We start from the raw sequence: 72089 nt of genomic DNA, 5'->3' as shown, positions 1-72089 counted from the left end.
TGTGTTGTCCACAAAAGGTGTTCAATTTATAGAATATATTTTTTTCAAAAATCACAATAATCATCTTAGAACAAAAAAAAAAAGGATAATGTCTAAATAGTTCTTGTAATGTAGAATAAAGTTATTTGTCCTCCGAAGAGGGGGGGTGGTGGCGGGCCAAAAATAAAAAATAACAACAACCACAAAAACAACAACAAAGGAAGACAGCTGCAGTGTGTGCTGTGAGACACACACAATCAAATAACATGTCAATAAATTGAAAAACAATGTAAAAAATGATCAAATAATCAAAGATCATAGGACACATGATCATAGGTAGGGAAAGATGAATTCAGCTCATATTGAACTTGATAACCCAGTTTGATCTGACCTTCATTTATGAGTTACACTACAAAATGCGGATTGTCCTTTTTATTACTATTATTATTGTTACATTCCACGCTGGTGCAGCTGTGATGACTTTCTTTCTTCTACAGTTTTAATTCAACCGCTTTTCTCTTTGATATTAGTCTTAAAAATAGTTCTAAATAAATAATGTCTGTCATGATCAGACCTGATAAATTTCCATCTTAATAAATATGAGTCTGGAAACAAATACATTCAAAACAGGACTTAATGATTCAATGAGGAAAAGAGACGGTCTGAAAGCGTAGCATGGAATAAAGTTATTTGTCCTCCGATGAGGGGGGGTGGTGGCGGGCTAAAATTAGGCAAAACAAGAAAAAACAAGAAGCATCAAACAGAAGAAGTGTGTGATTTAACACCCCAATATGACACAGTGTAGCGATAGATTCACAGCCAATTTGAAAATGACAAAGATACAAAGTCAAACAACCTGAAGACGTCAAACTTGTGAGAGCAGATGATCCCCGACACAGAGACGGAAGAACAACCCGAGCACAGGCGCTCTGCAAAGCACAATGTAGGAAACACTGTTCAGCGCCTATTTGAGGTAAGTTCTCATCTGAAGAAAATCAAATGTTGTGAGGAAAGGCATCAAAGTACGGCATCTTGTCTCCCACTGGCTGTCCCCTGCCTCCAAGGCTCCTGAGTGGATGAAAAACACAGGGATGGACCTGCAGTACAACAGGATACCGCCCGCTTCAGGAAAAGCCCAAACTATCAGCACCAACAGCCGTCAGCCAGCGTGGAAAACACTGCTGGAGCATCGGCGCACAAAAACACTGAGCAGCGACGGTTGAGCTCTTTCAAGCTCATCAAGTGGGTGAAATGTACGGTCCTGAGCTGGGACCAGAGCAGACTTCGGTGCAGCGTTACCACAAACCACTTGAGCTTACGGCCACGACTGTTCCAGTGAACGCAAACGCTGCAGTAAACGCAGGTATGACATACAGCGTGTAGTCCGGATCAGTGTACATGTGCTGCTGATGCTCCCTGAAAGTTTTCTTTCTTCTGTCACAAGGTTTCCATCGACAGAGAAACAAAGGAGGGAAGTGAAGACATTAAAACCAAGTGAGGTGACATATGACAAACACCTGACAGACAAACCTGTGAGCATGCTTTCACTCCCAATAGGTGAGTGTTCTTTTGCACGGTGTGCTGTCAACAAGATATTGTGTGTCATGTGACTCCAGAGTCGTGGTCTCCTCAGGTGATCCAGATCTAGAGCAGCGAACAGAACCAGGGTTCAGCTCCAGAGGTCTGGGCTCTGTAGATCCCGCTGCAGCAGAAGATGGGGATGCTACGCCCAGTTTGAGCAGCTGGTACTCTGGGAAACAGTTCACCCTGACCTGTGTAAAGTGGATACACACTCTCTGTGCACTCCAGCCTCTTCAGTGCCGTGTGGACGAGTTTTCCCAAGGCCGAGGAAAAAGTTTTGAACAGAAGAAACTGACTGAGTCTAAAAACTGTGGATAAAAGCTCAGAACCAGTTCCTCAAGCACACACACTCTGCCCAGTTCCTCAAGCACACACACACTGCCCAGTTCCTCAAGCACACACACACTGCCCAGTTCCTCAAGCACACACACTCTGCCCAGTTCCTCAAGCACACACACTCTGCCCAGTTCCTCAAGCACACACACTCTGCCCAGTTCCTCAAGCACACACACTCTGCCCAGTTCCTCAAGCACACACACACTGCCCAGTTCCTCAAGCACACACCCCATTTTCCCACACACCCATGAAGCTCTTTACCAATGAACCTGTGGTGCCACATTATGTAATAACGCCCCGTGCTGTAATGATGTCATACATTTTCAATTCATTATGTAAAAAACAGCATTTTGTAACAATCTGACACATTCTGTTTTATAGTGTTTTTAATGTATGTGTTAAAATTTGCTGCATTATGTAACACATTCAGACATATTACATCAGTCATTACAAAATGCAGGTGTTGTATTTTTTTTAAATGAAGAAAATGTAAGAATTAGGTGCATTATGCAACAAACCAGCCAAATAGATATCTTAAATTTCAATAATACTAATAATAATGATACTAATAATAATGATAATAATAATAATAATAATAATAATAATAATAATAATAATAATTATTATTATTATTATTATTATTATTATTATTATTATTATTATAAAAACCTTTTACTATCAGAAATATATTGTAAGTGTGGGTGCCTGGAGGGCTGAGAGGTGGGCAAGGCACCTACCAACGGGTAAAACTAAAATGATAGGAATTTCTCCTACCAAGGGCGCGAGGTCTTTTGGGGGCCGTGGCCGTTTGGTGTAGTCAGCAGAGGGGGGGGCGCTTAAGTGTGGGTGCACAGGGCCGAGAGGTGCAGGAGTCACGCAGGGCCTCAGGTGGTCCCGGTGGTCCCGGTGGTCCAGGCGGTCCGGGGCTAAGTGTGGGTGCCGGGGGGGCTGGCTGAGAGGTACCCAAATGGCCTGCCAACACCTGATGCCCCCCTGACGCTCCTGGGGCTTGGTGCCAGTCAGTGGAGTTTGATTTAGATTTGACCAGTGAGGCGTTGTCACCAGTTTTCCAGATGAAATTATATCCACCCTTCATGCTGCTTACTTTAAGTCAATATCTTTTTGATGATCTGTTTTTTTTTTTCCTCTAATGAAGACATCCATTTTGGTGGTTTGTTACATAATGCACATAATTCTTTCATTTTCTTCATCAAAAAGTGCAACGCCTGCATTTTGTATTTACTGATGGATGCACGGTGTCACAATGTATTACACAATGCAGAGGAGTTTATTATGCACTGCGCTCAAAAATTGTAGACCAAAATGCAGCGTTATCACATGGTGAATTGAAAATTGATCACATTATTACATCATGGGGGGGGGGTTATTACATAAAGTGGCACTACAAACCCCCAAAACATACTTTGCCAAAAACCCATCAAATGATCAGTATTTGCACCAGTATGGAGCAATTGTTGTAACAAAATGATTAGCCTGTGTAAATGCATCCCCAATCTTTGTTTACACAAAGGTGTAAACAGATTTGCAAATGTGTCAAATATCCACAAATGTGTCTGCAAATCCAGAAATGTTTAAACTGCTTTGCAAATAAATGGATAGTCTTAAATGGCTGAAAAGTCTGGGTGTTTTTCAAATCCTATCACTGTTGTCATCATTACGACTGAGGCGGGCCTCCCGATGGACTGTCTGTGTGCACGTGATGTTTGCTACAGTCCTGCTGGGCCAGTGATCTGCAAATGAGAAAAGAAAGAAAGAATCCGTCTGTAAGAGGCGGATCACTTTGCCCTGAGCTCAGGCTCCCAGGCGCAGGCTGCCAGGTATGGCGCTATTGCTGTAGCACCACGCCTCAGCCACTTTGCAGTCCGCACTGCCTCAGTTGTATCTGATGATTTGTGTGGATTTTTAGCTCTTGTAAAACAAACAAAAAAATTAGACTTTTCAGCCATTTCAGGCTACATTTTAATTTGTGAATCAGTTTAAACATGTGTGGATTTGTGCACACACTTGTAAATATTTGACAGATTTGTGAATCAGTCCACACATTTGTGGATCACAGTTCACATATGTGTGGACGCACTGACCCACACACAAATCATTTTGCCACAATAATAGCTCAATACACCAGCTCAATGTGACAATGACATGAATGAGTCTTTGTTTGTGGAGCACGTCTTATGAACGTGGCAGGAGTAGTCCAGGATGAGGAGGTCAATTTGAGCTATTTCAAGGCTTCAAATCAAGGGCTGCATTAGGTCCACTTTAAAAAGTGGCCTAAAAATGAAGAGGTCAATTTAGGCGGCTAAAAAAAGTCGACTAGAATGGAGTTTATCAGACAGAGACAGACTCGGGACAACATCAGGAAAACTTGACATGTTCTGCACCGTTCAGTGCAACAAAGATTAGAAACCCTTGTGCTGAGTTTGGATGCAGAGAAGGCATTTGACTGGGTCACATGGACCTTTTGATATAAAGTGATGCCTAAATTTGGATTCCACCAGACCCTAATGCGGTGTTTCCCAATCCTGGTCCTGTGGACCCCCTGCCCTGCATGTTTTTTTATGTTCCCCACTCCGACACACCTGATTCAAACGATCAGCTCGTCATCGAGCTCTGCTGGAGCCTGATAACGAGCCATTCATTTGAATCAGGTGTGCTGGAGTGGGGTAACATCTAAAAGGTGCAGGGCAGGGGGGTCCCCCAGGACCAGGATTGGGAAACACTGCCCTAATTGATGTAATTGCTGCTTTGTACAATAAACCAAGAGCTAAGATAAAGATTAACGGAGCCCTATCTGATTGAACTGTGTTCCTCACAGTTTTATCTTCCTGGAAAAGGATCACCAAAACATGTGGGTTAGGGAATGGGACTCAAATACTTGAGCCTTAGAGTCAAATAGGATGGATGGCAGATTTAGGGCTCGGGTCTCAAAAGGCTTGACCACCTGTTACACTTTTATTCAGACAGGGATGTTTCAGAGTTTTGAGGAACTTGAAACATCTCATGGTTTAGAAAAAGATGACTTCCAGGGATATTTACGGGTCAGGACTTATTTTCATCAAAACTTGAAAGACAAGTGGGAAAAATCTGATTGAGAATTCCTCAGTGTGTTTCTAACTGTGCTGAAACAGGCTCACACTGTACAAAGCTCATTTCTAAACTATATGATGGTATTTTGCTATCTAAACAGGGTGATACAAACTATATAGGAAGTGAGTGGGAGAAGGAGGGAAACGTATCCATTTCAAGTGAGAGCTGGGAAAAGATTTGAAGTTACAATGGATGAGCTCAACCTCCAACACATGGAGGGAATTCTGTTGGAAAAACATTGGTAGATTTTTTTTGGTAACCCCAGCCCAGGAAAAACTTCAGAACAGTGGAGACACCTGCTGGAGACTCTGTGGGACAAAAGATGCAAATCACTGTCCTATTTTTTTGGAGTTGTCAATGGATCAAAGCGTTTTGGGAGCCGCTGTGGAAGCGTTTGAACCATATCTTTACTGAGGACATTCCTCTTAAATTGGAAGCCCTGTATATGGGAGATTTTTCTTTTGGAAACTGATCTCTGAGAGACAAAACGCTGCTGGCTGTGCTTTTGGCAGCAAGCAAAAAGACAATCACCAGAAAGTGGTTAAAACCCCAGGCACCTACAATTGAAGAGTGACTTGCTATCGTACAGGACATTTACAGTCTTGAGAGGTGGTCATTTTCTCTGAAGGGTCAAAGGGAATCCTTTTTCAGGACTTGGTCATTTTGGACAAAGTACGTGAAACCCGTAATCTCTGTAATCTGACCACGTTTTGTTTATTGTGAATCCACCTACCTGGTTTAGGTTTGGGTGTAGGTTGATGCAAAGGTAAAAATGTTGATGTGTCTCATTCCAGATAAGTTAAGAAACGGAGCCAGCCCCCTCCTCCCCTCACCTCTTCTCCTTGTTGTTAAGTCTATTAAAACTAAGGATTCGCCATGATCATTTTCATAACCACAGTGAACGTGTGGAAGGTTTACTGCATACTGTACCCTTTCCCCAAAGGAACGTTATGTCACATGTGCCTTTCCAAACAAACAAAACTTGCCAAAAAAGAAAAGTGCTATGTTGACCCAACTATTATTATTATTATCATTATTATTATTATTATTATTATTATTATTATTAGTAGTAGTAGTAGTAGTAGTAGTAGTAGTAGTAGTAGTAGCAGTAGTAGCAGTAGTATCATTGAAACGTCATCAAAGCTTGGACACATGGAGTTTTTCTCAGACACCTCAGAATAAGGTGCTTCTTGTTTGTGGAGGTTCACCACTGTTCCTGTACATTTAAGAAAGTTTGAGCTGAATGCCGACATTTGTCCTTACTCTTGTTGGATGACTTTTCATGTTGTATAATTGGGATTTAAGGTAACAGAAATAGCACAGCCCTAATTGTTCCTTATTTTAGAAATCAGATGTATATGGGAGCCAGACACTGCTTTTTGGGGCTGTGTTTTGTGCTTCTCCACAGAGGGGAAGGAAGAATGAGGTTGGAACTGGAGAAGGGGGAATTAAAAGGCAAAATTGAACAACTCTAACGCTCCTTACTGCGGGTTTTTGGAGGATTGTAAAACATGTCGGGAGGGAGAGCCCAGAAGAAATAAGACTCTAAAGTCAAAAGAGAAAATATGGATCTATTTTTACCCGTCTCCACTCTGATTCCTACCGAGTCCCTCATCGTCTCTACTGCTCAGACTCTGGCTGCACAGCAGCTAGCAATGGAGGCGCCTGTGACCGAGCTATTTTTCCTTCAAAACCAACAACCATGGTAAATGGCAGAGCCACGCTGTCCGCTTTATACACGGGATGCTCCACGCTCTCTTCCAGCGCTCGTTCCTCAACATGAGCAGACATTGGGTGGTGGGTTCGGTGGCAAAGTGAAAAGCCTGCAAAGAGTACGAGCAGAGACCCTGTTACCATGGCGGCGTCAAAGCTTGTGTTTGCAGTTGGAAGAGCCAGTGAGCACGTGTGAATGTTCCCGTTAATGCACTCACCGCTCTGCTGGGGAAGCTGCTCAACTCACCCTGATCAAAACCCAAACGTGCGCTGACACAAGCTTTTCCCGGCTTTTTCTTGGACCCTTGATAAGAAATGTTTGAACAGTCATTTTGGATGTTGTGTATGTGCCCAGTGTTCATTCTGCTGCTTCAGAAAAACCCTGCGGAGAGAGTCAGAGAACAGTCGTACAAGGTTGACTTTTTATTCATCACTCAATAACAATTTCACTGATGATTTTTAAGCACAGTCATAACACGACAGTCATATGAGGAAACGTGTGTGTGCTCACTTGTGTAAATGTGTGTGTAAAACAGAAAATGATCAATGATTTGAATAAATACAGAAAAATGTGCAAATAAAGCCTTGATTGTTTTCTTCCTGAAAGTAAAAAAGGTACAAAACTCTGGTTTGTCCTCAAACACTTTGGCTTAAACATAAACAGAGAACTGAAGCTGCAAATGATGCAAATTAGGAGTCTCTATCGCATCCATGTTCCATCTCTACATGAAACCTCAAGGCTGACTGTTGCAGTCCTTTAAAGTTGCCAGTAGAGTGCGGAACACACACACACAAACACACACACACACACACACGCGCACGCGCACGCACACACACACACACACACACACACACACACACACACACACACACACACACACACACACACACACACACACACACACAGTTTCCCCACCCTCCATACATCTACATAGTCTATGTGACAGGTCAGTAACTCTGCATCCTTCTCTGGGAAAAGCTGGTGGCCCATTTCCTGTAAAGAAAAGCAGAAATGAGGCTCACAGTTGAGAGGACAGTTTGATTTGAGTTCAGTGGTGTTTTATAGGCTCAAAAATGAATTCTACATTCAAAACTATTTACAAATGAAGATTCTATTCATTGTTGTAAAAACAGAATTGAACAGGAGTTTATTGATGTGCGTGCAGACAGAATGGTTTTTGGATTGGTCTGCTGGTGTCCTCCCCCAGCAGGGGGGTCACTGGTCTCTGGTACCACTGTTATGATGTTCGCTGAGAGAAAAGTTCAGGGTCCCCTGGTCTGACTAACCAGCCAGAGTCTGCGTGTGCTGTTTTATTGTGAAATAGAGCAGATCACCTGAGCCAGTAGCGCCCCTGAGTCCCTGTCCCGGTCCATCTTCTCTGTTTAATTTAATGCGAGCCGCTTGAATCGATTTCTGTTCCCGACCTCACTCGGTGCATGTCTTACTCCAGCCCTGGAGTCCTGATCTGTAATAAAGGGGAAAAGGCTGAAAGATGAGCTGAGAAAAAAGTAAAGACCAACAGAAAAGCTTTGAACTTGCAGGTAAACACATCAGGAGACTTAGGGCGCATCAGCCTAAAGAGTTTTCATACTCCTGTCATGTTATTAGTTTGCTTTGGAAGGTTTAGGCAGCTAGACGGGATCTTTTTGTCAGAACGGAAAGCTCTAGAGCAGGGATGTCAAACTGGTGCCAACTATTTTTCCTTCCAAGCAAGAACTCCAGCAGCTGATTCCACTGATTAGTCCCTGCTCTCTGCTTGAAGGTGAGGTCACGAGTGGAATCAGCTGGTGGAGTTGTTGGTAGGAAAGAAAAGCTGCAGCCTCTTGGCCCTCCATGGCAGGAGTTTGGCATCCCTGCAGTCTCCAGAATGGCACTCCTCATGGGTCGATGCAGATAATAAGGTGAGATTAAAGTGAAAGTTTAGCTCTGTTCCACTTGTGTGTATGTGTCAGTGTAGCTTTAAAGCGAGAGGGAAATGTATGAGGTAAAGATCCAGGTGGTCCAGCTGGAGGTGATTTAGAGAGTGACTGAGACACACGGGGATGTCCTCTGGGGATGTCCTCTGGGGCATGTCCTCTGGGGATGTCCTCCGGGGATGTCCTCTGGGGATGTCCTCTGGGGATGTCCTGTGGGGCATGTCCTGTGGGGCATGTCCTGTGGGGCATGTCCTCTGGGGATGTCCTCCGGGGATGTCCTCTGGGGATGTCCTCTGGGGCATGTCCTCTGGGGATGTCCTCCAGGGATGTCCTCTGGGGATGTCCTCTGGGGATGTCCTCTGGGGATGTCCTGTGGGGCATGTCCTGTGGGGCATGTCCTGTGGGGCATGTCCTCTGGGGATGTCCTCCGGGGATGTCCTCTGGGGATGTCCTCTGGGGCATGTCCTCTGGGGATGTCCTCCAGGGATGTCCTCTGGGGATGTCCTCTGGGGATGTCCTGTGGGGCATGTCCTGTGGGGCATGTCCTGTGGGGCATGTCCTCTGGGGCATGTCCTCTGGGGCATGATGGGTAGTCCACAGCTAAGAAAAGATGGCAAGTGTGAGATGGCTGAGAGAAATAGACAGACTGACATAGGCAAGGATGCGACAGCTTAAAGGAAGCAGCAAAGCTGATTTGAAGGCGTTGTTAATCCATGAGTGATTTGACTTTGCGGCTTGTTTTTGTGGAGAAGAAAGAAAATGTGTGAAGTTGTTGGTTGATTTGTAAAGTGCGCTAACTGAGAATGAATGTAACCCGAGCACCCCAGCCCGCGGGCCCCTGCCCAACCCTAGGCGGGTCGGGGGCCAAGTCGCCCGCCCCTGGCAGCCAGCCCTTTAGCCCCCGCTGTCCCTCGGGGCCTTGCTCTCCGGCGGGTCCCGGGGAACCCAACCCCCTGCCCTGCTCTCCACTGGGTCCCGGGGAACCCAGACTTAAACCCCCCTCCGCCGACTACACCACTTGGCCCGTCCCAAAAGAACATTGCGCCCCTGGTAGGAGGAAGCCCTTTTTTGAGAAGGCAAAAGAAAAAAAAAAAAAAAAAAAAAAGTGTCCACAGCCTGCACAGCCTGCACAGCCTATGCACTTTGGCCTGGCTCTCACAGAAGCTGGAAAAAACAAAGCTTGGTTCCCAGAGATAACTGGATCACTTTCTGCTGATCTAAAAAACAAATCAGTGCTGTGCTCTATGTGCTTTGCAAACCACCGAGAAACAGCAGAGAGACTGTGTCTCAAATCACTTCTTTACTTCCACCGTCTATCTGGAGAGCGTACGCGTGTTCACATTGACACTTTGGAATTACGTGGAGCACTTTGCTTTCTCAGCTGGTGAACTCAAAACAGTCAGGCAGTTGAGTGCTGAACGCTGAACGCTGGCTACTTCTCCCCCTCAGCGGTCTCCACGTTGCCTACACAGAGGAAGAACGACCAAAGGACGGATGACGGTTACAATTCATGAATGACAGAAGAACACCTGTGAACAGATGTGAAATGGGATCATCACAGCCGCAGTGTGAAAATGTAACAAATTCTGAGCAAAGTGAAGACATTTTTTTTAAGTCAAAACTTAATTATAGATAATAATTAATAGTAAAAATAATCAAAGATATTCTAATGTGAAAAATGACAGCTCTGTCTTTAGAAAATGTTTCAGTCAGTGCATTTTGGTCTGAATAGAAAAATGTGTCGGTATGTCAGGAGTTTGTGCGCTCTGTCTTACTGTAGAAACATGAAGGGGGTCTGCTGTTTGTGGGGACATAAAAATCACCCAAAGTTTGCACATAAACCATATTATTAGGAGATTACGCTCTTTTAAAATGACTTGTTTATATTTTCTGAAGTTGCTGCCTTCAGTCTGTTCTGATAAATACACACTGAATCTTTGCAGCAAACCTCTGTTAATGTTTATTCCCGACCCTACCATCACTTTACTGGCTCCTTCATTTTATGTGAGCAGTAAAAAAAAAAATGATCTGGCTAAAAATCTGTGGATTTCCTTTCACTTGAGTCTAACCCTACCTCCACACGTTCTGCCTCTCCAGCTGTCTGAGCTTGATAAGTGATTGCTAGGGGCGGGAAACATGGTTTAAACTAGATTAAAACAATACAAAGTAGTGTACAGTAACAGCTCAGGACGTAAACCTCGCTTTATCGCTCGGGAATACCCGTGTTTACGGTAGACTGTCAAGTATTGGTTCAGTACATTGTCGATTAAACAATGTTAAAGATGTCAGTCGTCTCACCTCTCCTCCTGTGTCGGCCCTCTCCCCCAAGTGTTGATAGTTTCATGCAGTCTTCTTCATCCCAGCGTTATTTCACAGCTAATAAGAAAAGTCGGCTCCATACCGCCCTCCTACGGTCGGGATGGGCTTCGTTCATCCCGAGGTCAATAAAAGAGAGCCGCTTATCCCACTTTCAGCATCTGAATTACCGGATCAAAACTCTCAATTCCTACTCAATGAAAATTGTGTTTGTATTTTATTTCATAATTATTAATAGTTTGATTCATTTTTACATCAAGTCGTGTTTATGCTGACAGCGACGACGTATGTAAACCACTGGAGTCGACGTGTGAAACTTTTGGGAAAATAATCAATTCTTTCCAAGAAAAAAAAAAAAAAGCATTATTTTCTGAAATTTCCAGCAGGCATCGGAGGGTTAATAATTTGGACTTTTATTACCCGTTTTAATATTTTGTGTTATTTTGTTTATTGTCAAAACGTCAGGGACGCACGGGTTGCGTCTGAATGTGATTGGTGCAGATGAATTCTAGAATCTGTGAATTCATCGGGGTATAAAATCAAGCTGGACGTTCCTTCCGCCTTTTTCACCAAGGCACTTGGAGAGGTATGTTGCAGTTTTTCCTGCTAAAGCTTTGCTAGCTTAAGCACAACTCAATAAAATGCATTTTTAATCGTATCGGGTTTCATATTGTGTGTTTCATGCATGTATTTTTGTATTTCTTGTTGAGATCTGTGACTTTTTGAAAGGTTTGACAGAGTTCAAATCACCCCTTGGGGTGAAACGGACCTTTGATCACAACAAGACTAAAAGGGCTGCTTTAATTCATTTCCGATTGTAAATTTCAGTGTGAATTTCAAGTTAAAATACAGTTTTTAGCTTTGATAGTTTCAGCTGCGACATTGCCCGCATCGTTGTGTTACAAGTATACTTGGAAGTTGAACAAAAACCAAGGTAATGCTTCAGATATGTGTTAAAAGCAAGACGATTTTTGTCTTTAAGCTACCAAAGTTAACTCGGTATTGGTTTATCTTTTATGTCCATGCATTTATATGAATTCATTTGGTATTAGTGACTGTAAATGGGACGATTTCTGCCGCACGAACTCTGTGGTCGCAAGGCCGCTGCTATGGCAACTCAAGCTAGTTTTTCATCTGTTTTCACAGTTTTCGGCTAATGTTTCAGCCATAAAATACTGCAGCACATGCTAGCTCTGTTTATCTTTTAACAGATAATTTAAATAACCATTAAACAGTACACTGTTAGCTCTAATCATAACATGATGGATGAAGGGTTATTTCTCTTTTATTTACATAAATATTCTGCGTCTCTACTGTCACTGAACAGATGTCTGTCAGCAGTTATCTGAACTAATTTAACGAATAACACCAAAGGTTATGGCGATTGTTGGCTTTTATTGAGATTTGTGACGCTCTCAAAAGGTTTGACGGAGTTTAAATCTTCCGTTGGGGTGAAACGGATCTTCGATCATAAATAGTCTAAAAGGGCTGCTTAGTTACTTTTCCGATTGTAAATCTCAGTGTGAATTTCAAGTTAAAATACAGTTTTTAGCTTTGTTAGTTTCAGCTGCGACATTGCCCGCATCGGTGTATTACAAGTATACTTGGAAGTTGAACAAAACCAAGGTAATGCTTCAGATATGTGTTCAAAGAAAGAAGAAATTTGTCTGTAAACTACCAAAGTTAACTCGGTATTGGTTTATTTTTCTTTTCATGCATTCATATGAATTCATTTGGTATTAGTGACCGTAAACAGGACAATTTCTGCGGGCGAGCTCGGTGGTCGCAAGGCCGCTGCTATGGCAACACAAGCTAGTTTTTCATCTGTTTTCACAGTTTTCGGCTAATGTTTCAGCCATAACATGCTGCAGCACAGCGCTAAACAGTTAAACGTTGATCGAGGAGATCATATGAGTGTAGCGTACAGCTATGGGCCACAAAGATAACTTGACTACAGTTTAACATGTCTGTCCAGGTCATATTTTCAAATGTGCTGACGTGTCTTTGGGACTGTTTCTGTGATACAAATATGACAAGACTTGATCCTGTTGTTTGCAAAGAGATGTGAATATCATGCTTTGTACTGGTGTCAAAGTCAATAGAATAGAAGAGGATACGTTTGGATTATCCCGAGGGGAAATTCAGGAGTCACAGCAGCAGCAGCAAAATGTCAGATGTTGCTGTTATTATAGCCCTCACTACTATTTGAACAGAGTTTATCAGTCAGAACTAAAATCACATGGTCCTTCATGTTGTCACTTCCCTATAAATATTCAATCCAGTACAAACAATCAGTTGTAAACAGTAAATGACCATGAAGAGATAAATGACTTTAAGATGTGAAATAAAACAAAGGGTATTTTGGTTTTATTTTGTAACTAAACAAATATTCTGATAAATTGATGTTTCAGAATACTGACACGAGAAGCAAAACAAACTGATTCAAAGCATGACCGGGAGGAGAGAGGAGCAGAGGAGAGGAGGAGAAGAGAGAGGCGGGAGAGGCTTGTGGAGAGAGATCAAAAGTATGGAGAGCCTGAGACAGGAGCAGGAGGAGGTGGAGAGAAAGGTAAGTATGAGCGGCCTGAGGAGCAGGGAGAGGAGACACAGCCAGGAGCGAGAGGAGAGGGAGAGATGGGATTGGGAGGAGACGCTGAGACAGGAGGTGATGGAGGTAGAGAGAAAGGTAAGTATAGCCCAGATGAGGAGGAGGGAGATGAGACAGCGCCAGGAGCGAGAGGAGAGGGAGAGATGGGAGTTGGAGGAGACACTGAGACAGGAGGAGGAAGAGAGAAGGGTAAGACTGGCCAGGATGAGGAGGGAGGAGAGGAGACGGAGTCAGGAGCGAGAGGAGAGGGAGAAATGGGAGTTGGAGGAGACACTGAGACAAGAGGAGCAAGACGGAAGGGTAAGACTGGCCAGGATGAGGAGGAGGGAGAGGAGAAGGAGACAGGTGGAGAGAAGGGAGAGATGGGAGTCGGAGGAGGAGAAAGACAGAAGGGTAGGTATGGCCAGGATGAGGAGGAGGGAGAGATGGGAGTCGGAGGAGGAAGACAGAAGGGTAGGTACGGCCAGGATGAGGAGGAGGGAGAGGAGACAGAGCCAGGAGCCAGAGGAGAGAGAGAAGCTGAGACTGAGACTGGAGGAGGAGAAGAAGAGGTTGAAACTGAAGAAGAGAGAAGAAAGAGAGAGACGGGTAGGTTTGGAAAGACGGAGAACACCGAGAGCTGAAATACTGGGACTGCAGGAGGAGGAGGAGAGACTGAGACTGAAGAAGGAGGAGGAGGAGAGGCTGAGACTGGAGGAGGAGGAGGAGAGACTGAGACTGAAAGAGGAGGAAAGAGAGACACAGGTAAGTTTGGAAAGAGGGAGAGAAGAAAGAGAGAAATTACTGAGACAGGTGGAGGAGGTGATTCTGAGTGAGGAGGAGCTAAGAAAGGCCATACATGACCTGAAGAAGGAAAAGGAGCTGTATGAAAGAAACAGACTGAGACTGAGGGAGGAGGAGGAGGAGAGGCTGAGACTGGAGGAGGAGGAGGAGAGAGTGAGACAGGAAAAGGAAGAGGAGAGCCGGAGACTGAAAGAGTACGAGGAGAGACTGAGGCTGGAGAAGGAGGAGAAGAGACTGAGACTGAAAGAGGAGGAGGAGAGACTGAGACTGAAAGAAGAGGAGGTGAGACTGAGACAGAAAGAGGAGGAGAAGAGACTGAGACTGAGAGAGGAGAAGAGGAGACTTAGACTGGAGGAGAAAAAGGAGAGACTGAGACTGAAAGAGGAGGAGGAGAGACTGAGACAGAAAGAGGAGGAGAGGGAGCGACAGGGGCTGAAGAAGGAGGAGAGAGAGAGACAGGTAAGTTTGGAAAGAGGAGAACAAAGAGAGAAATTACTGAGACAGGTCAATCGGACTAAGGAGGAGTTCAGGAAGCTAAGACAGGAGCTAAGAAAGGAGAAGGAGGTGTATGAAAGAAACAGACCCAGACTGAAGGAGGAGGAGGAGGAGGAGGAGGAGGAGAGAAGACAAAGACGGAAGAGACTGAGACAGGAGAAGGAGGAGGAGAGACTGAGACTGAAGAAAGAGGAGGAAGAAGAGAGACTTGATGAGGAGGAGGAGAAGAAGAGCCTGAAACTGGAGGAGGCAAAGGAGAGACTGAGACTGGATGAAGAGGAGGAGGAGGAGAAGCATGTAGTTGAGGAGGAGGAGAAATGTGGAGGACAGGCACACTCTGGGGAACAGGAGGAAGAGGAAAGTCAGCAACCTCTTCAAAACAGAGGCCTGTTTTCAAGACTGAAACTGCGCCTCCTGGAGCACCAGAGGAACCAGGTCCTCAAGGCCATCACCAGGAGCCAGAAGAAGGAGGCCAAGATCCAGGCCAGGGGTAAGAAAGCAACTTTCAAACCTTGTTGTTTTTTTTTTACATTTCTCTGATGAAGAAAAGATTTGATTTGATCAAAAGTCTGCCAAATTCAGACGAGCTCTCAGCTTCACTCAAAAGTGACCTCGAACGTTGTGTTTCTTTCAGAGGACGATCCTGTCATCAAGGAGCTTCACACAGGCAGGCAGCAGAGGAAGAGGAGGGAGCTGCAGGAGAAGCAGAAAATCTTGGAGGAGAAGATCAGCGGCAAGACCAGGTAAGGGTTCCAGGATACACCCAGCCAAGGAGAAGAGGTAAGGATTTGGTAAGTATTTGGATTATTTAGTGCACACACGTTTCATAAAACAATTCAAAACACACTCAACATTTAGACAGTTCAATCATTTACAAATCAATTCAAAAAAAATCTTAAATAGATTAAATAACCTAGAATAGTTATTTCAAGTTAATATAATGTAGAACAAAGTCATTTGTCCTCCGGTGAGGGGGGGTGGTGGCAGGGTAAAAGTAAACATTTAAGCAGTTAAATTGTTTCAAATAATCATTTAAATTTTCACCCCCCCAAAAAAACAATTAAAGAAAAAATTAATTTAATAATAATAAAAATAATAATTATAATGATAATAAAAACTTTAAAAACCTATAATTATTGTTTCAAAGTTTAGAACAAAGTTATTTGTCCTCCGGTAAGGGGGGGTGGTGGTAGGGTAAAAGTTAACATTTAAGCAGTTAAATTGTTTCAAATAATCATTTAAATTTTCTCAAAAAAAAAAAACAATTAAAGAAAGTATTAATTCAATAAAAATAATAATAATTATAATTATAATAAAAACTTTAAAAACCTAGAATTATTGTTTCAAAGTTTAGAACAAAGTTATTTGTCCTCCGGTGAGGGGGGGTGGTGGCGGGGTAAAAGTTAACATTTAAGCAGTTAAATTGTTTCATAAAAATCATTAAAATAGTAATATTAAAATAATAATAATAATTATAATGATGATGAAAAAAAAGAAGAAAATAGAAAACGGCATAAAAAGCTAGAATAGTTGTCTTAAAGTAAAACTAATGTAGAACAAAGTTATTTGTCCTCCGGTGAGGGGGGGTGGTGGCGGGGTAAAAGTTAACATTTAAGCAGCTAAATTGTTTCACAAATTAATTAAGATAATAGTTATGATATTAACACTAATAATAATAATTATAATGATATTTGATAATGATAATAATAATACTTAATATTAATGAAACAAAAACAAACATAAAAACCTAGAATAGTTGTTTTAAAGTAAAACTAATGTAGAACAAAGTTATTTGTCCTCCGGTGAGGGGGGGTGGTGGCGGGGTAAAAGTACACATTTAAGCAGTTAAATTTTTTCAAATAATCATTTAAATTTTCACACACACACAAAAAAAACCATTAAAGAAAAAGATAATTTGATAATGATAATAATAATTTAAAAAAACATTAAAAACCTAGAATAGTTATTACAAATTTTAGAACAAAGTTATTTGTCCTCCGATGAGGGGGGGTGGTGGCAGGGTAAAAGTTAAATGTTGGACAAAACACATAAAAATTTTTTATGTGTATCTTTTAAATCAAAGCATTTTTTGAAACCGTTATTTGATTAGATAAGTTAGAGCCTATGTGTTGTCCACAAAAGGTGTTCAATTTATAGAATATATTTTTTTCAAAAATCACAATAATCATCTTAGAACAAAAAAAAAAAGGATAATGTCTAAATAGTTCTTGTAATGTAGAATAAAGTTATTTGTCCTCCGAAGAGGGGGGGTGGTGGCGGGCCAAAAATAAAAAATAACAACAACCACAAAAACAACAACAAAGGAAGACAGCTGCAGTGTGTGCTGTGAGACACACACAATCAAATAACATGTCAATAAATTGAAAAACAATGTAAAAAATGATCAAATAATCAAAGATCATAGGACACATGATCATAGGTAGGGAAAGATGAATTCAGCTCATATTGAACTTGATAACCCAGTTTGATCTGACCTTCATTTATGAGTTACACTACAAAATGCGGATTGTCCTTTTTATTACTATTATTATTGTTACATTCCACGCTGGTGCAGCTGTGATGACTTTCTTTCTTCTACAGTTTTAATTCAACCGCTTTTCTCTTTGATATTAGTCTTAAAAATAGTTCTAAATAAATAATGTCTGTCATGATCAGACCTGATAAATTTCCATCTTAATAAATATGAGTCTGGAAACAAATACATTCAAAACAGGACTTAATGATTCAATGAGGAAAAGAGACGGTCTGAAAGCGTAGCATGGAATAAAGTTATTTGTCCTCCGATGAGGGGGGGTGGTGGCGGGCTAAAATTAGGCAAAACAAGAAAAAACAAGAAGCATCAAACAGAAGAAGTGTGTGATTTAACACCCCAATATGACACAGTGTAGCGATAGATTCACAGCCAATTTGAAAATGACAAAGATACAAAGTCAAACAACCTGAAGACGTCAAACTTGTGAGAGCAGATGATCCCCGACACAGAGACGGAAGAACAACCCGAGCACAGGCGCTCTGCAAAGCACAATGTAGGAAACACTGTTCAGCGCCTATTTGAGGTAAGTTCTCATCTGAAGAAAATCAAATGTTGTGAGGAAAGGCATCAAAGTACGGCATCTTGTCTCCCACTGGCTGTCCCCTGCCTCCAAGGCTCCTGAGTGGATGAAAAACACAGGGATGGACCTGCAGTACAACAGGATACCGCCCGCTTCAGGAAAAGCCCAAACTATCAGCACCAACAGCCGTCAGCCAGCGTGGAAAACACTGCTGGAGCATCGGCGCACAAAAACACTGAGCAGCGACGGTTGAGCTCTTTCAAGCTCATCAAGTGGGTGAAATGTACGGTCCTGAGCTGGGACCAGAGCAGACTTCGGTGCAGCGTTACCACAAACCACTTGAGCTTACGGCCACGACTGTTCCAGTGAACGCAAACGCTGCAGTAAACGCAGGTATGACATACAGCGTGTAGTCCGGATCAGTGTACATGTGCTGCTGATGCTCCCTGAAAGTTTTCTTTCTTCTGTCACAAGGTTTCCATCGACAGAGAAACAAAGGAGGGAAGTGAAGACATTAAAACCAAGTGAGGTGACATATGACAAACACCTGACAGACAAACCTGTGAGCATGCTTTCACTCCCAATAGGTGAGTGTTCTTTTGCACGGTGTGCTGTCAACAAGATATTGTGTGTCATGTGACTCCAGAGTCGTGGTCTCCTCAGGTGATCCAGATCTAGAGCAGCGAACAGAACCAGGGTTCAGCTCCAGAGGTCTGGGCTCTGTAGATCCCGCTGCAGCAGAAGATGGGGATGCTACGCCCAGTTTGAGCAGCTGGTACTCTGGGAAACAGTTCACCCTGACCTGTGTAAAGTGGATACACACTCTCTGTGCACTCCAGCCTCTTCAGTGCCGTGTGGACGAGTTTTCCCAAGGCCGAGGAAAAAGTTTTGAACAGAAGAAACTGACTGAGTCTAAAAACTGTGGATAAAAGCTCAGAACCAGTTCCTCAAGCACACACACTCTGCCCAGTTCCTCAAGCACACACACACTGCCCAGTTCCTCAAGCACACACACACTGCCCAGTTCCTCAAGCACACACACTCTGCCCAGTTCCTCAAGCACACACACTCTGCCCAGTTCCTCAAGCACACACACTCTGCCCAGTTCCTCAAGCACACACACTCTGCCCAGTTCCTCAAGCACACACACACTGCCCAGTTCCTCAAGCACACACCCCATTTTCCCACACACCCATGAAGCTCTTTACCAATGAACCTGTGGTGCCACATTATGTAATAACGCCCCGTGCTGTAATGATGTCATACATTTTCAATTCATTATGTAAAAAACAGCATTTTGTAACAATCTGACACATTCTGTTTTATAGTGTTTTTAATGTATGTGTTAAAATTTGCTGCATTATGTAACACATTCAGACATATTACATCAGTCATTACAAAATGCAGGTGTTGTATTTTTTTTAAATGAAGAAAATGTAAGAATTAGGTGCATTATGCAACAAACCAGCCAAATAGATATCTTAAATTTCAATAATACTAATAATAATGATACTAATAATAATGATAATAATAATAATAATAATAATAATAATAATAATAATAATAATTATTATTATTATTATTATTATTATTATTATTATTATTATTATAAAAACCTTTTACTATCAGAAATATATTGTAAGTGTGGGTGCCTGGAGGGCTGAGAGGTGGGCAAGGCACCTACCAACGGGTAAAACTAAAATGATAGGAATTTCTCCTACCAAGGGCGCGAGGTCTTTTGGGGGCCGTGGCCGTTTGGTGTAGTCAGCAGAGGGGGGGGCGCTTAAGTGTGGGTGCACAGGGCCGAGAGGTGCAGGAGTCACGCAGGGCCTCAGGTGGTCCCGGTGGTCCCGGTGGTCCAGGCGGTCCGGGGCTAAGTGTGGGTGCCGGGGGGGCTGGCTGAGAGGTACCCAAATGGCCTGCCAACACCTGATGCCCCCCTGACGCTCCTGGGGCTTGGTGCCAGTCAGTGGAGTTTGATTTAGATTTGACCAGTGAGGCGTTGTCACCAGTTTTCCAGATGAAATTATATCCACCCTTCATGCTGCTTACTTTAAGTCAATATCTTTTTGATGATCTGTTTTTTTTTTTCCTCTAATGAAGACATCCATTTTGGTGGTTTGTTACATAATGCACATAATTCTTTCATTTTCTTCATCAAAAAGTGCAACGCCTGCATTTTGTATTTACTGATGGATGCACGGTGTCACAATGTATTACACAATGCAGAGGAGTTTATTATGCACTGCGCTCAAAAATTGTAGACCAAAATGCAGCGTTATCACATGGTGAATTGAAAATTGATCACATTATTACATCATGGGGGGGGGGTTATTACATAAAGTGGCACTACAAACCCCCAAAACATACTTTGCCAAAAACCCATCAAATGATCAGTATTTGCACCAGTATGGAGCAATTGTTGTAACAAAATGATTAGCCTGTGTAAATGCATCCCCAATCTTTGTTTACACAAAGGTGTAAACAGATTTGCAAATGTGTCAAATATCCACAAATGTGTCTGCAAATCCAGAAATGTTTAAACTGCTTTGCAAATAAATGGATAGTCTTAAATGGCTGAAAAGTCTGGGTGTTTTTCAAATCCTATCACTGTTGTCATCATTACGACTGAGGCGGGCCTCCCGATGGACTGTCTGTGTGCACGTGATGTTTGCTACAGTCCTGCTGGGCCAGTGATCTGCAAATGAGAAAAGAAAGAAAGAATCCGTCTGTAAGAGGCGGATCACTTTGCCCTGAGCTCAGGCTCCCAGGCGCAGGCTGCCAGGTATGGCGCTATTGCTGTAGCACCACGCCTCAGCCACTTTGCAGTCCGCACTGCCTCAGTTGTATCTGATGATTTGTGTGGATTTTTAGCTCTTGTAAAACAAACAAAAAAATTAGACTTTTCAGCCATTTCAGGCTACATTTTAATTTGTGAATCAGTTTAAACATGTGTGGATTTGTGCACACACTTGTAAATATTTGACAGATTTGTGAATCAGTCCACACATTTGTGGATCACAGTTCACATATGTGTGGACGCACTGACCCACACACAAATCATTTTGCCACAATAATAGCTCAATACACCAGCTCAATGTGACAATGACATGAATGAGTCTTTGTTTGTGGAGCACGTCTTATGAACGTGGCAGGAGTAGTCCAGGATGAGGAGGTCAATTTGAGCTATTTCAAGGCTTCAAATCAAGGGCTGCATTAGGTCCACTTTAAAAAGTGGCCTAAAAATGAAGAGGTCAATTTAGGCGGCTAAAAAAAGTCGACTAGAATGGAGTTTATCAGACAGAGACAGACTCGGGACAACATCAGGAAAACTTGACATGTTCTGCACCGTTCAGTGCAACAAAGATTAGAAACCCTTGTGCTGAGTTTGGATGCAGAGAAGGCATTTGACTGGGTCACATGGACCTTTTGATATAAAGTGATGCCTAAATTTGGATTCCACCAGACCCTAATGCGGTGTTTCCCAATCCTGGTCCTGTGGACCCCCTGCCCTGCATGTTTTTTTATGTTCCCCACTCCGACACACCTGATTCAAACGATCAGCTCGTCATCGAGCTCTGCTGGAGCCTGATAACGAGCCATTCATTTGAATCAGGTGTGCTGGAGTGGGGTAACATCTAAAAGGTGCAGGGCAGGGGGGTCCCCCAGGACCAGGATTGGGAAACACTGCCCTAATTGATGTAATTGCTGCTTTGTACAATAAACCAAGAGCTAAGATAAAGATTAACGGAGCCCTATCTGATTGAACTGTGTTCCTCACAGTTTTATCTTCCTGGAAAAGGATCACCAAAACATGTGGGTTAGGGAATGGGACTCAAATACTTGAGCCTTAGAGTCAAATAGGATGGATGGCAGATTTAGGGCTCGGGTCTCAAAAGGCTTGACCACCTGTTACACTTTTATTCAGACAGGGATGTTTCAGAGTTTTGAGGAACTTGAAACATCTCATGGTTTAGAAAAAGATGACTTCCAGGGATATTTACGGGTCAGGACTTATTTTCATCAAAACTTGAAAGACAAGTGGGAAAAATCTGATTGAGAATTCCTCAGTGTGTTTCTAACTGTGCTGAAACAGGCTCACACTGTACAAAGCTCATTTCTAAACTATATGATGGTATTTTGCTATCTAAACAGGGTGATACAAACTATATAGGAAGTGAGTGGGAGAAGGAGGGAAACGTATCCATTTCAAGTGAGAGCTGGGAAAAGATTTGAAGTTACAATGGATGAGCTCAACCTCCAACACATGGAGGGAATTCTGTTGGAAAAACATTGGTAGATTTTTTTTGGTAACCCCAGCCCAGGAAAAACTTCAGAACAGTGGAGACACCTGCTGGAGACTCTGTGGGACAAAAGATGCAAATCACTGTCCTATTTTTTTGGAGTTGTCAATGGATCAAAGCGTTTTGGGAGCCGCTGTGGAAGCGTTTGAACCATATCTTTACTGAGGACATTCCTCTTAAATTGGAAGCCCTGTATATGGGAGATTTTTCTTTTGGAAACTGATCTCTGAGAGACAAAACGCTGCTGGCTGTGCTTTTGGCAGCAAGCAAAAAGACAATCACCAGAAAGTGGTTAAAACCCCAGGCACCTACAATTGAAGAGTGACTTGCTATCGTACAGGACATTTACAGTCTTGAGAGGTGGTCATTTTCTCTGAAGGGTCAAAGGGAATCCTTTTTCAGGACTTGGTCATTTTGGACAAAGTACGTGAAACCCGTAATCTCTGTAATCTGACCACGTTTTGTTTATTGTGAATCCACCTACCTGGTTTAGGTTTGGGTGTAGGTTGATGCAAAGGTAAAAATGTTGATGTGTCTCATTCCAGATAAGTTAAGAAACGGAGCCAGCCCCCTCCTCCCCTCACCTCTTCTCCTTGTTGTTAAGTCTATTAAAACTAAGGATTCGCCATGATCATTTTCATAACCACAGTGAACGTGTGGAAGGTTTACTGCATACTGTACCCTTTCCCCAAAGGAACGTTATGTCACATGTGCCTTTCCAAACAAACAAAACTTGCCAAAAAAGAAAAGTGCTATGTTGACCCAACTATTATTATTATTATCATTATTATTATTATTATTATTATTATTATTATTAGTAGTAGTAGTAGTAGTAGTAGTAGTAGTAGTAGTAGTAGCAGTAGTAGCAGTAGTATCATTGAAACGTCATCAAAGCTTGGACACATGGAGTTTTTCTCAGACACCTCAGAATAAGGTGCTTCTTGTTTGTGGAGGTTCACCACTGTTCCTGTACATTTAAGAAAGTTTGAGCTGAATGCCGACATTTGTCCTTACTCTTGTTGGATGACTTTTCATGTTGTATAATTGGGATTTAAGGTAACAGAAATAGCACAGCCCTAATTGTTCCTTATTTTAGAAATCAGATGTATATGGGAGCCAGACACTGCTTTTTGGGGCTGTGTTTTGTGCTTCTCCACAGAGGGGAAGGAAGAATGAGGTTGGAACTGGAGAAGGGGGAATTAAAAGGCAAAATTGAACAACTCTAACGCTCCTTACTGCGGGTTTTTGGAGGATTGTAAAACATGTCGGGAGGGAGAGCCCAGAAGAAATAAGACTCTAAAGTCAAAAGAGAAAATATGGATCTATTTTTACCCGTCTCCACTCTGATTCCTACCGAGTCCCTCATCGTCTCTACTGCTCAGACTCTGGCTGCACAGCAGCTAGCAATGGAGGCGCCTGTGACCGAGCTATTTTTCCTTCAAAACCAACAACCATGGTAAATGGCAGAGCCACGCTGTCCGCTTTATACACGGGATGCTCCACGCTCTCTTCCAGCGCTCGTTCCTCAACATGAGCAGACATTGGGTGGTGGGTTCGGTGGCAAAGTGAAAAGCCTGCAAAGAGTACGAGCAGAGACCCTGTTACCATGGCGGCGTCAAAGCTTGTGTTTGCAGTTGGAAGAGCCAGTGAGCACGTGTGAATGTTCCCGTTAATGCACTCACCGCTCTGCTGGGGAAGCTGCTCAACTCACCCTGATCAAAACCCAAACGTGCGCTGACACAAGCTTTTCCCGGCTTTTTCTTGGACCCTTGATAAGAAATGTTTGAACAGTCATTTTGGATGTTGTGTATGTGCCCAGTGTTCATTCTGCTGCTTCAGAAAAACCCTGCGGAGAGAGTCAGAGAACAGTCGTACAAGGTTGACTTTTTATTCATCACTCAATAACAATTTCACTGATGATTTTTAAGCACAGTCATAACACGACAGTCATATGAGGAAACGTGTGTGTGCTCACTTGTGTAAATGTGTGTGTAAAACAGAAAATGATCAATGATTTGAATAAATACAGAAAAATGTGCAAATAAAGCCTTGATTGTTTTCTTCCTGAAAGTAAAAAAGGTACAAAACTCTGGTTTGTCCTCAAACACTTTGGCTTAAACATAAACAGAGAACTGAAGCTGCAAATGATGCAAATTAGGAGTCTCTATCGCATCCATGTTCCATCTCTACATGAAACCTCAAGGCTGACTGTTGCAGTCCTTTAAAGTTGCCAGTAGAGTGCGGAACACACACACACAAACACACACACACACACACACGCGCACGCGCACGCACACACACACACACACACACACACACACACACACACACACACACACACACACACACACACACACACACACACACACAGTTTCCCCACCCTCCATACATCTACATAGTCTATGTGACAGGTCAGTAACTCTGCATCCTTCTCTGGGAAAAGCTGGTGGCCCATTTCCTGTAAAGAAAAGCAGAAATGAGGCTCACAGTTGAGAGGACAGTTTGATTTGAGTTCAGTGGTGTTTTATAGGCTCAAAAATGAATTCTACATTCAAAACTATTTACAAATGAAGATTCTATTCATTGTTGTAAAAACAGAATTGAACAGGAGTTTATTGATGTGCGTGCAGACAGAATGGTTTTTGGATTGGTCTGCTGGTGTCCTCCCCCAGCAGGGGGGTCACTGGTCTCTGGTACCACTGTTATGATGTTCGCTGAGAGAAAAGTTCAGGGTCCCCTGGTCTGACTAACCAGCCAGAGTCTGCGTGTGCTGTTTTATTGTGAAATAGAGCAGATCACCTGAGCCAGTAGCGCCCCTGAGTCCCTGTCCCGGTCCATCTTCTCTGTTTAATTTAATGCGAGCCGCTTGAATCGATTTCTGTTCCCGACCTCACTCGGTGCATGTCTTACTCCAGCCCTGGAGTCCTGATCTGTAATAAAGGGGAAAAGGCTGAAAGATGAGCTGAGAAAAAAGTAAAGACCAACAGAAAAGCTTTGAACTTGCAGGTAAACACATCAGGAGACTTAGGGCGCATCAGCCTAAAGAGTTTTCATACTCCTGTCATGTTATTAGTTTGCTTTGGAAGGTTTAGGCAGCTAGACGGGATCTTTTTGTCAGAACGGAAAGCTCTAGAGCAGGGATGTCAAACTGGTGCCAACTATTTTTCCTTCCAAGCAAGAACTCCAGCAGCTGATTCCACTGATTAGTCCCTGCTCTCTGCTTGAAGGTGAGGTCACGAGTGGAATCAGCTGGTGGAGTTGTTGGTAGGAAAGAAAAGCTGCAGCCTCTTGGCCCTCCATGGCAGGAGTTTGGCATCCCTGCAGTCTCCAGAATGGCACTCCTCATGGGTCGATGCAGATAATAAGGTGAGATTAAAGTGAAAGTTTAGCTCTGTTCCACTTGTGTGTATGTGTCAGTGTAGCTTTAAAGCGAGAGGGAAATGTATGAGGTAAAGATCCAGGTGGTCCAGCTGGAGGTGATTTAGAGAGTGACTGAGACACACGGGGATGTCCTCTGGGGATGTCCTCTGGGGCATGTCCTCTGGGGATGTCCTCCGGGGATGTCCTCTGGGGATGTCCTCTGGGGATGTCCTGTGGGGCATGTCCTGTGGGGCATGTCCTGTGGGGCATGTCCTCTGGGGATGTCCTCCGGGGATGTCCTCTGGGGATGTCCTCTGGGGCATGTCCTCTGGGGATGTCCTCCAGGGATGTCCTCTGGGGATGTCCTCTGGGGATGTCCTCTGGGGATGTCCTGTGGGGCATGTCCTGTGGGGCATGTCCTGTGGGGCATGTCCTCTGGGGATGTCCTCCGGGGATGTCCTCTGGGGATGTCCTCTGGGGCATGTCCTCTGGGGATGTCCTCCAGGGATGTCCTCTGGGGATGTCCTCTGGGGATGTCCTGTGGGGCATGTCCTGTGGGGCATGTCCTGTGGGGCATGTCCTCTGGGGCATGTCCTCTGGGGCATGATGGGTAGTCCACAGCTAAGAAAAGATGGCAAGTGTGAGATGGCTGAGAGAAATAGACAGACTGACATAGGCAAGGATGCGACAGCTTAAAGGAAGCAGCAAAGCTGATTTGAAGGCGTTGTTAATCCATGAGTGATTTGACTTTGCGGCTTGTTTTTGTGGAGAAGAAAGAAAATGTGTGAAGTTGTTGGTTGATTTGTAAAGTGCGCTAACTGAGAATGAATGTAACCCGAGCACCCCAGCCCGCGGGCCCCTGCCCAACCCTAGGCGGGTCGGGGGCCAAGTCGCCCGCCCCTGGCAGCCAGCCCTTTAGCCCCCGCTGTCCCTCGGGGCCTTGCTCTCCGGCGGGTCCCGGGGAACCCAACCCCCTGCCCTGCTCTCCACTGGGTCCCGGGGAACCCAGACTTAAACCCCCCTCCGCCGACTACACCACTTGGCCCGTCCCAAAAGAACATTGCGCCCCTGGTAGGAGGAAGCCCTTTTTTGAGAAGGCAAAAGAAAAAAAAAAAAAAAAAAAAAAGTGTCCACAGCCTGCACAGCCTGCACAGCCTATGCACTTTGGCCTGGCTCTCACAGAAGCTGGAAAAAACAAAGCTTGGTTCCCAGAGATAACTGGATCACTTTCTGCTGATCTAAAAAACAAATCAGTGCTGTGCTCTATGTGCTTTGCAAACCACCGAGAAACAGCAGAGAGACTGTGTCTCAAATCACTTCTTTACTTCCACCGTCTATCTGGAGAGCGTACGCGTGTTCACATTGACACTTTGGAATTACGTGGAGCACTTTGCTTTCTCAGCTGGTGAACTCAAAACAGTCAGGCAGTTGAGTGCTGAACGCTGAACGCTGGCTACTTCTCCCCCTCAGCGGTCTCCACGTTGCCTACACAGAGGAAGAACGACCAAAGGACGGATGACGGTTACAATTCATGAATGACAGAAGAACACCTGTGAACAGATGTGAAATGGGATCATCACAGCCGCAGTGTGAAAATGTAACAAATTCTGAGCAAAGTGAAGACATTTTTTTTAAGTCAAAACTTAATTATAGATAATAATTAATAGTAAAAATAATCAAAGATATTCTAATGTGAAAAATGACAGCTCTGTCTTTAGAAAATGTTTCAGTCAGTGCATTTTGGTCTGAATAGAAAAATGTGTCGGTATGTCAGGAGTTTGTGCGCTCTGTCTTACTGTAGAAACATGAAGGGGGTCTGCTGTTTGTGGGGACATAAAAATCACCCAAAGTTTGCACATAAACCATATTATTAGGAGATTACGCTCTTTTAAAATGACTTGTTTATATTTTCTGAAGTTGCTGCCTTCAGTCTGTTCTGATAAATACACACTGAATCTTTGCAGCAAACCTCTGTTAATGTTTATTCCCGACCCTACCATCACTTTACTGGCTCCTTCATTTTATGTGAGCAGTAAAAAAAAAAATGATCTGGCTAAAAATCTGTGGATTTCCTTTCACTTGAGTCTAACCCTACCTCCACACGTTCTGCCTCTCCAGCTGTCTGAGCTTGATAAGTGATTGCTAGGGGCGGGAAACATGGTTTAAACTAGATTAAAACAATACAAAGTAGTGTACAGTAACAGCTCAGGACGTAAACCTCGCTTTATCGCTCGGGAATACCCGTGTTTACGGTAGACTGTCAAGTATTGGTTCAGTACATTGTCGATTAAACAATGTTAAAGATGTCAGTCGTCTCACCTCTCCTCCTGTGTCGGCCCTCTCCCCCAAGTGTTGATAGTTTCATGCAGTCTTCTTCATCCCAGCGTTATTTCACAGCTAATAAGAAAAGTCGGCTCCATACCGCCCTCCTACGGTCGGGATGGGCTTCGTTCATCCCGAGGTCAATAAAAGAGAGCCGCTTATCCCACTTTCAGCATCTGAATTACCGGATCAAAACTCTCAATTCCTACTCAATGAAAATTGTGTTTGTATTTTATTTCATAATTATTAATAGTTTGATTCATTTTTACATCAAGTCGTGTTTATGCTGACAGCGACGACGTATGTAAACCACTGGAGTCGACGTGTGAAACTTTTGGGAAAATAATCAATTCTTTCCAAGAAAAAAAAAAAAAAGCATTATTTTCTGAAATTTCCAGCAGGCATCGGAGGGTTAATAATTTGGACTTTTATTACCCGTTTTAATATTTTGTGTTATTTTGTTTATTGTCAAAACGTCAGGGACGCACGGGTTGCGTCTGAATGTGATTGGTGCAGATGAATTCTAGAATCTGTGAATTCATCGGGGTATAAAATCAAGCTGGACGTTCCTTCCGCCTTTTTCACCAAGGCACTTGGAGAGGTATGTTGCAGTTTTTCCTGCTAAAGCTTTGCTAGCTTAAGCACAACTCAATAAAATGCATTTTTAATCGTATCGGGTTTCATATTGTGTGTTTCATGCATGTATTTTTGTATTTCTTGTTGAGATCTGTGACTTTTTGAAAGGTTTGACAGAGTTCAAATCACCCCTTGGGGTGAAACGGACCTTTGATCACAACAAGACTAAAAGGGCTGCTTTAATTCATTTCCGATTGTAAATTTCAGTGTGAATTTCAAGTTAAAATACAGTTTTTAGCTTTGATAGTTTCAGCTGCGACATTGCCCGCATCGTTGTGTTACAAGTATACTTGGAAGTTGAACAAAAACAAGGTAATGCTTCAGATATGTGTCAAAAGAAAGAATATTTTTGTCTCTAAGCTACCAAAGTTAACTCGGTATTGGTTTATCTTTTATGTCCATGCATTTATATGAATTCATTTGGTATTAGTGACTGTAAACGGGGCGATTTCTGCCGCACGAACTCTGTGGTCGCAAGGCCGCTGCTATGGCAGCACAAGCTAGTTTTTCATCTGTTTTCACAGTTTTCGGCTAATGTTTCAGCCATAAAATACTGCGGCACATGCTAGCTCTGTTTATCTTTTAACAGATAATTTAAATAGCCATTAAACAGTACACTGTTAGCTCTAATCATAACACGATGGATGAAGGGTTATTTCTCTTTTATTTACATAAATATTCTGCGTCTCTACTGTCACTGAACAGATGTCTGTCAGCAGTTATCTGAACTAATTTAACGAATAACACCAAAGGTTATGGCGATTGTTGGCTTTTATTGAGATTTGTGACGCTCTCAAAAGGTTTGACGGAGTTTAAATCATCCGTTGGGGTGAAACGGATCTTTGATCATAAATAGTCTAAAAGGGCTGCTTAATTACTTTTCCGATTGTAAATCTCAATGTGAATTTCAAGTTAAAATACAGTTTTTAGCTTTGTTAGTTTCAGCTGCGACATTGTCCGCATCGTTGTGTTGAAAGTGTACTTTGAAGTTGAACAAAACCAAGGTAATGCTTCAGATATGTGTTCAAAGAAAGAAGAAATTTGTCTTTAAACTACCAAAGTTAACTCGGTATTGGTTTATTTCTCTTTTCATGCATTCATATGAATTCATGTGGTATTAGTGACCGTAAACAGGACAATTTCTGCCGCACGAACTCGGTGGTCGCAAGGCCGCTGCTATGGCAACACAAGCTAGTTTTTCATCTGTTTTCACAGTTTTCGGCTAATGTTTCAGCCATAACATGCTGCAGCACAGCGCTAAACAGTTAAACATTGATCGAGGAGATCATATGAGTGTAGCGTACAGCTATGGGCCACAAAGATAACTTGACTACAGTTTAACATGTCTGTCCAGGTCATATTTTCAAATGTGCTGACGTGTCTTTGGGACTGTTTCTGTGATACAAATATGACAAGACTTGATCCTGTTGTTTGCAAAGAGATGTGAATATCATGCTTTGTACTGGTGTCAAAGTCAATAGAATAGAAGAGGACACGTTTGGATTATCCCGAGGGGAAATTCAGGAGTCACAGCAGCAGCAAAATGTCAGATGTTGCTGTTATTATAGCCCTCACTACTATTTGAACAGAGTTTATCAGTCAGAACTAAAATCACATGGTCCTTCATGTTGTCACTTCCCCATAAATATTCAATCCAATACAAACAATCAGTTGTAAACAGTAAATGACCATGAAGAGATAAATGACTTTAAGATGTGAAATAAAACAAAGGGTATTTTGGTTTTATTTTGTAACTAAACAAATGTTCTGATAAATTTATGTTTCAGAATACTGACACGAGAAGCAAAACAAACTGATTCAAAGCATGACCGGGAGGAGAGAGGAGCAGAGGAGAGGAGGAGAAGAGAGAGGCGGGAGAGGCTTGTGGAGAGAGATCAAAAGTATGGAGAGCCTGAGACAGGAGCAGGAGGAGGTGGAGAGAAAGGTAAGTATGAGCGGCCTGAGGAGCAGGGAGAGGAGACACAGCCAGGAGCGAGAGGAGAGGGAGAGATGGGATTGGGAGGAGACGCTGAGACAGGAGGTGATGGAGGTAGAGAGAAAGGTAAGTATAGCCCAGATGAGGAGGAGGGAGATGAGACAGCGCCAGGAGCGAGAGGAGAGGGAGAGATGGGAGTTGGAGGAGACACTGAGACAGGAGGAGGAAGAGAGAAGGGTAAGACTGGCCAGGATGAGGAGGGAGGAGAGGAGACGGAGTCAGGAGCGAGAGGAGAGGGAGAGATGGGAGTTGGAGGAGACACTGAGACAAGAGGAGCAAGACGGAAGGGTAAGACTGGCCAGGATGAGGAGGAGGGAGAGGAGAAGGAGACAGGAGGAGAGAAGGGAGAGATGGGAGTCGGAGGAGGAGAAAGACAGAAGGGTAGGTATGGCCAGGATGAGGAGGAGGGAGAGATGGGAGTCGGAGGAGGAAGACAGAAGGGTAGGTACGGCCAGGATGAGGAGGAGGGAGAGGAGACAGAGCCAGGAGCCAGAGGAGAGGGAGAAGCTGAGACTGAGACTGGAGGAGGAGAAGAAGAGGTTGAAACTGAAGAAGAGAGAAGAAAGAGCGAGACGGGTAAGTTTGGAAAGAAGGAGAACACCGAGAGCTGAAATACTGGGACTGCAGGAGGAGGAGGAGAGACTGAGACTGAAGAAGGAGGAGGAGGAGAGGCTGAGACTGGAGGAGGAGGAGGAGAGACTGAGACTGAAAGAGGAGGAAAGAGAGACACAGGTAAGTTTGGAAAGAGGGAGAGAAGAAAGAGAGAAATTACTGAGACAGGTGGAGGAGGTGATTCTGAGTGAGGAGGAGCTAAGAAAGGCCATACATGACCTGAAGAAGGAAAAGGAGCTGTATGACAGAAACAGACTGAGACTGAGGGAGGAGGAAGAGGAGAGGCTGAGACTGGAGGAGGAGGAGGAGAGAGTGAGACAGGAAAAGGAAGAGGAGAGCCGGAGACTGAAAGAGTACGAGGAGAGACTGAGGCTGGAGAAGGAGGAGAAGAGACTGAGACTGAAAGAGGAGGAGGAGAGACTGAGACTGAAAGAAGAGGAGGTGAGACTGAGACAGAAAGAGGAGGAGAAGAGACTGAGACTGAGAGAGGAGAAGAGGAGACTTAGACTGGAGGAGAAAAAGGAGAGACTGAGACTGAAAGAGGAGGAGGAGAGACTGAGACAGAAAGAGGAGGAGAGGGAGCGACAGGGGCTGAAGAAGGAGGAGAGAGAGAGACAGGTAAGTTTGGAAAGAGGAGAACAAAGAGAGAAATTACTGAGACAGGTCAATCGGACTAAGGAGGAGTTCAGGAAGCTAAGACAGGAGCTAAGAAAGGAGAAGGAGGTGTATGAAAGAAACAGACCCAGACTGAAGGAGGAGGAGGAGGAGGAGGAGAGAAGACAAAGACGGAAGAGACTGAGACAGGAGAAGGAGGAGGAGAGACTGAGACTGAAGAAAGAGGAGGAAGAGGAGAGACTTGATGAGGAGGAGGAGAAGAAGAGCCTGAAACTGGAGGAGGCAAAGGAGAGACTGAGACTGGATGAAGAGGAGGAGGAGGAGGAGAAGCATGTAGTTGAGGAGGAGGAGAAATGTGGAGGACAGGCACACTCTGGGGAACAGGAGGAAGAGGAAAGTCAGCAACCTCTTCAAAACAGAGGCCTGTTTTCGAGACTGAAACTGCGCCTCCTGGAGCACCAGAGGAACCAGGTCCTCAAGGCCATCACCAGGAGCCAGAAGAAGGAGGCCAAGATCCAGGCCAGGGGTAAGAAAGCAACTTTCAAACCTTGTTGTTTTTTTTTTACATTTCTCTGATGAAGAAAAGATTTGATTTGATCAAAAGTCTGCCAAATTCAGACAAGCTCTCAGCTTCACTCAAAAGTGACCTCGAACGTTGTGTTTCTTTCAGAGGACGATCCTGTCATCAAGGAGCTTCACACAGGCAGGCAGCAGAGGAAGAGGAGGGAGCTGCAGGAGAAGCAGAAAATCTTGGAGGAGAAGATCAGCGGCAAGACCAGGTAAGGGTTCCAGGATACACCCAGCCAAGGAGAAGAGGTAAGGATTTGGTAAGTATTTGGATTATTTAGTGCACACACGTTTCATCAAACAATTAAAAACACACTCAACATTTAAACAATTCAATTATTTACAGAAATCAATTAAAAAAAAATCTTAAATAGATTAAATAACCTAGAATAGTTATTTCAAGTTAATATAATGTAGAACAAAGTCATTTGTCCTCCGGTGAGGGGGGGTGGTGGCAGGGTAAAAGTAAACATTTAAGCAGTTAAATTGTTTCAAATAATCATTTAAATTTTCACCCCCCCAAAAAAAACAATTAAAGAAAAAATTAATTTAATAATAATAAAAATAATAATTATAATGATAATAAAAACTTTAAAAACCTATAATTATTGTTTCAAAGTTTAGAACAAAGTTATTTGTCCTCCGGTAAGGGGGGGTGGTGGTAGGGTAAAAGTTAACATTTAAGCAGTTAAATTGTTTCAAATAATCATTTAAATTTTCTCAAAAAAAAAAAACAATTAAAGAAAGTATTAATTCAATAAAAATAATTATAATTATAATGATAATAAAAACTTTAAAAACCTAGAATTATTGTTTCAAAGTTTAGAACAAAGTTATTTGTCCTCCGGTAAGGGGGGGTGGTGGCGGGGTAAAAGTTAACATTTAAGCAGTTAAATTGTTTCATAAAAATCATTAAAATAGTAATATTAAAATAATAATAATAATGATAATGATGATGAAAAAAAAGAAGAAAATAGAAAACGGCATAAAAAGCTAGAATAGTTGTCTTAAAGTAAAACTAATGTAGAACAAAGTTATTTGTCCTCCGGTGAGGGGGGGTGGTGGCAGGGTAAAAGTTAACATTTAAGCAGCTAAATTGTTTCACAAATTAATTAAGATAATAGTTATGATATTAACACTAATAATAATAATTATAATGATATTTGATAATGATAATAATAATACTTAATATTAATGAAACAAAAACAAACATAAAAACCTAGAATAGTTGTTTTAAAGTAAAACTAATGTAGAACAAAGTTATTTGTCCTCCGGTGAGGGGGGGTGGTGGCGGGGTAAAAGTACACATTTAAGCAGTTAAATTTTTTCAAATAATCATTTAAATTTTCACACACACACAAAAAAAACCATTAAAGAAAAAGATAATTTGATAATGATAATAATAATTTAAAAAAACATTAAAAACCTAGAATAGTTATTACAAATTTTAGAACAAAGTTATTTGTCCTCCGATGAGGGGGGGTGGTGGCAGGGTAAAAGTTAAATGTTGGACAAAACACATAAAAATTTTTTATGTGTATCTTTTAAATCAAAGCATTTTTTGAAACCGTTATTTGATTAGATAAGTTAGAGCCTATGTGTTGTCCAAAAAAGGTGTTCAATTTATAGAATATATTTTTTTCAAAAATCACAATAATCATCTTAGAACAAAAAAAAAGGATAATGTCTAAATAGTTCTTGTAATGTAGAATAAAGTTATTTGTCCTCCGAAGAGGGGGGGTGGTGGCGGGCCAAAAATAAAAAATAACAACAACCACAAAAACAACAACAAAGGAAGAAAGCTGCAGTGTGTGCTGTGAGACACACACAATCAAATAACATGTCAATAAATTGAAAAACAATGTAAAAAATGATCAAATAATCAAAGATCATAGGACACATGATCATAGGTAGGGAAAGATGAATTCAGCTCATATTGAACTTGATAACCCAGTTTGATCTGACCTTCATTTATGAGTTACACTACAAAATGCTGATTGTCCTTTTTTTATTATTATTATTATTGTTACATTCCACGCTGGTGCAGCTGTGATGACTTTCTGTCTTCTACAGTTTTAATTCAACCGCTTTCCTCTTTGATATTAGTCTTAAAAATAGTTCTAAATGAATAATGACTGTCATGATCAGACCTGATAAATTTCCATCTTAACAAATATGAGTCTGGAAACAAATACATTCAAAACAGGACTTAATGATTCAATGAGGAAAAGAGACGGTCTGAAAGCGTAGCATGGAATAAAGTTATTTGTCCTCCGATGAGGGGGGGTGGTGGCGGGCTAAAATTAGGCAAAACAAGAAAAAACAAGAAGCATCAAACAGAAGAAGTGTGTGATTTAACACTCCAATATGACACAGTGTAGCGATAGATTCACAGCCAATTTGAAAATGACAAAGATACAAAGTCAAACAAACCTGAAGACGTCAAACTTGTGAGAGCAGGTGATCCCCGACACAGAGACGGAAGAACAACCCGAGCACAGGCGCTCTGCAAAGCACAATGTAGGAAACACTGTTCAGCGCCTATTTGAGGTAAGTTCTCATTTGAAGAAAATCAAATGTTGTGAGGAAAGGCATCAAAGTACGGCATCTTGTCTCCCACTGGCTGTCCCCTGCCTCCAAGGCTCCTGAGTGGATGAAAAACACAGGGATGGACCTGCAGTACAACAGGATACCGCCTGCTTCAGGAAAAGCCCAAACTATCAGCACCAACAGCCGTCAGCCAGCGTGGAAAACACTGCTGGAGCATCGGCGCACAAAAACACTGAGCAACAACGGTTGAGCTCTTCCAAGCTCATCAAGTGGGTGAAATGTACGGTCCTGAGCTGGGACCAGAGCAGACTTCGGTGCAGCGTTACCACAAACCACTTGAGCTTACGGCCACCACTGTTCCAGTGAACGCAAACGCTGCAGTAAACGCAGGTATGACATACAGCGTGTAGTCCGGATCAGTGTACATGTGCTGCTGATGCTCCCTGAAAGTTTTCTTTCTTCTGTCACAAGGTTTCCATCGACAGAGAAACAAAGGAGGGAAGTGAAGACATGAAACCAAGTGAGGTGACATATGACAAACACCTGACAGACAAACCTGTGAGTATGCTTTCACTCCCAATAGGTGAGTGTTCTTTTGCACGGTGTGCTGTCAACAAGATATTGTGTGTCATGTGACTCCAGAGTCGTGGTCTCCTCAGGTGATCCAGATCTAGAGCAGCGAACAGAACCAGGGTTCAGCTCCAGAGGTCTGGGCTCTGTAGATCCTGCTGCAGCAGAAGATGGGGATGCTACGCCCAGTTTGAGCAGCTGGTACTCTGGGAAACAGTTCACCCTGACCTGTGTAAAGTGGATACACACTCTCTGTGCACTCCAGCCTCTTCAGTGCCGTGTGGAAGAGTTTTCCCAAGGCCGAGGAAAAAGTTTTGAACAGAAGAAACTGACTGAGTCTAAAAACTGTGGATAAAAGCTCAGGACCAGTTCCTCAAGCACACACACTCTGCCCAGTTCCTCAAGCACACACACTCTGCCCAGTTCCTCAAGCACACACACTCTGCCCAGTTCCTCAAGCACACACACACTGCCCAGTTCCTCAAGCACACACACACTGCCCAGTTCCTCAAGCACACACACACTGCCCAGTTCCTCAAGCACACACACTCTGCCCAGTTCCTCAAGCACACACACACTGCCCAGTTCCTCAAGCACACACACTCTGCCCAGTTCCTCAAGCACACACACACTGCCCAGTTCCTCAAGCACACACACACTGCCCAGTTCCTCAAGCACACACACACTGCCCAGTTCCTCAAGCACACACACACTGCCCAGTTCCTCAAGCACACACACACTGCCCAGTTCCTCAAGCACACACACTCTGCCCAGTTCCTCAAGCACACACACTCTGCCCAGTTCCTCAAGCACACACCCCATTTTCCCACACACCCATGAAGCTCTTTACCAATGAACCTGTGGTGCCACATTATGTAATAACGCCCCGTGCTGTAATGATGTCATACATTTTCAATTCATTATGTAAAAAACAGCATTTTGTAACAATCTGACACATTCTGTTTTATAGTGTTTTTAATGTATGTGTTAAAATTTGCTGCATTATGTAACACATTCAGACATATTACATCAGTCATTACAAAATGCAGGTGTTGTATTTTTTTTAAATGAAGAAAATGTAAGAATTAGGTGCATTATGCAACAAACCAGCCAAATAGATATCTTAAATTTCAATAATACTAATAATAATGATAATAATAATAATAATAATAATAATAATAATTATTATTATTATTATTATTATTATTATTATTATTATTATTATTATTATAAAAACCTTTTACTATCAGAAATATATTGTAAGTGTGGGTGCCTGGAGGGCTGAGAGGTGGGCAAGGCACCTACCAACGGGTAAAACTAAAATGATAGGAATTTCTCCTACCAAGGGCGCGAGGTCTTTCGGGGGCCGTGGCCGTTTGGTGTAGTCAGCAGAGGGGGGGGCGCTTAAGTGTGGGTGCACAGGGCCGAGAGGTGCAGAAGTCACGCAGGGCCGAGAGGTGGTCCCGGTGGTCCAGGCGGTCCGGGGCTAAGTGTGGGTGCCGGGGGGGCTGGCTGAGAGGTACCCAAATGGCCTGCCTACACCTGATGCCCCCCTGACGCTCCTGGGGCTTGGTGCCAGTCAGTGGAGTTTGATTTAGATTTGACCAGTGAGGCGTTGTCACCAGTTTTCCAGATGAAATTATATCCACCCTTCATGCTGCTTACTTTAAGTCAATATCTTTTTGATGATCTGTTTTTTTTTTCCTCTAATGAAGACATCCATTTTGGTGGTTTGTTACATAATGCACATAATTCTTTCATTTTCTTCATCAAAAAGTGCAACGCCTGCATTTTGTATTTACTGATGGATGCACGCTGTCAGAATGTATTACGTAATGCAGAGGAGTTTATTATGCACTGCGCTCAAAAATTGTAGACCAAAATGCAGCGTTATTACATGGTGAATTGAAAATTGATCACATTATTACATCATGGGGGGTTATTACATAAAGTGGCACTACAAACCCCCAAAACATACTTTGCCAAAAACCCATCAAATGATCAGTATTTGCACCAGTATGGAGCAATTGTTGTAACAAAATGATTAGCCTGTGTAAATGCATCCCCAATGTTTGTTTACACAAAGGTGTAAACAGATTTGCAAATGTGTCAAATATCCACAAATGTGTCTGCAAATCCAGAAATGTTTAAACTGCTTTGCAAATAAATGGATAGTCTTAAATGGCTGAAAAGTCTGGGTGTTTTATAAAATCCTATCACTGTTGTCATCATTACGACTGAGGCGGGCCTCCCGATGGACTGTCTGTGTGCACGTGATGTTTGCTACAGTCCTGCTGGGCCAGTGATCTGCAAATGAGAAAAATAGAAAGAATCCGTCTGTAAGAGGCGGATCACTTTGCCCTGAGCTCAGGCTCCCAGGCGCAGGCTGCCAGGTATGGCGCTATTGCTGTAGCACCACGCCTCAGCCACTTTGCAGTCCGCACTGCCTCAGTTGTATCTGATGATTTGTGTGGATTTTTAGCTCTTGTAAAACAAACAAAAAAAAATTAGACTTTTCAGCCATTTCAGGCTACATTTTAATTTGTTAATCAGTTTAAACATTTGTGGATTTGTGCACACACTTGTAAATATTTGACAGATTTGTGAATCAGTCCACACATTTGTGGATCACAGTTCACATATGTGTGGACGCACTGACCCACACACAAATCATTTTGCCACAATAATAGCTCAATACACCAGCTCAATGTGACAATGACATGAATGAGTCTTTGTTTGTGGAGCACGTCTTATGAACGTGGCAGGAGTAGTCCAGAATGAGGAGGTCAATTTGAGCTATTTCAAGGCTTCAAATCAAGGGCTGCATTAGGTCCACTTTAAAAAGTAGCCTAAAAATGAAGAGGTCAATTTAGGCGGCTAAAAAAAGTCGACTAGAATGGAGTTTATCAGACAGAGACAGACTCGGGACAACATCAGGAAAACTTGACATGTTCTGGACCGTTCAGTGCAACAAAGATTAGAAACCCTTGTGCTGAGTTTGGATGCAGAGAAGGCATTTGACTGGGTCACATGGACCTTTTGATATAAAGTGATGCCTAAATTTGGATTCCACCAGACCCTAATGCGGTGTTTCCCAATCCTGGTCCTGTGGACCCCCTGCCCTGCATGTTTTTTTTATGTTCCCCACTCCAACACACCTGATTCAAACGATCAGCTCGTCATCAAGCTCCGCTGGAGCCTGATAACGAGCCATTCATTTGAATCAGGTGTGCTGGAGTGGGGTAACGTCTAAAAGGTGCAGGGCAGGGGGGTCCCCCAGGACCAGGATTGGGAAACACTGCCCTAATTGATGTAATTGCTGCTTTGTACAATAAACCAAGAGCTAAGATAAAGATTAACGGAGCCCTATCTGATTGAACTGTGTTCCTCACAGTTTTATCTTCCTGGAAAAGGATCACCAAAACATGTGGGTTAGGGAATGGGACTCAAATACTTACGCCTCAGAGTCAAATAGGATTGATGGCAGATTTAAGGCTCGGGTCTCAAAAGGCTTGACCACCTGTTACACTTTTATTCAGACAGGGATGTTTCAGAGTTTTGAGGAATGTAATAAAATCTACCCAGTTCTTTAGTCGAACAGCTCCCAAAGATCACGAGAAGAGGATCCATTTCTCAGTTCAGCATTTATTCTGGTCACAGGTAAAGTTTACAGCGCTGGTCCCAAAAGAATGAGCCCCGATATCCGGGAGCAATACAATTTTATAACAATAATTGCTACGCCTACAAGAGGTTGAGTTAAACTAAACACCCGAGAATAATTGGCCAAAAAACATGACTGACACAACTGTCTCAACCCACAGCTGGTGTCAGTTTTCAGAGAGATGAGCTATCAAAGTGTGTGACTGTTGAATCAGAGCATGGAGCTAGGAGACTGGGTGAAAGTTAACACAGGGTCAAAGAGACGTCACAGACACAAGCTGGAGACAGAAGCTAACCTTCTATCTTCCAGATAAACATACATCAACCCTGAACATAACATGTGACTAGATTAAAATGCTAAATGACGTCAATCATTATATAAAACATATAACAATCCCTCTCTTGACTTAATTTTATTAAGTCAATCAAAAAAGTGAGAAAGGATTCCTAATTGGCGCATGTCTACCCTTCCAGTTACAGTCCCATAAATCGTATAGTGTATACCTGGGCCCCCCCAAACCCAGTACACTTTATCAGGAACTCTTGTGGGAGAGCAGAGATGCTGACCTATATGTGATGCATATGTGTAAGCTGGTCTTCATTGCAACTACAGCGCAAGCGTTCTTCATTGCACAGAGCTGTGGAAATCTCTAAGTCACTAAACATTTAAACAGTAAACAGTAAATATAGTAAAAAGTAAGAATTAGCAAATTTCAATTCTAAGCTAAAATCAGTTTAAACCTTCTAATTCTAATATGATTAGACCTAAGAGTATCATGCTCCTAAGTGTGTGCAAGAGGGATAGAAAAGAGAGGAAAGCCACTATATATGGTTATGTGGTATCATTAGCATATCAGATGTATTTACAAGGGGGCGGGGAAGAAAATACGGTCTTCTTTTTCTTCATCCTTTGGAGTTTGGAAACCTGTTGAAGGAATAGTTTCTGTAGCATGTTTTACTAATTGAAAAGGTAGTGGTGCTGGGAAATTACCATTAAACAATTACTGAGTTGAAAAAAGTTCTCCATTTGCTGGAAGGTTTTTCAAACCATGCTGACATAGAATTGTCTATACATGAGTTCTCAGTCAGTTCTTCTGACAGCGCTCGCTGACCATGGAAAGCCTTATTACACGAGCCATCTGAATTATTATAAATGCTATTGTCTTTGCTTGGAATGAATACACAACAATCTTGCAGTACCACTGCCCAGACACCACCTTTTTAGCCAATGAGAAATTCTTTATTTACATTTTTCAAAATAATTGATTGATTGATTGAAATTTTCTTTTTTAACTTCAGAAAGACATTTAATTTGATTTGATTTGAGAAATATCATTGGATCATCAATGAACTTTTAGCAGTTCTTCTAAGTGAACCTTTGGGTTTGATGTGAAAGTAAATTCAAACTCTGAATTCCTTGATCAAATCTCTTTCTATTTGTGGCTTGATGAAAATAAAAGCATTATCTCTTTAATAAATACTTTGAAGGCGCCCCATCTATTTATCTGCAGCTCATTCTTCTTTTTAAAAATGTATCTTAAAAGTGTTTCAACTTTAGAAAAGGATCTGCCAAATATATTCTTCCCAAATATCTCGGCTGCAGAGTGTGTGAGTATCAGACTCGTGTTTATATCAACATGCGCCCAAGGACAAGCTGGTTTCCCTGCTTCTTATCACCCAGCCTGTGCTTCAGTGGGTAGGGGAAAATGAGAACTTATTATAAACTTAGACATATTATTAATTAACAATATTCTCTGTACTACATATCCCCCCCTGTTTTGTTAATAATTTTCTATTATTTAAACCTTTATCTTTTCAAGTGTAGTCAATCATTGTGTAAGATCTTGTAGTATGAGAAAAACTACATTAAAAATACTTCTGGTGCCACAGTGTGCTGATAATTAGTTAATTATTGGAATTTGAGTTCCCCCCCCCCCCAAAAAAAATCATTATTTTTCATAACTGAGATTGGTCAATATTCAACAATTTGTGTGGGGTCACCCCCTTACAGATACTATGACACACTTCCAGGATCCTGGAGGTGAACTAAATAGCTGGCGATGAAAACACAAGGCATGAGAGGCAAGTTTAAAAAAATATATATAGTTGACAGCCTTGATAATAAATGCAGCTTCCCTCTCCTTTGGTCTGAAGCTACAGCTCACAGACTTTCTTATCTTTAATGTGAGCTCGAGGTACTCATTCCCATGTTTTCACCTCAAACTGTTTAAAACCAAACTTGCCCTCTCTGGTTCCAATAACACTCAATGTTAATAACACTCAAGCAATGTTTATAGTTCCTCTTCATTTTAAAACAAAACTATAAGCTTTAAATGAAATCTTTTTTTTTTTTTTTTTTTTTTTTTTTTAGGTTGAAATCGTCCCTGACTTGGTGAAAGGGAGAAAGATTTTTACCCAACTGGTCAAAATTAACAGACTCTTTAATTTAATTTTCCCATTAGTTATTACAAAAAATCTTACAATAATTATTCTTCTTCTGTTTACAGACCATAAGTTAATATCAAACAACAGAGACAGTGACCCTGAATGATTTAACAAATGCCTCCAATGCTGTTCTGTAGACACAGCATTGCCCTTTCTCTCAAATGATAAGATATTCTGGTATCACAGTATTGTGACCTTGTAATGTACACAGCAGAGCTGTTGCTGTTGGAGGGTGGGAAATCCTCCTCAGAGAGACTGGAATCTCTACTTTCATTCCAAATAAACGGTGTTCAGATAAAACAGAAACAGGACACCCTAAAATACAGTAAATGGACTAATGTAAGCTCTCAGTGTCCTCAGGAGTTGGGTTTTTCCATTAAATATAATCTCAAAGTATTAAAACATTTTCAAAACATTAAATTTGTAAACTTGATAATATAGGTTTTGTTGCACTGAGCAGGTCAGTATGAGAGAAATCAATATTCTCTCTCTATTTTGGGTCAGTTAGTTTAAAATCAATTAAAAATAATACATTTGCAGATGATTCATCATTTTCATGAGAAACAGTGGTTACACCATTTGAAATATCTTACCTATTTTGACATTTACACCTATACCAACTGACCCCATTTTCCAATTTATCTATATTTTAATTCCAAATGAAAGGGAATGTCATCATTATGCCAATTGTAACTAAGAAATGTAGCAGTGGCTCTAAAGCCAAGTTTTCCTTTTTAAAGTCCACAGGTCTTATTGTAGTCTACAGCCGGCTGTTCTGTCAGAGTGTTGAAAGTCAGAGTCAGAATCCATGTCCTCTCAGGTCAGTCTTGACATGGCCAAAAGTCTTTTCAATCAGGTTAGGTTGGTTGTGATCGTATAGTGAGTTTTTGTTTACCCAATTGCTTAATTTATTGTTAAACCACATCAGTCTACGGTTTGACACAGTGTGAGGTGGCCTCTGTCAATTTGTATATGCTTTGCCACCATTTGAGCTCATGAGAAAATTTTTTTTTTTAAATAGGCAAGGATCAGTTCCAAATAGTTATATTGTCCCCCATAAAAACTCCATTTTTAAAATTTAAGTTCATTTCACAAGACATCTCTTATTTATCAACTATAATCAAAGGACGTCAAAAATAAATTCCCCAAACCTTATGCACCGCTAAAACACATAGCACGCACACACACACACACACACACAAAGCGTAGTCTCTTCTTATAATGCCCATTTTTCAAATTTAACTTGTGTTTATGCTTAAAGCATTTTACAAAATTATTAAATTTTTTTATTGAAACCAAACCTTAACATAATAACTTTAAGCTAGTCCTCTTTTATTTTCAATGGTTGATGTCCCCCTGAGGAAGAAACATACAGAAGCAGAGTCTCTCTGAGTGACATCTGCTGTCCCACACTCTCACACACACAGGAGCAGAAAGGGAGTCAGATCGACTCACATGGAGAGATAAAGGCACACAATGAGAGGGTGAAGGTCATACACACACACATGGAGAGAGGCAGAAATTCCTTCGCACACACACCCACAGACTTTATCAACTTTTCTTATTCTTTTCTCTATAACCTGTTTTACAGTTCTTCTATAGGTTTACACATTTGTTAGCCATTTTTCCAAAAATGATGTTATTTTAAACACGCAAATGAATCTCAGTCATAACAGAGGACGATGGGACAGCGTGAACAAGCTTCTACAGTCTCCCTGGGAGACTGCGGTTCACCTATGGCCTGTCGACCGTTACCTCATGTTTATGACATCAATTAGACATTCACCCAATGTCCCTACCTAATGTGACCAAATATTCCTTTGACTATCTAACCCATCCCAGTCCCCACAGAACTGTTCGGGACGGAGGACTAGATTGGAAGAATTTGTGAGTCTCTAATCCTCACTACGTTCCTCTCTTAGTCTCCACAATTTGTCTGCGAACAGGAACCACCCACACAATCAAGAAAAACAATAAGCCACAGAACAAGTCTGACAAGAACAAAAATCCGATGTAATTGCACTGTAAGCGCAGAAAACCAAAGCAGCTTGCACTAAATTGCTAATGCAGAAGATAAATTAGTGAAGTACTATTTTAAAGTGGTTGAACGAAATCCTGAAAAGCTTGTGTTGAACTGCTGAACACAGAAAGGGAAGAATTAGTGTGCATGTCACAAACTCACCTGAGACATATTGTCCAACACACCCCCAATGTTAATGCAAGGAGGAAATCGAAAGGACGTGAAAAGTCATAGCCATTCCTGAATGATCTAAATGTTCTGAAGTCTGAAGGGTTCAAAAAGTGAGTGACAGAATAATAATAAAGAATATTCACACAGGAAAACATGTTGTAAATGTATTGCAATAATCACAGCAAATACAAATCAGACAAGACCAACGGATGCAGAACAAGAACAAATAAACAAAAATCAACAACACAAACGGTTAACATCACAAGACACACACACAATAACCAACATAGAACAAGAAAACAAAATAACCGGTTCTGGAGCTCTATATCGCTCAAAGCCTGTACAGTTTCTCAATTAACCCTGGAGCGCTCAATTTGGATGGCTCGAATTTGCTCTTGGGCACATTTACGTCCCCAGTTGGGTCAAACCCTGTTTGATGAGCACAATACATTACAACTTGAAGATTCACCCCAGCTTTCACCCCAGAAATTATTCAGGGGCAAAAAGGGGCAAAATTCTCAGTGGCACTGGTCTCCTCCAATTTTAGTAATTATATCATTGAATAACGGGATCGCCCACACAGTACAAAGAAAACACCAAAACACAATCTCAGTCACTCTCAGAAACACAAAGACAAAACACAGAAAATATATGTAATAAAAAAAAAATGGCCAATGAACTAAATAAATTGAGACTCTGCAACTGAGCCGGGGAGTCAACTACTCCACCCAAGCACTCAGGAGACCCATTTCTGCTACAACCAACCAATGGGGAGCTACCTCAACTGAGCCGGGGAGTCCTACTCCACCCAAGCACTCAGGAGTCCTTTCTGCTACAACCAACCAATGGGGAGCTACCTCAACTGAGCCGGGGAGTCCTACTCCACCCAAGCACTCAGGAGTCCTTTCTAGGCTACAACCAACCAACGGGGAGCTACTCTAACTGAGCCGGGGAGTCCTACTCCACCCAAGCACTCAGGAGTCCTTTCTAGGCTACAACCAACCAACGGGGAGCTACTCCAACTGAGCCGGGGAGTCCTACTCCACCCAAGCACTCAGGAGTCCTTTCTAGGCTACAACCAACCAACGGGGAGCTACTCTAACTGAGCCGGGGAGTCCTACTCCACCCAAGCACTCAGGAGTCCTTTCTAGGCTACAACCAACCAACGGGGAGCTACTCCAACTGAGCCGGGGAGTCCTACTCCACCCAAGCACTCAGGAGTCCTTTCTAGGCTACAACCAACCAACGGGGAGCTACTCTAACTGAGCCGGGGAGTCCTACTCCACCCAAGCACTCAGGAGTCCTTTTTAGGCTACAACCAACCAACGGGGAGCTACTCTAACTGAGCCGGGGAGTCCTACTCCACCCAAGCACTCAGGAGTCCAAACACACTTTTATTTACAAAGCTACTTTGCATGTGACCAGAAATGCTTGAAGGTTCTCAAATATTCAATCAATTACCAATTCAATGATCAAAAGCCAGTTTCTCAGACAATTCTATAAATTTGGTTAAAGTCAATCTGCAGAAATTCTATAGAAAAGGTTTCTGCCCACCTTTTTTCCTTAGAGGCCTCTTGAATTGTCTGAGGACACATGCCTGTGATCCTCTCTGTCCAACTGCTCGGACCTTGAGAGTTTTGTCGTCCAAGGGTCACGGCACCAAATTGTAATAAAATCTACCCAGTTCTTTAGTCGAACAGCTCCCAAAGATCACGAGAAGAGGATCCATTTCTCAGTTCAGCATTTATTCTGGTCACAGGTAAAGTTTACAGCGCTGGTCCCAAAAGAATGAGCCCCGATATCCGGGAGCAATACAATTTTATAACAATAATTGCTACGCCTACAAGAGGTTGAGTTAAACTAAACACCCGAGAATAATTGGCCAAAAAACATGACTGACACAACTGTCTCAACCCACAGCTGGTGTCAGTTTTCAGAGAGATGAGCTATCAAAGTGTGTGACTGTTGAATCAGAGCATGGAGCTAGGAGACTGGGTGAAAGTTAACACAGGGTCAAAGAGACGTCACAGACACAAGCTGGAGACAGAAGCTAACCTTCTATCTTCCAGATAAACATACATCAACCCTGAACATAACATGTGACTAGATTAAAATGCTAAATGACGTCAATCATTATATAAAACATATAACAGGAACTTGAAACATCTCATGGTTTAGAAAAAGATGACTTCCAGCGATATTTACGGGTCAGGACTTATTTTCATCAAAACTTGAAAGACAAGTGGGAAAAATCTGATTGAGAATTCCTCAGTGTGTTTCTAACTGTGCTGAAACAGGCTCACACTGTACAAAGCTCATTTCTAAACTATATGATGGTATTTTGCTATCTAAACAGGGTGATACAAACCGTATAGGAAGTGAGTGGGAGAAGGAGGGAAACGTATCCATTTCAAGTGAGAGCTGGGAAAAGATTTGAAGTTACAATGGATGAGCTCAACCTCCAACACATGGAGGGAATTCTGTTGGAAAAACATTGGTAGATTTTTTTTGGTAACCCCAGCCCAGGAAAAACTTCAGAACAGTGGAGACACCTGCTGGAGACTCTGTGGGACAAAAGATGCAAATCACTGTCCAATTTTTTTGGAGTTGTCAATGGATCAAAGCGTTTTGGGAGCCGCTGTGGAAGCGTTTGAACCATATCTTTACTGAGGACGTTCCTCTTAAGGTGGAAGCCCTGTATATGGGAGATTTTTCTTTTGGAAACTGATCTCTGAGAGACAAAACGCTGCTGGCTGTGCTTTTGGCAGCAAGCAAAAAGACAATCACCAGAAAGTGGTTAAAACCCCAGGCACCTACAATTGAAGAGTGACTTGCTAGTGTACAGGACATTTACAGTCTTGAGAGGTGGTCATTTTCTCTGAAGGGTCAAAGGGAATCCTTTTTCAGGACTTGGTCATTTTGGACAAACTACGTGAAACCCCTAATCTCTGTAATCTGACCACGTTTTGTTTATTGTGAATCCACCTACCTGGTTTAGGTTTGGGTGTAGGTTGATGCAAAGGTAAAAATGTTGATGTGTCTCATTCCAGATAAGTTAAGAAACGGAGCCAGCCCCCTCCTCCGCTCACCTCTTCTCCTTGTTAAATGTATGAAAACTAAGGATTGGCAATGATCATTTTCATAACCACACTGAACGTGTGGAATGTTTACTGCATACTGTACCCTTTCCCCAAAGCAATGTTATGTCACATGTGCCTTTCCAAACAAACATAAAAATTGACAAAAAAAAGAAAAGTGCTATGTTGACCCAACTATTATTATTATTATTATTATTATTATTATTATTATTATTATTATTATCATTATTATTATTGTTGTTATCATTATTATTATTATTATTATTAGTAGTAGTAGTAGTAGTAGTATATATTATTATCATAGTAGTAGTAGTAGTAGTAGTAGTAGTAGTAGTAGCAGTAGCAGTAGCAGTAGTATCATTGAAACGTCATCAAAGCTTGGACACATGGAGTTTTTCTCAGACACCTCAGAATAAGGTGCTTCTTGTTTGTGGAGGTTCACCACTGTTCCTGTACATTTAAGAAAGTTTGAGCTGAATGCCGACATTTGTCCTTACTCTTGTTGGACGACTTTTCATGTTGTATAATTGGGATTTAAGGTAACAGAAATAGCAGGGCCCTACTTGTTCCTTATTTTAGAAATCAGATGTTTATGGGAGCCAGACACTGTTTTTTGGGGCTGTGTGTTTTGTGCTTCTCCACAGAGCGGAAGGAAGAATGAGTTTGGAACTGGAGAAGGGGGAATTAAAAGGCAAAATTGAACAACTCTAACGCTCCTTACTGCGGGTTTTTGGGGGATTGTAAAACATGTCGGGAGGGAGAGCCCAGAAGAAATAAGACTCTAAAGTCAAAAGAGAAAAAATGGATCTATTTTTACCCGTCTCCACTCTGATTCCTACCGAGTCCCTCATCGCCTCTACTGCTCAGACTCTGGCTGCACAGCAGCTAGCAATGGAGGCGCCTGTGACCGAGCTATTTTGCCTTCAAAACCAACAACTATGGTAAATGGCAGAGCCACGCTGTCCGCTTTATACACGGGATGCTCCACGCTCTCTTCCAGCGCTCGTTCCTCAACAGGAGCAGACATTGGGTGGTGGGTTCGGTGGCAAAGTGAAAAGCCTGCAACGAGTACGAGCAGAGACCCTGTTACCATGGCGGCGTCAAAGCTTATGTTTGCAGTTGGAAGAGCCAGTGAGCACGTGTGAGTGTTCCCGTTAATGCACTCACCACTCTGCTGGGGAAGCTGCTCAACTCACCCTGATCAAAACCCAAACGTGCGCTGACACAAGCTTTTCCTGGCTTTTTCTTGGACCCTTGATAAGAAATGTTTGAACAGTCATTTTGGATGTTGTGTATGTGCCCAGTGTTCATTCTGCTGCTTCAGAAAAACCCTGCGGAGAGAGTCAGAGAACAGTCGTACAAGGTTGACTTTTTATTCATCACTCAATAACAATTTCACTGATGATTTTTAAGCACAGTCATAACACGACAGTCATATGAGGAAACGTGTGTGTGCTCACTTGTGTAAATGTGTGTGTAAAACAGAAAATGATCAATGATTTGAATAAATACAGAAAAATGTGCAAATAAAGCCTTGATTGTTTTCTTCCTGAAAGTAAAAAAGGTACAAAACTCTGGTTTGTCCTCAAACACTTTGGCTTAAACATAAACAGAGAACTGAAGCTGCAAATGATGCAAATGATGCAAATTAGGAGTCTCTATCGCATCCATGTTCCATCTCTACATGAAACCTCAAGGCTGACTGTTGCAGTCCTTTAAAGTTGCCAGTAGAGTGCGGAACACACACACAAACACACACACACACACACACACGCACACACGCACACGCTCACACTCACACACAAACACACACACACACACACACACACACACACACACACACACGCACACGCTCACACTCACACACAAACACACACACACACACACACACGCGCGCGCGCACGCGCACGCACACGCACACGCACACGCACACGCACACGCACACGCACACACACACACACACACACACAGTTTCCCCACCCTCCATACATCTACATAGTCTATGTGACAGGTCAGTAACTCTGCATCCTTCTCTGGGAAAAGCTGGTGGCCCATTTCCTGTAAAGAAAAGCAGAAATGAGGCTCACAGTTGAGAGGACAGTTTGATTTGAGTTCAGTGGTGTTTTATAGGCTGAAAAATGAATTCTACATTCAAAACTATTTACAAATGAAGATTCTATTCATTGTTGTAAAAACAGAATTGAACAGGAGTTTATTGATGTGCGTGCAGACAGAATGGTTTTTGGATTGGTCTGCTGGTGTCCTCCCCCAGCAGGGGGGTCACTGGTCTCTGGTACCACTGTTATGATGTTCACTGAGAGAAAAGTTCAGGGTCCCCTGGTCTGACTAACCAGCCAGAGTCTGCGTGTGCTGTTTTATTGTGAAATAGAGCAGATCACCTGAGCCAGTAGCGCCCCTGAGTCCCTGTCCCGGTCCATCTTCTCTGTTTAATTTGATGCGAGCCGCTTGAATCGATTTCTGTTCCCGACGTCACTCGGTGCATGTCTTACTCCAGCCCTGGAGTCCTGATCTGTAATAAAGGGGAAAAGGCTGAAAGATAAGCTGAGAAAAAAGTAAAGACCAACAGAAAAGCTTTGAACTTGCAGGTAAACACATCAGGAGACTTAGGGCCTATCAGCCTAAAGAGTTTTCATACTCCTGTAATGTTTTCAGTTTGCTTAGGAAGGTTTAGGCAGCTAGACGGGATCTTTTTGTCAGAACGGAAAGCTCTAGAGCAGGGATGTCAAACTGGTGCCAACTATTTTTCCTTCCAAGCAAGAACTCCAGCAGCTGATTCCACTGATTAGTCCCTGCTCTCTGCTTGAAGGTGAGGTCACGAGTGGAATCAGCTGGTGGAGTTGTTGGTTGGAAAGAAAAGCTGCAGCCTCTTGGCCCTCCATGGCAGGAGTTTGGCATCCCTGCAGTCTCCAGAATGGCACTCCTCACGGGTCGAGGCAGATATTAAGGTGAGATTAAAGTGAAAGTTTAGCTCTGTTCCACTTGTGTGTATGTGTCAGTGTAGCTTTAAAGCGAGAGGGAAATGTATGAGGTAAAGATCTAGGTGGTCCAGCTGGAGGTGATTTAGAGAGTGACTGAGACACACGGGGATGTCCTCTGGGGCATGTCCTCTGGGGATGTCCTCTGGGGATGTCCTCTGGGGATGTCCTCTGGGGCATGTCCTCCGGGGATGTCCTCCGGGGATGTCCTCTGGGGCATGATGGGTAGTCCACAGCTAAGAAAAGATGGCAAGTGTGAGATGGCTGAGAGAAATAGACAGACTGACATAGACAAGGATGCGACAGCTTAAAGGAAGCAGCAAAGCTGATTTGAAGGCGTTGTTAATCCAGGAGTGATTTGACTTTGCGGCTTGTTTTTGTGGAGAAGAAAGAAAATGTGTGAAGTTGTTGGTTGATTTGTAAAGTGCACTAACTGAGAATGAATGCAACCCGCGCACCCCAGCCCGCGGGCCCCTGCCCAACCCTAGGCGGGTCGGGGGCCAAGTCTCCCGCCCCTGGCAGCCAGCCCTTTAGCCCCCGCTGTCCCTCGGGGCCTTGCTCTCCAGCGGGTCCCGGGGAACCCTCACCACCCCAGCCAGCCCGCCCACCCTGGCCAGACCCTAACCCAACCCCAAGCGACGCAAGGCAACGCGACGCAAGGCAACGCGACGCAAGGCAACGCGACGCAAGGCAACGCGACGCAAGGCAACGCGACGCAAGGCAACGCGACGCAAGGCAACGCGACGCGATGCGACGCGACGCGGGCCGGGGCCAAGTCTCCCACCCCTGGCAGCCAGCCCTTTAGCCCCCGCTGTCCCTCGCGGCCTTGCTCTCCGGCGGGTCCCGGGGAACCCAACCCCCTGCCCTGCTCTCCACTGGGTCCCGGGGAACCCAGACTTAAACCCCCCTCCGCCGACTACACCACTTGGCCCGTACCAAAAGAACATTGCGCCCCTGGTAGGAGGAAGCCCTTTTTTTGAGAAGGCAAAAGAAAAAAAAAAGTGTCCACAGCCTGCACAGCCTATGCACTTTGGCCTGGCTCTCACAGAAGCTGGAAAAAACAAAGCTTGGTTCCCAGAGATAACTGGATCACTTTCTGCTGATCTAAAAAACAAATCAGTGCCGTGCTCTATGTGCTTTGCAAACCACCGAGAAACAGCAGAGAGACTGTGTCTCAAATCACTTCTTTACTTCCACCGTCTATCTGGAGAGCGTACGCGTGTTCACATTGACACTTTGGAATTACGTGGAGCACTTTGCTTTCTCAGCTGGTGAACTCAAAACAGTCAGGCAGTTGAGTGCTGAACGCTGAACGCTGGCTACTTCTCCCCCTCAGCGGTCTCCACGTTGCCTACACAGAGGAAGAACGACCAAAGGACGGATGACGGTTACAATTCATGAATGACAGAAGAACACCTGTGAACAGATGTGAAATGGGATCATCACAGCCGCAGTGTGAAAATGTAACAAATTCTGAGCAAAGTGAAGACATTTTTTTTAAGTCAAAACTTAATTATAGATAATAATTAATAGTAAAAATAATCAAAGATATTCTAATGTGAAAAATGACAGCTCTGTCTTTAGAAAATGTTTCAGTCAGTGCATTTTGGTCTGAATAGAAAAATGTGTAGGTATGTCAGGAGTTTGTGCGCTCTGTCTTACTGTAGAAACATGAAGGGGATCTGCTGTTTGTGGGGACATAAAAATCGCCCAAAGTTTGCACATAAACCATATTATTAGGAGATTACGCTCTTTTAAAATGACTTGTTTATATTTTCTGAAGTTGCTGCCTTCAGTCTGTTCTGATAAATACACACTGAATCTTTGCAGCAAACCTCTGTTAATGTTTATTCCCGACCCTTCCATCACTTTACTGGCTCCTTCATTTTATGTGAGCAGTAAAAAAAAAAATGATCTGGCTAAAAATCTGTGGATTTCCTTTCACTTGAGTCTAACCCTACCTCCACACGTTCTGCCTCTCCAGCTGTCTGAGGTGGAGAACTTGATAAGTGATTGCTAGGGGCGGGAAACATGGTTTAAACTAGATTAAAACAATACAAAGTAGTGTACAGTAACAGCTCAGGACGTAAACCTCGCTTTATCGCTCGGGAATACCCGTGTTTACGGTAGACTTTCAAGTACTGGTTCAGTACATTGTCGATTAAACAATGTTAAAGATGTCAGTCGTCTCACCTCTCCTCCTGTGTCAGCCCTCTCCTCCAAGTGTTGATAGTTTCATGTAGTCTTCTTCATCCCAGCGTTATTTCACAGCTAATAAGAAAAGTCGGCTCCATACCGCCCTCCTACGGTCGGGATGGGCTTCGTTCATCCCGAGTTCAATAAAAGAGGGCCGCTTATCCCACTTTCAGCATCTGAATTACCGGATCAAAACTCTCAATTCCTACTCAGTGAAAATTGTGTTTGTATTTTTTTTCATAGTTATTAATAGTTTGATTCATTTTTACATCAAGTCGTGTTTATGCTGACAGCGACGACGTATGTAAACCACTGGAGTCGACGTGTGAAACTTTTGGGAAAATAATCAATTCTTTCCAAGAAAAAAAAAAAAAAGCATTATTTTCTGAAATTTCCAGCAGGCATCGGAGGGTTAATAATTTGGACTTTTATTACCCGTTTTAATATTTTGTGTTATTTTGTTTATTGTCAAAACGTCAGGGACGCACGGGTTGCGTCTGAATGTGATTGGTGCAGATGAATTCTAGAATCTGTGAATTCATCGGGGTATAAAATCAAGCTGGACGTTCCTTCCGCCTTTTTCACCAAGGCACTTGGAGAGGTATGTTGCAGTTTTTCCTGCTAAAGCTTTGCTAGCTTAAGCACAACTCAATAAAATGCATTTTTAATCGTATCGGGTTTCATATTGTGTGTTTCATGCATGTATTTTTGTATTTCTTGTTGAGATCTGTGACTTTTTGAAAGGTTTGACAGAGTTCAAATCACCCCTTGGGGTGAAACGGACCTTTGATCACAACAAGACTAAAAGGGCTGCTTTAATTCATTTCCGATTGTAAATTTCAGTGTGAATTTCAAGTTAAAATACAGTTTTTAGCTTTGATAGTTTCAGCTGCGACATTGCCCGCATCGTTGTGTTACAAGTATACTTGGAAGTTGAACAAAAACAAGGTAATGCTTCAGATATGTGTCAAAAGAAAGAATATTTTTGTCTCTAAGCTACCAAAGTTAACTCGGTATTGGTTTATCTTTTATGTCCATGCATTTATATGAATTCATTTGGTATTAGTGACTGTAAACGGGGCGATTTCTGCCGCACGAACTCTGTGGTCGCAAGGCCGCTGCTATGGCAGCACAAGCTAGTTTTTCATCTGTTTTCACAGTTTTCGGCTAATGTTTCAGCCATAAAATACTGCGGCACATGCTAGCTCTGTTTATCTTTTAACAGATAATTTAAATAGCCATTAAACAGTACACTGTTAGCTCTAATCATAACACGATGGATGAAGGGTTATTTCTCTTTTATTTACATAAATATTCTGCGTCTCTACTGTCACTGAACAGATGTCTGTCAGCAGTTATCTGAACTAATTTAACGAATAACACCAAAGGTTATGGCGATTGTTGGCTTTTATTGAGATTTGTGACGCTCTCAAAAGGTTTGACGGAGTTTAAATCATCCGTTGGGGTGAAACGGATCTTTGATCATAAATAGTCTAAAAGGGCTGCTTAATTACTTTTCCGATTGTAAATCTCAATGTGAATTTCAAGTTAAAATACAGTTTTTAGCTTTGTTAGTTTCAGCTGCGACATTGTCCGCATCGTTGTGTTGAAAGTGTACTTTGAAGTTGAACAAAACCAAGGTAATGCTTCAGATATGTGTTCAAAGAAAGAAGAAATTTGTCTTTAAACTACCAAAGTTAACTCGGTATTGGTTTATTTCTCTTTTCATGCATTCATATGAATTCATGTGGTATTAGTGACCGTAAACAGGACAATTTCTGCCGCACGAACTCGGTGGTCGCAAGGCCGCTGCTATGGCAACACAAGCTAGTTTTTCATCTGTTTTCACAGTTTTCGGCTAATGTTTCAGCCATAACATGCTGCAGCACAGCGCTAAACAGTTAAACATTGATCGAGGAGATCATATGAGTGTAGCGTACAGCTATGGGCCACAAAGATAACTTGACTACAGTTTAACATGTCTGTCCAGGTCATATTTTCAAATGTGCTGACGTGTCTTTGGGACTGTTTCTGTGATACAAATATGACAAGACTTGATCCTGTTGTTTGCAAAGAGATGTGAATATCATGCTTTGTACTGGTGTCAAAGTCAATAGAATAGAAGAGGACACGTTTGGATTATCCCGAGGGGAAATTCAGGAGTCACAGCAGCAGCAAAATGTCAGATGTTGCTGTTATTATAGCCCTCACTACTATTTGAACAGAGTTTATCAGTCAGAACTAAAATCACATGGTCCTTCATGTTGTCACTTCCCCATAAATATTCAATCCAATACAAACAATCAGTTGTAAACAGTAAATGACCATGAAGAGATAAATGACTTTAAGATGTGAAATAAAACAAAGGGTATTTTGGTTTTATTTTGTAACTAAACAAATGTTCTGATAAATTTATGTTTCAGAATACTGACACGAGAAGCAAAACAAACTGATTCAAAGCATGGCCGGGAGGAGAGAGGAGCAGAGGAGAGGAGGAGAAGAGAGAGGCGGGAGAGGCTTGTGGAGAGAGATCAAAAGTATGGAGAGCCTGAGACAGGAGCAGGAGGAGGTGGAGAGAAAGGTAAGTATGAGCGGCCTGAGGAGCAGGGAGAGGAGACACAGCCAGGAGCGAGAGGAGAGGGAGAGATGGGATTGGGAGGAGACGCTGAGACAGGAGGTGATGGAGGTAGAGAGAAAGGTAAGTATAGCCCAGATGAGGAGGAGGGAGATGAGACAGCGCCAGGAGCGAGAGGAGAGGGAGAGATGGGAGTTGGAGGAGACACTGAGACAGGAGGAGGAAGAGAGAAGGGTAAGACTGGCCAGGATGAGGAGGGAGGAGAGGAGACGGAGTCAGGAGCGAGAGGAGAGGGAGAGATGGGAGTTGGAGGAGACACTGAGACAAGAGGAGCAAGACGGAAGGGTAAGACTGGCCAGGATGAGGAGGAGGGAGAGGAGAAGGAGACAGGAGGAGAGAAGGGAGAGATGGGAGTCGGAGGAGGAGAAAGACAGAAGGGTAGGTATGGCCAGGATGAGGAGGAGGGAGAGATGGGAGTCGGAGGAGGAAGACAGAAGGGTAGGTACGGCCAGGATGAGGAGGAGGGAGAGGAGACAGAGCCAGGAGCCAGAGGAGAGGGAGAAGCTGAGACTGAGACTGGAGGAGGAGAAGAAGAGGTTGAAACTGAAGAAGAGAGAAGAAAGAGCGAGACGGGTAAGTTTGGAAAGAAGGAGAACACCGAGAGCTGAAATACTGGGACTGCAGGAGGAGGAGGAGAGACTGAGACTGAAGAAGGAGGAGGAGGAGAGGCTGAGACTGGAGGAGGAGGAGGAGAGACTGAGACTGAAAGAGGAGGAAAGAGAGACACAGGTAAGTTTGGAAAGAGGGAGAGAAGAAAGAGAGAAATTACTGAGACAGGTGGAGGAGGTGATTCTGAGTGAGGAGGAGCTAAGAAAGGCCATACATGACCTGAAGAAGGAAAAGGAGCTGTATGACAGAAACAGACTGAGACTGAGGGAGGAGGAAGAGGAGAGGCTGAGACTGGAGGAGGAGGAGGAGAGAGTGAGACAGGAAAAGGAAGAGGAGAGCCGGAGACTGAAAGAGTACGAGGAGAGACTGAGGCTGGAGAAGGAGGAGAAGAGACTGAGACTGAAAGAGGAGGAGGAGAGACTGAGACTGAAAGAAGAGGAGGTGAGACTGAGACAGAAAGAGGAGGAGAAGAGACTGAGACTGAGAGAGGAGAAGAGGAGACTTAGACTGGAGGAGAAAAAGGAGAGACTGAGACTGAAAGAGGAGGAGGAGAGACTGAGACAGAAAGAGGAGGAGAGGGAGCGACAGGGGCTGAAGAAGGAGGAGAGAGAGAGACAGGTAAGTTTGGAAAGAGGAGAACAAAGAGAGAAATTACTGAGACAGGTCAATCGGACTAAGGAGGAGTTCAGGAAGCTAAGACAGGAGCTAAGAAAGGAGAAGGAGGTGTATGAAAGAAACAGACCCAGACTGAAGGAGGAGGAGGAGGAGGAGGAGAGAAGACAAAGACGGAAGAGACTGAGACAGGAGAAGGAGGAGGAGAGACTGAGACTGAAGAAAGAGGAGGAAGAGGAGAGACTTGATGAGGAGGAGGAGAAGAAGAGCCTGAAACTGGAGGAGGCAAAGGAGAGACTGAGACTGGATGAAGAGGAGGAGGAGGAGGAGAAGCATGTAGTTGAGGAGGAGGAGAAATGTGGAGGACAGGCACACTCTGGGGAACAGGAGGAAGAGGAAAGTCAGCAACCTCTTCAAAACAGAGGCCTGTTTTCGAGACTGAAACTGCGCCTCCTGGAGCACCAGAGGAACCAGGTCCTCAAGGCCATCACCAGGAGCCAGAAGAAGGAGGCCAAGATCCAGGCCAGGGGTAAGAAAGCAACTTTCAAACCTTGTTGTTTTTTTTTTACATTTCTCTGATGAAGAAAAGATTTGATTTGATCAAAAGTCTGCCAAATTCAGACAAGCTCTCAGCTTCACTCAAAAGTGACCTCGAACGTTGTGTTTCTTTCAGAGGACGATCCTGTCATCAAGGAGCTTCACACAGGCAGGCAGCAGAGGAAGAGGAGGGAGCTGCAGGAGAAGCAGAAAATCTTGGAGGAGAAGATCAGCGGCAAGACCAGGTAAGGGTTCCAGGATACACCCAGCCAAGGAGAAGAGGTAAGGATTTGGTAAGTATTTGGATTATTTAGTGCACACACGTTTCATCAAACAATTAAAAACACACTCAACATTTAAACAATTCAATTATTTACAGAAATCAATTAAAAAAAAATCTTAAATAGATTAAATAACCTAGAATAGTTATTTCAAGTTAATATAATGTAGAACAAAGTCATTTGTCCTCCGGTGAGGGGGGGTGGTGGCAGGGTAAAAGTAAACATTTAAGCAGTTAAATTGTTTCAAATAATCATTTAAATTTTCACCCCCCCAAAAAAAACAATTAAAGAAAAAATTAATTTAATAATAATAAAAATAATAATTATAATGATAATAAAAACTTTAAAAACCTATAATTATTGTTTCAAAGTTTAGAACAAAGTTATTTGTCCTCCGGTAAGGGGGGGTGGTGGTAGGGTAAAAGTTAACATTTAAGCAGTTAAATTGTTTCAAATAATCATTTAAATTTTCTCAAAAAAAAAAAACAATTAAAGAAAGTATTAATTCAATAAAAATAATTATAATTATAATGATAATAAAAACTTTAAAAACCTAGAATTATTGTTTCAAAGTTTAGAACAAAGTTATTTGTCCTCCGGTAAGGGGGGGTGGTGGCGGGGTAAAAGTTAACATTTAAGCAGTTAAATTGTTTCATAAAAATCATTAAAATAGTAATATTAAAATAATAATAATAATGATAATGATGATGAAAAAAAAGAAGAAAATAGAAAACGGCATAAAAAGCTAGAATAGTTGTCTTAAAGTAAAACTAATGTAGAACAAAGTTATTTGTCCTCCGGTGAGGGGGGGTGGTGGCAGGGTAAAAGTTAACATTTAAGCAGCTAAATTGTTTCACAAATTAATTAAGATAATAGTTATGATATTAACACTAATAATAATAATTATAATGATATTTGATAATGATAATAATAATACTTAATATTAATGAAACAAAAACAAACATAAAAACCTAGAATAGTTGTTTTAAAGTAAAACTAATGTAGAACAAAGTTATTTGTCCTCCGGTGAGGGGGGGTGGTGGCGGGGTAAAAGTACACATTTAAGCAGTTAAATTTTTTCAAATAATCATTTAAATTTTCACACACACACAAAAAAAACCATTAAAGAAAAAGATAATTTGATAATGATAATAATAATTTAAAAAAACATTAAAAACCTAGAATAGTTATTACAAATTTTAGAACAAAGTTATTTGTCCTCCGATGAGGGGGGGTGGTGGCAGGGTAAAAGTTAAATGTTGGACAAAACACATAAAAATTTTTTATGTGTATCTTTTAAATCAAAGCATTTTTTGAAACCGTTATTTGATTAGATAAGTTAGAGCCTATGTGTTGTCCAAAAAAGGTGTTCAATTTATAGAATATATTTTTTTCAAAAATCACAATAATCATCTTAGAACAAAAAAAAAGGATAATGTCTAAATAGTTCTTGTAATGTAGAATAAAGTTATTTGTCCTCCGAAGAGGGGGGGTGGTGGCGGGCCAAAAATAAAAAATAACAACAACCACAAAAACAACAACAAAGGAAGAAAGCTGCAGTGTGTGCTGTGAGACACACACAATCAAATAACATGTCAATAAATTGAAAAACAATGTAAAAAATGATCAAATAATCAAAGATCATAGGACACATGATCATAGGTAGGGAAAGATGAATTCAGCTCATATTGAACTTGATAACCCAGTTTGATCTGACCTTCATTTATGAGTTACACTACAAAATGCTGATTGTCCTTTTTTTATTATTATTATTATTGTTACATTCCACGCTGGTGCAGCTGTGATGACTTTCTGTCTTCTACAGTTTTAATTCAACCGCTTTCCTCTTTGATATTAGTCTTAAAAATAGTTCTAAATGAATAATGACTGTCATGATCAGACCTGATAAATTTCCATCTTAACAAATATGAGTCTGGAAACAAATACATTCAAAACAGGACTTAATGATTCAATGAGGAAAAGAGACGGTCTGAAAGCGTAGCATGGAATAAAGTTATTTGTCCTCCGATGAGGGGGGGTGGTGGCGGGCTAAAATTAGGCAAAACAAGAAAAAACAAGAAGCATCAAACAGAAGAAGTGTGTGATTTAACACTCCAATATGACACAGTGTAGCGATAGATTCACAGCCAATTTGAAAATGACAAAGATACAAAGTCAAACAAACCTGAAGACGTCAAACTTGTGAGAGCAGGTGATCCCCGACACAGAGACGGAAGAACAACCCGAGCACAGGCGCTCTGCAAAGCACAATGTAGGAAACACTGTTCAGCGCCTATTTGAGGTAAGTTCTCATTTGAAGAAAATCAAATGTTGTGAGGAAAGGCATCAAAGTACGGCATCTTGTCTCCCACTGGCTGTCCCCTGCCTCCAAGGCTCCTGAGTGGATGAAAAACACAGGGATGGACCTGCAGTACAACAGGATACCGCCTGCTTCAGGAAAAGCCCAAACTATCAGCACCAACAGCCGTCAGCCAGCGTGGAAAACACTGCTGGAGCATCGGCGCACAAAAACACTGAGCAACAACGGTTGAGCTCTTCCAAGCTCATCAAGTGGGTGAAATGTACGGTCCTGAGCTGGGACCAGAGCAGACTTCGGTGCAGCGTTACCACAAACCACTTGAGCTTACGGCCACCACTGTTCCAGTGAACGCAAACGCTGCAGTAAACGCAGGTATGACATACAGCGTGTAGTCCGGATCAGTGTACATGTGCTGCTGATGCTCCCTGAAAGTTTTCTTTCTTCTGTCACAAGGTTTCCATCGACAGAGAAACAAAGGAGGGAAGTGAAGACATGAAACCAAGTGAGGTGACATATGACAAACACCTGACAGACAAACCTGTGAGTATGCTTTCACTCCCAATAGGTGAGTGTTCTTTTGCACGGTGTGCTGTCAACAAGATATTGTGTGTCATGTGACTCCAGAGTCGTGGTCTCCTCAGGTGATCCAGATCTAGAGCAGCGAACAGAACCAGGGTTCAGCTCCAGAGGTCTGGGCTCTGTAGATCCTGCTGCAGCAGAAGATGGGGATGCTACGCCCAGTTTGAGCAGCTGGTACTCTGGGAAACAGTTCACCCTGACCTGTGTAAAGTGGATACACACTCTCTGTGCACTCCAGCCTCTTCAGTGCCGTGTGGAAGAGTTTTCCCAAGGCCGAGGAAAAAGTTTTGAACAGAAGAAACTGACTGAGTCTAAAAACTGTGGATAAAAGCTCAGGACCAGTTCCTCAAGCACACACACTCTGCCCAGTTCCTCAAGCACACACACTCTGCCCAGTTCCTCAAGCACACACACTCTGCCCAGTTCCTCAAGCACACACACACTGCCCAGTTCCTCAAGCACACACACACTGCCCAGTTCCTCAAGCACACACACACTGCCCAGTTCCTCAAGCACACACACTCTGCCCAGTTCCTCAAGCACACACACACTGCCCAGTTCCTCAAGCACACACACTCTGCCCAGTTCCTCAAGCACACACACACTGCCCAGTTCCTCAAGCACACACACACTGCCCAGTTCCTCAAGCACACACACACTGCCCAGTTCCTCAAGCACACACACACTGCCCAGTTCCTCAAGCACACACACACTGCCCAGTTCCTCAAGCACACACACTCTGCCCAGTTCCTCAAGCACACACACTCTGCCCAGTTCCTCAAGCACACACCCCATTTTCCCACACACCCATGAAGCTCTTTACCAATGAACCTGTGGTGCCACATTATGTAATAACGCCCCGTGCTGTAATGATGTCATACATTTTCAATTCATTATGTAAAAAACAGCATTTTGTAACAATCTGACACATTCTGTTTTATAGTGTTTTTAATGTATGTGTTAAAATTTGCTGCATTATGTAACACATTCAGACATATTACATCAGTCATTACAAAATGCAGGTGTTGTATTTTTTTTAAATGAAGAAAATGTAAGAATTAGGTGCATTATGCAACAAACCAGCCAAATAGATATCTTAAATTTCAATAATACTAATAATAATGATAATAATAATAATAATAATAATAATAATAATTATTATTATTATTATTATTATTATTATTATTATTATTATTATTATTATAAAAACCTTTTACTATCAGAAATATATTGTAAGTGTGGGTGCCTGGAGGGCTGAGAGGTGGGCAAGGCACCTACCAACGGGTAAAACTAAAATGATAGGAATTTCTCCTACCAAGGGCGCGAGGTCTTTCGGGGGCCGTGGCCGTTTGGTGTAGTCAGCAGAGGGGGGGGCGCTTAAGTGTGGGTGCACAGGGCCGAGAGGTGCAGAAGTCACGCAGGGCCGAGAGGTGGTCCCGGTGGTCCAGGCGGTCCGGGGCTAAGTGTGGGTGCCGGGGGGGCTGGCTGAGAGGTACCCAAATGGCCTGCCTACACCTGATGCCCCCCTGACGCTCCTGGGGCTTGGTGCCAGTCAGTGGAGTTTGATTTAGATTTGACCAGTGAGGCGTTGTCACCAGTTTTCCAGATGAAATTATATCCACCCTTCATGCTGCTTACTTTAAGTCAATATCTTTTTGATGATCTGTTTTTTTTTTCCTCTAATGAAGACATCCATTTTGGTGGTTTGTTACATAATGCACATAATTCTTTCATTTTCTTCATCAAAAAGTGCAACGCCTGCATTTTGTATTTACTGATGGATGCACGCTGTCAGAATGTATTACGTAATGCAGAGGAGTTTATTATGCACTGCGCTCAAAAATTGTAGACCAAAATGCAGCGTTATTACATGGTGAATTGAAAATTGATCACATTATTACATCATGGGGGGTTATTACATAAAGTGGCACTACAAACCCCCAAAACATACTTTGCCAAAAACCCATCAAATGATCAGTATTTGCACCAGTATGGAGCAATTGTTGTAACAAAATGATTAGCCTGTGTAAATGCATCCCCAATGTTTGTTTACACAAAGGTGTAAACAGATTTGCAAATGTGTCAAATATCCACAAATGTGTCTGCAAATCCAGAAATGTTTAAACTGCTTTGCAAATAAATGGATAGTCTTAAATGGCTGAAAAGTCTGGGTGTTTTATAAAATCCTATCACTGTTGTCATCATTACGACTGAGGCGGGCCTCCCGATGGACTGTCTGTGTGCACGTGATGTTTGCTACAGTCCTGCTGGGCCAGTGATCTGCAAATGAGAAAAATAGAAAGAATCCGTCTGTAAGAGGCGGATCACTTTGCCCTGAGCTCAGGCTCCCAGGCGCAGGCTGCCAGGTATGGCGCTATTGCTGTAGCACCACGCCTCAGCCACTTTGCAGTCCGCACTGCCTCAGTTGTATCTGATGATTTGTGTGGATTTTTAGCTCTTGTAAAACAAACAAAAAAAAATTAGACTTTTCAGCCATTTCAGGCTACATTTTAATTTGTTAATCAGTTTAAACATTTGTGGATTTGTGCACACACTTGTAAATATTTGACAGATTTGTGAATCAGTCCACACATTTGTGGATCACAGTTCACATATGTGTGGACGCACTGACCCACACACAAATCATTTTGCCACAATAATAGCTCAATACACCAGCTCAATGTGACAATGACATGAATGAGTCTTTGTTTGTGGAGCACGTCTTATGAACGTGGCAGGAGTAGTCCAGAATGAGGAGGTCAATTTGAGCTATTTCAAGGCTTCAAATCAAGGGCTGCATTAGGTCCACTTTAAAAAGTAGCCTAAAAATGAAGAGGTCAATTTAGGCGGCTAAAAAAAGTCGACTAGAATGGAGTTTATCAGACAGAGACAGACTCGGGACAACATCAGGAAAACTTGACATGTTCTGGACCGTTCAGTGCAACAAAGATTAGAAACCCTTGTGCTGAGTTTGGATGCAGAGAAGGCATTTGACTGGGTCACATGGACCTTTTGATATAAAGTGATGCCTAAATTTGGATTCCACCAGACCCTAATGCGGTGTTTCCCAATCCTGGTCCTGTGGACCCCCTGCCCTGCATGTTTTTTTTATGTTCCCCACTCCAACACACCTGATTCAAACGATCAGCTCGTCATCAAGCTCCGCTGGAGCCTGATAACGAGCCATTCATTTGAATCAGGTGTGCTGGAGTGGGGTAACGTCTAAAAGGTGCAGGGCAGGGGGGTCCCCCAGGACCAGGATTGGGAAACACTGCCCTAATTGATGTAATTGCTGCTTTGTACAATAAACCAAGAGCTAAGATAAAGATTAACGGAGCCCTATCTGATTGAACTGTGTTCCTCACAGTTTTATCTTCCTGGAAAAGGATCACCAAAACATGTGGGTTAGGGAATGGGACTCAAATACTTACGCCTCAGAGTCAAATAGGATTGATGGCAGATTTAAGGCTCGGGTCTCAAAAGGCTTGACCACCTGTTACACTTTTATTCAGACAGGGATGTTTCAGAGTTTTGAGGAATGTAATAAAATCTACCCAGTTCTTTAGTCGAACAGCTCCCAAAGATCACGAGAAGAGGATCCATTTCTCAGTTCAGCATTTATTCTGGTCACAGGTAAAGTTTACAGCGCTGGTCCCAAAAGAATGAGCCCCGATATCCGGGAGCAATACAATTTTATAACAATAATTGCTACGCCTACAAGAGGTTGAGTTAAACTAAACACCCGAGAATAATTGGCCAAAAAACATGACTGACACAACTGTCTCAACCCACAGCTGGTGTCAGTTTTCAGAGAGATGAGCTATCAAAGTGTGTGACTGTTGAATCAGAGCATGGAGCTAGGAGACTGGGTGAAAGTTAACACAGGGTCAAAGAGACGTCACAGACACAAGCTGGAGACAGAAGCTAACCTTCTATCTTCCAGATAAACATACATCAACCCTGAACATAACATGTGACTAGATTAAAATGCTAAATGACGTCAATCATTATATAAAACATATAACAATCCCTCTCTTGACTTAATTTTATTAAGTCAATCAAAAAAGTGAGAAAGGATTCCTAATTGGCGCATGTCTACCCTTCCAGTTACAGTCCCATAAATCGTATAGTGTATACCTGGGCCCCCCCAAACCCAGTACACTTTATCAGGAACTCTTGTGGGAGAGCAGAGATGCTGACCTATATGTGATGCATATGTGTAAGCTGGTCTTCATTGCAACTACAGCGCAAGCGTTCTTCATTGCACAGAGCTGTGGAAATCTCTAAGTCACTAAACATTTAAACAGTAAACAGTAAATATAGTAAAAAGTAAGAATTAGCAAATTTCAATTCTAAGCTAAAATCAGTTTAAACCTTCTAATTCTAATATGATTAGACCTAAGAGTATCATGCTCCTAAGTGTGTGCAAGAGGGATAGAAAAGAGAGGAAAGCCACTATATATGGTTATGTGGTATCATTAGCATATCAGATGTATTTACAAGGGGGCGGGGAAGAAAATACGGTCTTCTTTTTCTTCATCCTTTGGAGTTTGGAAACCTGTTGAAGGAATAGTTTCTGTAGCATGTTTTACTAATTGAAAAGGTAGTGGTGCTGGGAAATTACCATTAAACAATTACTGAGTTGAAAAAAGTTCTCCATTTGCTGGAAGGTTTTTCAAACCATGCTGACATAGAATTGTCTATACATGAGTTCTCAGTCAGTTCTTCTGACAGCGCTCGCTGACCATGGAAAGCCTTATTACACGAGCCATCTGAATTATTATAAATGCTATTGTCTTTGCTTGGAATGAATACACAACAATCTTGCAGTACCACTGCCCAGACACCACCTTTTTAGCCAATGAGAAATTCTTTATTTACATTTTTCAAAATAATTGATTGATTGATTGAAATTTTCTTTTTTAACTTCAGAAAGACATTTAATTTGATTTGATTTGAGAAATATCATTGGATCATCAATGAACTTTTAGCAGTTCTTCTAAGTGAACCTTTGGGTTTGATGTGAAAGTAAATTCAAACTCTGAATTCCTTGATCAAATCTCTTTCTATTTGTGGCTTGATGAAAATAAAAGCATTATCTCTTTAATAAATACTTTGAAGGCGCCCCATCTATTTATCTGCAGCTCATTCTTCTTTTTAAAAATGTATCTTAAAAGTGTTTCAACTTTAGAAAAGGATCTGCCAAATATATTCTTCCCAAATATCTCGGCTGCAGAGTGTGTGAGTATCAGACTCGTGTTTATATCAACATGCGCCCAAGGACAAGCTGGTTTCCCTGCTTCTTATCACCCAGCCTGTGCTTCAGTGGGTAGGGGAAAATGAGAACTTATTATAAACTTAGACATATTATTAATTAACAATATTCTCTGTACTACATATCCCCCCCTGTTTTGTTAATAATTTTCTATTATTTAAACCTTTATCTTTTCAAGTGTAGTCAATCATTGTGTAAGATCTTGTAGTATGAGAAAAACTACATTAAAAATACTTCTGGTGCCACAGTGTGCTGATAATTAGTTAATTATTGGAATTTGAGTTCCCCCCCCCCCCAAAAAAAATCATTATTTTTCATAACTGAGATTGGTCAATATTCAACAATTTGTGTGGGGTCACCCCCTTACAGATACTATGACACACTTCCAGGATCCTGGAGGTGAACTAAATAGCTGGCGATGAAAACACAAGGCATGAGAGGCAAGTTTAAAAAAATATATATAGTTGACAGCCTTGATAATAAATGCAGCTTCCCTCTCCTTTGGTCTGAAGCTACAGCTCACAGACTTTCTTATCTTTAATGTGAGCTCGAGGTACTCATTCCCATGTTTTCACCTCAAACTGTTTAAAACCAAACTTGCCCTCTCTGGTTCCAATAACACTCAATGTTAATAACACTCAAGCAATGTTTATAGTTCCTCTTCATTTTAAAACAAAACTATAAGCTTTAAATGAAATCTTTTTTTTTTTTTTTTTTTTTTTTTTTTAGGTTGAAATCGTCCCTGACTTGGTGAAAGGGAGAAAGATTTTTACCCAACTGGTCAAAATTAACAGACTCTTTAATTTAATTTTCCCATTAGTTATTACAAAAAATCTTACAATAATTATTCTTCTTCTGTTTACAGACCATAAGTTAATATCAAACAACAGAGACAGTGACCCTGAATGATTTAACAAATGCCTCCAATGCTGTTCTGTAGACACAGCATTGCCCTTTCTCTCAAATGATAAGATATTCTGGTATCACAGTATTGTGACCTTGTAATGTACACAGCAGAGCTGTTGCTGTTGGAGGGTGGGAAATCCTCCTCAGAGAGACTGGAATCTCTACTTTCATTCCAAATAAACGGTGTTCAGATAAAACAGAAACAGGACACCCTAAAATACAGTAAATGGACTAATGTAAGCTCTCAGTGTCCTCAGGAGTTGGGTTTTTCCATTAAATATAATCTCAAAGTATTAAAACATTTTCAAAACATTAAATTTGTAAACTTGATAATATAGGTTTTGTTGCACTGAGCAGGTCAGTATGAGAGAAATCAATATTCTCTCTCTATTTTGGGTCAGTTAGTTTAAAATCAATTAAAAATAATACATTTGCAGATGATTCATCATTTTCATGAGAAACAGTGGTTACACCATTTGAAATATCTTACCTATTTTGACATTTACACCTATACCAACTGACCCCATTTTCCAATTTATCTATATTTTAATTCCAAATGAAAGGGAATGTCATCATTATGCCAATTGTAACTAAGAAATGTAGCAGTGGCTCTAAAGCCAAGTTTTCCTTTTTAAAGTCCACAGGTCTTATTGTAGTCTACAGCCGGCTGTTCTGTCAGAGTGTTGAAAGTCAGAGTCAGAATCCATGTCCTCTCAGGTCAGTCTTGACATGGCCAAAAGTCTTTTCAATCAGGTTAGGTTGGTTGTGATCGTATAGTGAGTTTTTGTTTACCCAATTGCTTAATTTATTGTTAAACCACATCAGTCTACGGTTTGACACAGTGTGAGGTGGCCTCTGTCAATTTGTATATGCTTTGCCACCATTTGAGCTCATGAGAAAATTTTTTTTTTTAAATAGGCAAGGATCAGTTCCAAATAGTTATATTGTCCCCCATAAAAACTCCATTTTTAAAATTTAAGTTCATTTCACAAGACATCTCTTATTTATCAACTATAATCAAAGGACGTCAAAAATAAATTCCCCAAACCTTATGCACCGCTAAAACACATAGCACGCACACACACACACACACACACAAAGCGTAGTCTCTTCTTATAATGCCCATTTTTCAAATTTAACTTGTGTTTATGCTTAAAGCATTTTACAAAATTATTAAATTTTTTTATTGAAACCAAACCTTAACATAATAACTTTAAGCTAGTCCTCTTTTATTTTCAATGGTTGATGTCCCCCTGAGGAAGAAACATACAGAAGCAGAGTCTCTCTGAGTGACATCTGCTGTCCCACACTCTCACACACACAGGAGCAGAAAGGGAGTCAGATCGACTCACATGGAGAGATAAAGGCACACAATGAGAGGGTGAAGGTCATACACACACACATGGAGAGAGGCAGAAATTCCTTCGCACACACACCCACAGACTTTATCAACTTTTCTTATTCTTTTCTCTATAACCTGTTTTACAGTTCTTCTATAGGTTTACACATTTGTTAGCCATTTTTCCAAAAATGATGTTATTTTAAACACGCAAATGAATCTCAGTCATAACAGAGGACGATGGGACAGCGTGAACAAGCTTCTACAGTCTCCCTGGGAGACTGCGGTTCACCTATGGCCTGTCGACCGTTACCTCATGTTTATGACATCAATTAGACATTCACCCAATGTCCCTACCTAATGTGACCAAATATTCCTTTGACTATCTAACCCATCCCAGTCCCCACAGAACTGTTCGGGACGGAGGACTAGATTGGAAGAATTTGTGAGTCTCTAATCCTCACTACGTTCCTCTCTTAGTCTCCACAATTTGTCTGCGAACAGGAACCACCCACACAATCAAGAAAAACAATAAGCCACAGAACAAGTCTGACAAGAACAAAAATCCGATGTAATTGCACTGTAAGCGCAGAAAACCAAAGCAGCTTGCACTAAATTGCTAATGCAGAAGATAAATTAGTGAAGTACTATTTTAAAGTGGTTGAACGAAATCCTGAAAAGCTTGTGTTGAACTGCTGAACACAGAAAGGGAAGAATTAGTGTGCATGTCACAAACTCACCTGAGACATATTGTCCAACACACCCCCAATGTTAATGCAAGGAGGAAATCGAAAGGACGTGAAAAGTCATAGCCATTCCTGAATGATCTAAATGTTCTGAAGTCTGAAGGGTTCAAAAAGTGAGTGACAGAATAATAATAAAGAATATTCACACAGGAAAACATGTTGTAAATGTATTGCAATAATCACAGCAAATACAAATCAGACAAGACCAACGGATGCAGAACAAGAACAAATAAACAAAAATCAACAACACAAACGGTTAACATCACAAGACACACACACAATAACCAACATAGAACAAGAAAACAAAATAACCGGTTCTGGAGCTCTATATCGCTCAAAGCCTGTACAGTTTCTCAATTAACCCTGGAGCGCTCAATTTGGATGGCTCGAATTTGCTCTTGGGCACATTTACGTCCCCAGTTGGGTCAAACCCTGTTTGATGAGCACAATACATTACAACTTGAAGATTCACCCCAGCTTTCACCCCAGAAATTATTCAGGGGCAAAAAGGGGCAAAATTCTCAGTGGCACTGGTCTCCTCCAATTTTAGTAATTATATCATTGAATAACGGGATCGCCCACACAGTACAAAGAAAACACCAAAACACAATCTCAGTCACTCTCAGAAACACAAAGACAAAACACAGAAAATATATGTAATAAAAAAAAAATGGCCAATGAACTAAATAAATTGAGACTCTGCAACTGAGCCGGGGAGTCAACTACTCCACCCAAGCACTCAGGAGACCCATTTCTGCTACAACCAACCAATGGGGAGCTACCTCAACTGAGCCGGGGAGTCCTACTCCACCCAAGCACTCAGGAGTCCTTTCTGCTACAACCAACCAATGGGGAGCTACCTCAACTGAGCCGGGGAGTCCTACTCCACCCAAGCACTCAGGAGTCCTTTCTAGGCTACAACCAACCAACGGGGAGCTACTCTAACTGAGCCGGGGAGTCCTACTCCACCCAAGCACTCAGGAGTCCTTTCTAGGCTACAACCAACCAACGGGGAGCTACTCCAACTGAGCCGGGGAGTCCTACTCCACCCAAGCACTCAGGAGTCCTTTCTAGGCTACAACCAACCAACGGGGAGCTACTCTAACTGAGCCGGGGAGTCCTACTCCACCCAAGCACTCAGGAGTCCTTTCTAGGCTACAACCAACCAACGGGGAGCTACTCCAACTGAGCCGGGGAGTCCTACTCCACCCAAGCACTCAGGAGTCCTTTCTAGGCTACAACCAACCAACGGGGAGCTACTCTAACTGAGCCGGGGAGTCCTACTCCACCCAAGCACTCAGGAGTCCTTTTTAGGCTACAACCAACCAACGGGGAGCTACTCTAACTGAGCCGGGGAGTCCTACTCCACCCAAGCACTCAGGAGTCCAAACACACTTTTATTTACAAAGCTACTTTGCATGTGACCAGAAATGCTTGAAGGTTCTCAAATATTCAATCAATTACCAATTCAATGATCAAAAGCCAGTTTCTCAGACAATTCTATAAATTTGGTTAAAGTCAATCTGCAGAAATTCTATAGAAAAGGTTTCTGCCCACCTTTTTTCCTTAGAGGCCTCTTGAATTGTCTGAGGACACATGCCTGTGATCCTCTCTGTCCAACTGCTCGGACCTTGAGAGTTTTGTCGTCCAAGGGTCACGGCACCAAATTGTAATAAAATCTACCCAGTTCTTTAGTCGAACAGCTCCCAAAGATCACGAGAAGAGGATCCATTTCTCAGTTCAGCATTTATTCTGGTCACAGGTAAAGTTTACAGCGCTGGTCCCAAAAGAATGAGCCCCGATATCCGGGAGCAATACAATTTTATAACAATAATTGCTACGCCTACAAGAGGTTGAGTTAAACTAAACACCCGAGAATAATTGGCCAAAAAACATGACTGACACAACTGTCTCAACCCACAGCTGGTGTCAGTTTTCAGAGAGATGAGCTATCAAAGTGTGTGACTGTTGAATCAGAGCATGGAGCTAGGAGACTGGGTGAAAGTTAACACAGGGTCAAAGAGACGTCACAGACACAAGCTGGAGACAGAAGCTAACCTTCTATCTTCCAGATAAACATACATCAACCCTGAACATAACATGTGACTAGATTAAAATGCTAAATGACGTCAATCATTATATAAAACATATAACAGGAACTTGAAACATCTCATGGTTTAGAAAAAGATGACTTCCAGCGATATTTACGGGTCAGGACTTATTTTCATCAAAACTTGAAAGACAAGTGGGAAAAATCTGATTGAGAATTCCTCAGTGTGTTTCTAACTGTGCTGAAACAGGCTCACACTGTACAAAGCTCATTTCTAAACTATATGATGGTATTTTGCTATCTAAACAGGGTGATACAAACCGTATAGGAAGTGAGTGGGAGAAGGAGGGAAACGTATCCATTTCAAGTGAGAGCTGGGAAAAGATTTGAAGTTACAATGGATGAGCTCAACCTCCAACACATGGAGGGAATTCTGTTGGAAAAACATTGGTAGATTTTTTTTGGTAACCCCAGCCCAGGAAAAACTTCAGAACAGTGGAGACACCTGCTGGAGACTCTGTGGGACAAAAGATGCAAATCACTGTCCAATTTTTTTGGAGTTGTCAATGGATCAAAGCGTTTTGGGAGCCGCTGTGGAAGCGTTTGAACCATATCTTTACTGAGGACGTTCCTCTTAAGGTGGAAGCCCTGTATATGGGAGATTTTTCTTTTGGAAACTGATCTCTGAGAGACAAAACGCTGCTGGCTGTGCTTTTGGCAGCAAGCAAAAAGACAATCACCAGAAAGTGGTTAAAACCCCAGGCACCTACAATTGAAGAGTGACTTGCTAGTGTACAGGACATTTACAGTCTTGAGAGGTGGTCATTTTCTCTGAAGGGTCAAAGGGAATCCTTTTTCAGGACTTGGTCATTTTGGACAAACTACGTGAAACCCCTAATCTCTGTAATCTGACCACGTTTTGTTTATTGTGAATCCACCTACCTGGTTTAGGTTTGGGTGTAGGTTGATGCAAAGGTAAAAATGTTGATGTGTCTCATTCCAGATAAGTTAAGAAACGGAGCCAGCCCCCTCCTCCGCTCACCTCTTCTCCTTGTTAAATGTATGAAAACTAAGGATTGGCAATGATCATTTTCATAACCACACTGAACGTGTGGAATGTTTACTGCATACTGTACCCTTTCCCCAAAGCAATGTTATGTCACATGTGCCTTTCCAAACAAACATAAAAATTGACAAAAAAAAGAAAAGTGCTATGTTGACCCAACTATTATTATTATTATTATTATTATTATTATTATTATTATTATTATTATCATTATTATTATTGTTGTTATCATTATTATTATTATTATTATTAGTAGTAGTAGTAGTAGTAGTATATATTATTATCATAGTAGTAGTAGTAGTAGTAGTAGTAGTAGTAGTAGCAGTAGCAGTAGCAGTAGTATCATTGAAACGTCATCAAAGCTTGGACACATGGAGTTTTTCTCAGACACCTCAGAATAAGGTGCTTCTTGTTTGTGGAGGTTCACCACTGTTCCTGTACATTTAAGAAAGTTTGAGCTGAATGCCGACATTTGTCCTTACTCTTGTTGGACGACTTTTCATGTTGTATAATTGGGATTTAAGGTAACAGAAATAGCAGGGCCCTACTTGTTCCTTATTTTAGAAATCAGATGTTTATGGGAGCCAGACACTGTTTTTTGGGGCTGTGTGTTTTGTGCTTCTCCACAGAGCGGAAGGAAGAATGAGTTTGGAACTGGAGAAGGGGGAATTAAAAGGCAAAATTGAACAACTCTAACGCTCCTTACTGCGGGTTTTTGGGGGATTGTAAAACATGTCGGGAGGGAGAGCCCAGAAGAAATAAGACTCTAAAGTCAAAAGAGAAAAAATGGATCTATTTTTACCCGTCTCCACTCTGATTCCTACCGAGTCCCTCATCGCCTCTACTGCTCAGACTCTGGCTGCACAGCAGCTAGCAATGGAGGCGCCTGTGACCGAGCTATTTTGCCTTCAAAACCAACAACTATGGTAAATGGCAGAGCCACGCTGTCCGCTTTATACACGGGATGCTCCACGCTCTCTTCCAGCGCTCGTTCCTCAACAGGAGCAGACATTGGGTGGTGGGTTCGGTGGCAAAGTGAAAAGCCTGCAACGAGTACGAGCAGAGACCCTGTTACCATGGCGGCGTCAAAGCTTATGTTTGCAGTT

At 42.2% G+C, this 72089-nt stretch overlaps 3 protein-coding genes and 1 long non-coding RNA gene across 4 annotated transcripts; 3 read left to right on the top strand and 1 right to left on the bottom strand.

The window, feature by feature from the left end:
• The first annotated feature begins 13365 nt into the window (after positions 1-13365).
• On the top strand, positions 13366-15698 carry LOC141786684 (uncharacterized). The gene is made up of 2 exons (XM_074665236.1): positions 13366-15326; positions 15471-15698. The coding sequence occupies exons 1-2, from the start codon at positions 13400-13402 to the stop codon at positions 15581-15583; spliced, it is 2040 nt and encodes a 679-aa protein (XP_074521337.1). The 5' UTR covers positions 13366-13399; the 3' UTR covers positions 15584-15698.
• Positions 15699-30323: 14625 nt separating this feature from the next.
• LOC141786683 (uncharacterized) lies at positions 30324-32630 on the top strand. Its single transcript, XM_074665235.1, has 2 exons — positions 30324-32281; positions 32426-32630. Exons 1-2 carry the CDS (start codon positions 30358-30360, stop codon positions 32536-32538), a joined length of 2037 nt encoding a protein of 678 aa, XP_074521336.1. The 5' UTR covers positions 30324-30357; the 3' UTR covers positions 32539-32630.
• A 16154-nt stretch (positions 32631-48784) lies between these two features.
• On the bottom strand, positions 48785-52081 carry LOC141786674 (uncharacterized). The gene is made up of 3 exons (XR_012597918.1): positions 52026-52081; positions 49236-50068; positions 48785-48894 (listed from the first exon to the last, which is right to left on the bottom strand). It is a non-coding gene; the product is annotated as an uncharacterized LOC141786674 (long non-coding RNA).
• On the top strand, positions 49734-56762 carry LOC141786673 (uncharacterized). Its single transcript, XM_074665227.1, has 3 exons — positions 49734-49802; positions 54452-56413; positions 56558-56762. Exons 2-3 carry the CDS (start codon positions 54490-54492, stop codon positions 56668-56670), a joined length of 2037 nt encoding a protein of 678 aa, XP_074521328.1. The 5' UTR covers positions 49734-49802; positions 54452-54489; the 3' UTR covers positions 56671-56762.
• The last annotated feature ends 15327 nt before the right edge of the window (positions 56763-72089 follow it).

Source organism: Halichoeres trimaculatus, unplaced genomic scaffold (assembly GCF_033239565.1).
Source record: "Halichoeres trimaculatus isolate MK-OKI-2021-1 unplaced genomic scaffold, fHalTri1.1 fHalTri1_scaffold_61, whole genome shotgun sequence".
In the NCBI taxonomy this organism is placed as follows: Eukaryota; Metazoa; Chordata; class Actinopteri; order Labriformes; family Labridae; genus Halichoeres; species Halichoeres trimaculatus.
This window is presented reverse-complemented; position numbering and strand designations above follow the sequence as displayed.

What these genes read in the sequence shown, in the direction of transcription:
- LOC141786684 (XM_074665236.1), top strand. Translation starts at nt 13,400, where the DNA reads ATGACCGGGAGGAGAGAGGAGCAGAGGAGAGGAGGAGAAGAGAGAGGC. An exon ending in GGCCAAGATCCAGGCCAGGG is followed by an intron (nt 15,327 to 15,470) that starts GTAAGAAAGCAA and finishes TGTTTCTTTCAG; the next exon opens with AGGACGATCCTGTCATCAAG.
- LOC141786683 (XM_074665235.1), top strand. Translation starts at nt 30,358, where the DNA reads ATGACCGGGAGGAGAGAGGAGCAGAGGAGAGGAGGAGAAGAGAGAGGC. An exon ending in GGCCAAGATCCAGGCCAGGG is followed by an intron (nt 32,282 to 32,425) that starts GTAAGAAAGCAA and finishes TGTTTCTTTCAG; the next exon opens with AGGACGATCCTGTCATCAAG.
- LOC141786673 (XM_074665227.1), top strand. Translation starts at nt 54,490, where the DNA reads ATGGCCGGGAGGAGAGAGGAGCAGAGGAGAGGAGGAGAAGAGAGAGGC. An exon ending in GGCCAAGATCCAGGCCAGGG is followed by an intron (nt 56,414 to 56,557) that starts GTAAGAAAGCAA and finishes TGTTTCTTTCAG; the next exon opens with AGGACGATCCTGTCATCAAG.